This window comes from Scardinius erythrophthalmus (assembly GCF_964197995.2).
Source record: "Scardinius erythrophthalmus genome assembly, chromosome: 7".
NCBI classification, from domain to species: domain Eukaryota; kingdom Metazoa; phylum Chordata; class Actinopteri; order Cypriniformes; family Leuciscidae; genus Scardinius; species Scardinius erythrophthalmus.
In genome coordinates, this window is record NC_138227.1 from 17349428 (window position 1) to 17410375 (window position 60948).

The following is a 60948-nucleotide window of genomic DNA, read 5'->3' on the forward strand; positions in this document are numbered from 1 at the left end:
GGTATTTGCGCTGGCTTAAATAACATCATTTTTATACATATCTTTCACATCTACTGCAGTCAGATTCACTCATGTTCACTCAGAAGGAATTACTCACATGACCTGGGCACTTGTAATGACACATCAAGGATGTTAAGAGCCTAAAAGCAGGTTTAGTACTTGCCCCATTGAAGTCAACAGGGTGCAAATTTTAAAAATAGAATAACTCGGTGTAGGCAACACCGATTTTTGTAGTTGTTCTCTGTATTGACAGCACTCCAAATGTACAATAAAATGAGCTCATTGTTAAAATTGACCGGAGTTCTCCTTTAAAGGTGCAGTCTGTAAGAATGACAACTAGTGGTCGAAATAGGTACTGCAGTCCAATTCAAAATATCGGAGATTGTTGCTCCTCAGACTGGACGGTGCTCACGCGGGTTGCCAGTTTGAGCACATGCAACAGGAACGTGCGCAATGGACAATGAAAATTAGCAAATTGGCAATGTGCGGTATCACAGACCAAAACAAAAACAAACATTCCAGCCTGGAAACGCACATTTCAAAGTAAAATAACTGGCTGTTTTTCAGAGAAACGAGTATGTGAACTTAGCATGTTTCCTCAATATATGCAAACATATTATGGTATTTTTATGCTTTAGTAGAGTGAAAAAGTTGCATGCAGCACCTTTAATAATTTATTGTACATGATAAATGTATTTACTGTCACTTTTGGTCTATTTTGGTCTATTTTTATTCATTATTTATTTATTTCAGAAGAAAAAAATCTATTAGACAGTAAAGTAAAAATGTTATAGCATGCCAACTTTTACATTTACCTGTGGACAGACTGTAGGAGAGTGTGTGGCCAGAGTAGGACAGTAGTGACCAGGAGGACATTCCACACAAGCTTCTCCTCCATGGCCATACGAGTCATTCCTGAAGAAGCCCGACTGACATGGAAAAGAGTTTGGATGTCCAGTACCAAGAGGACAGAAGTATCCATCAGGACAGTTTCCTGTCTGATAGAAATAATATACATGTTAAAGGGATAGTTCACACAAATCCTACTCTTTTTCCATACAATGAAAGAGGATGGGAACCCTACACAGCCATGGTCACATTCAGTTACATTTTATGCACAAAAAATAGCAGCTTGTATGAAGGACTAAAAATGACAGAACGAAAAATAAATAAATAAATAAATAAAAGTAGAAATAAATAAATAAATGCAGAAATAATAGTAAAAATAAATACATTTTGGTAATATAAATGGCTATTTCTGTATTTTTACATGTATTTATTTATTTATTTATGCATTTCTATATGTATTTATTTATGTATTTATACATTTATTTATATATTTATGTATTTATATATTTATTTATTTATTTATTTATATATGTATTTATTTATACATTTATTTATTCCTACATTTATTTATTTCTGTATTTCCACATTTCTACATTTATTTATTTCTGTATTTCCACATTTCTACATTTATTTATTTCTGTATTTCCACATTTCTACATTTATTTCTGTATTTCCACATTTCTACATTTATTTTTCCCTGCGCATGTATGCTAATTGACCAATGGCTAACCACGCCCCCTCCACTCACTCTGTCAACATTCGGTAACAGGCGCTATGGCAGCTGTCACAGTCGGAGACATTTCACAGGAGGCAATTGATGATTTTTTAGAGACAGAAAGATTATATATCATCTCGATGTCACCAAAAGGGCCTTAAATATGCATTGGAGGGTTATATTAATAATTTTATTGTTGAGAAGGTCGATAAGCTTCAGCTCCAGAACAAAGATTTACAGTTCACACTTCACAGTGTAAACGTTATAGTTTGGTGCTATTTCGCTTCAAACGCTCGCTTTATACGCGCGTCCTATTCGCTTTGGATTCAAAATGTTCAAGCGTCGAACTAGACGCGGATACGCGCGAATTTGACGCTCTATTCGCGTTTGGTGGGAGCGCAGAAGAACAGGCTGCGATGTCAAGATTGCATGCTCATGTCACGTGTGGTGTGTGTGTGTGTCAGAGAGCGGGCGCCGGGGCGCGATGAACAGTGGAAACATAAAAAACATACTCCATTTTGTTCATACAGGACATAATTAAAACTGCAAAGTGTTTAGCCTACTTATATTTGTGTAAAACACAACATTGTGCTTTTGTCAAACTGTAAACTCTTGTCAAACTGTAACCTACAACTGTCACCCAACCAAAATCACACACACACGCTGTTTAAAAGCTAAAATGACAAGAAAAAACATAAAAACGAATGAAAACTGATGACCGCAATGCATTGCAATGGACGCGGAAGCAGAGAATGTCCAAGTGTATTGGGTTAGCTATGCGTACTGTGATTGGCTCATCGCGTTTGGGGGCGTGGCTTAGCATTGGTCAATTAGCATACAAGCGCAGGGAAAAATAAATGTAGAAATGTGGAAATACAGAAATAAATAAATGTAGAAATGTGGAAATAGAGAAATAAATAAATGTAGAAATGTGGAAATATAGAAATAAATAAATGTAGGAATAAATAAATGTATAAATAAATACATATATAAATATATAAATAAATAAATATATAAATACATAAATATATAAATAAATGTATAAATACATAAATAAATACATATAGAAATGCATAAATAAATAAATAAATACATGTAAAAATACAGAAATAGCCATTTATATTACCAAAATGTATTTATTTTTACTATTATTTCTGCATTTATTTATTTATTTCTACTTTTATTTATTTATTTATTTATTTTTCGTTCTGTCATTTTTAGTCCTTCATAGCTTGGACATTCTTCTAGATAACTCCTTTTGTATTCAGGGAACAGTGCCAACTTGTGTAAAAGTTAAACATGACGGTTCATGCAAGTCGATGAGATGAATCAATGTAACTCCACAACAACTGCATAAATGTATCCACTAACCATTCAGAAACGTCCAGGTGCGTCTAAAAGTTGCAACCTCTTGAAGTGAGATTATTTGCGTGTTTTGTTATTGTATTTGTTATCAGGGCGCAGCAGCTCATTTGCATTTAAAGGGGACACACACAAAAACGGCACGTTTTTGCTCACACCCAAAAAGGGGCAAATTTGACAAGCTATAATAAATGATTTGGGGGGTATTTTGAGCTGAAATTTCACAGACACATTCTGGGGACACCATAGATTTATATTACATTGTGTGAAAAGGGGCATAATATGTCACCTTTAAATGTAATGCATTACTATATTGTATTACTTGCTAAAAAGTAACTAATTGCGGTCGTAACTTTTCATGAAAATTAATCCGTTATGTTACTTTTGTGTTACTTTTTCTCACCTGGGCTGGGTTTGCTTGTTTGTTTTATAATAACAAAACAAGAAAGTTATATTTTTGGCAAATGTAAAGGACCTTTCACATCAAAAGTGAAATGAATAAACCTCAGGCTGAAGGAAATGGAAATTCACGCCTGTACTGTAGAGGGTACAGCTCAAACAAACCTTTCAGCTGTGCTGCTTCTGGATTGCAGAAGAATAAGACACAGATGGAAGTTCGAAACTTTTACTTCAACAATAAAAACAAAACAAAACAAAAACAAAAACACAAATGTAATGTTTAACTAAAGTCATTTTTTGCTTATTAGTATGGCTGAATTGGATCATCGAAAGTCAACAGCAAAGACATTAATAAAGTGAGATTAATTACATAAATGCCCAGGCTTAAGCCTAGTCCCAGACTAAAATTAATGTTTGTGCTGTCTTAACTGAAAGAAACTTACACAGAATCATAGGTTTGTCTGAAGATGCACACCAGTAATGTTATTCTCTAAAGCAAGTTTATAAAAGCTACTTAAATATCTTAATTTAACTAAGGCCTAATCCTGGTTTAATCTTAGCCCTGTCTGTGAAACCAGACCATCATGCAATTATCCCTTTAATAGACTAAATAATCAACAAACAGGTTTCAATGGTTTATACAAAAACTACAAGGAAGCCATACTGGTTCAATAATGGGATCTTCCTGGGAATTCTCTGTGTAGCAGTATTTTCCCTCCGGACACCTTGTGCAGTCTGAAGGGTCACGTAGACCTGGCTGTTGACTGTAGGTCCCTTTGGGGCACGGAACCGGATAAGGATCCTGATTAGGACGTAAATAATAGAAAAGAAAATAATTGCTATGTTTCGTGCCATTTATCATCTGACATGATGATCGACGATGGTTGTAATGTTTCTGACCCTTGAAATGATACTTACAACACTTCCACCGGGACAGTAAAAGCCGATTGGGCAGAATACCGCTGAGCGCTGGGGTTCTCGATCCATGCCTTGAGAGCAGAGGAAACCCGGAGGGCAGACCATTACTCTGAGCATGGCTTCCTCACTGGTGGTCTCATCGCTGCAGTAGTGACCCGGCAAACATGGAAGACACTCCTCTGATCCCTCATCCTAAGGAAAAAGTGCAAGACAGAGAACCAGAAGAGAGGGAGATGGATAAATGAAATGATGTATTTATTTGTTACAGCAAGACAACATGCATTAGATTACAATGAGCTGTCCGGCTTACAGAATAACTTCCTGTTCCACAAACTTTTGGACTGACTGTGGCCGGATGAGGACAGAAGTAGCCGGCAGGACACACAGAACAATCTTCTGCTCTCCGTCCCCCTTTTATCTGACGAAATGTTGCCCTGGACACACAGGGAAAGTAAAATCCACTGAAGTCTTACCCAGCTTTATTTCAGCCAAATGGGACTGTTACTCACGGTGGACAGGAAGTGGGTTTGGATGTACCCTCCTTACAGTAATAGCCTTCTGGACAGACCAGACAGTCCTCTTTTCCACCATTACCTATCTTTGTGCTGTAGGTGCCTGGAGGGCATGGGTGCTGTGAGCCATATAATGTACCTGTAGAGATACACACACACAGTATGGGTGAATTCCAAACGTCGTTTTTGCACCTTTAAAGGGAACGCCATTTGGCCAGGCTGAAAAGTCCTTGTCCACAATTTATTTAAAATCTAGAGATAGTGGGAGTTATGTATAAACAGAATTATTCAAATTGATTTTTTGTGATACTTTACACACATTTTTGTCATGCATTTCATATTGTTTAAAACATTTTCATAGGTAAGAAATGTTTTTAGAGCTTTATGTATTTAATGCTTAACTTATAAAGTTAACAGTTCGGGAACACACGCACATATAAAGCATATTTTGAAAAACTTCATTATAAATGTACATGTACTTTTATATACATACGTAATAACGTAATAACAATAATAATAATATTATTTTAAATATTTTGGTTAAAGTTCAGCTAAATGTTTTATTGTCCTTCTAGTTCTAACTTTACATGGCGCTCTCACATCAAAAATTCAAATGAACTGCATATCATAAAAAAAAAAAAACCTCATAAAAAAAAATCCGGTCTATTCAGAAATTCCATAAGATATCTCCAAAAGTGACTGATTATTTTAATGGCTGACTATTTGAATAATTTCAAAGGTAATACTTATTTGAATGGCTTTGCAATGAATAAAATACATTTATATGACACTGTTCAGATGTTCCTGTAGGCCAAACTTAAAATGAATGTTTTTCTTCAAAGTGGAAGAACATTCAGATATTCACAAAGCTTTAATACCTTCAGGGCAGTAGTGCCCAGAGTTGCATCTTCCGGATGGACCACCCACTCCTGCTAAACAGTACCAGCCTTTTGGGCATGGCCGGCACTCGCTCTCCGACTCCAGTCCACTTTGATCATTCCAGGTACCAGCGGGACACTTGTGCTGAGTGGGGAACATAGTGCCCGCAGGACAGTAATGCCCAGGAAAGCAAAAGAGTGGAGGCCTCTGGACACCACCCGTGCCTGTAAAGGCGAAAGTTGTTAAATAGTTAAAAATTAAAGGTAAATAAAACTTGTAAATGTATAAAGTACATGACATCCAGCTCTGAATGCACCTCTAAGACAGGCATAACGTGCAGGACACCGCTGGCACTGGGAGAGGTCAGTGAGGTCTGTGCGGTTACTAAGGGTACCGGGAGGGCAAGCACTGGATGGGTCGTTTGGTCGAGTAGAACCTGGTGGACACACAAACCTGAAAAAACACACACAGAGACAGAAAAAAAGATATAAAAATGTTCAAATCCTGCTGAACAGCTTTCAACCAGCTCTTATCAGCCAAAGATCCCAGCCTGACCAGACCTTTAAAGGGGTGGTTGATTATGATTTCACTTTTTTAACTTTAGTTAGTGTCTAATGTTGCTGTTTGAGCATAAACAACATCTGCAATGTTACGACTCTCAAAGTTCAAAGCAAAGGGAGATATTTGCTTTTAAAGAAATCACTTTTAAGGACTATAACAAACGGCTGGTAGGGACTACACGACATTTCTCCAGGGTTAGTGACATCACCAACCCTAGAATTTACATAAACCCCGCCCCCTGAACACGATTCATAGATTATCAAGACAGAATATGCTAATCAATGACTAGAAGATAACTACACATAAACTACATAAATTCATCAACTAAACATTCAGAAATGTCCTGTTGCTTTCTACATGTTGTCACTTCTTCTTGAGTCTCTCCATCATTGTCTGAATCCGATTTGAACATAAAAGGCTAAAAGTTTTTGAAATTTTCAGTGCATGTCTGTGTGAGTGCAAGCTGTTGAAGCTTCGCCCTCTGTGCGGGAGCAGCAGCTCATTTGCATTTAAAGGAACAGACACAAAAAAATAAAAAAAATTTAACTTGCTATTTAAAAATATCTGTGGGGTATTTTGAGCTAAAACTTCACATACACACTCTGGAGACATCAAATACTTATTTTACATCTTGTGAAAAGGACATTATACCACCCCTTTAAATCAAGTACCTGCCCAAAACATAAAAAAAACAACATACCAGACTGGCCTGACAAGTCTGAGAAACAAGCTTAGACTGTTTTTGTTTTTTTATTCTCGAGACTCGAGTACGAAAGACACTAACCCTGGCATACAATCCACATCAGGAAACTTCAGTGCAACTTGTGTGCATGATTTGCCCGGGTAGCAAGGCCTGCAGTCTGCCAGAGCATCCTGCCCCTCCAGAGGGTTAAAGGTACCTGGCTGACAAGGCATAGGGTCACTTGTTCCCTCTGGACAATAGAAGCCCGGTGGACACTTTAAACAGTCCTTTACACCTATGATGAAAATAGAGACAAATATCAATCCAACAGCAGATTTAATTGTATGTGCTTTAATAAGATTGAAGATTTTGAGAAAGAAATCTTACTCAGCGCCCCCTGATGAGGGGTGAAGGTCCCTTGTGGGCATAAGATCTCACTGAGTGTACCTGCTGGGCAGTACCTCCCACGGGCACAAAGCAAACCTGGACCTGCAGAACCTAAAATCAAGGATGGTTTAAAGTTTGTGTTTACATAATATATGTGTGTGTATGGAGTATAATTATTTTCTATATATAAATACACACACATGCATATATATTTAAGAAAAATGTGTTATTTATATATATATAATATTTATATATAATATAAATTATATATAATATAAATATATATACACAGTATATACATGCAAATATTTCTTAAATATATACATGCGTGTGTGTGTGTGTGTATTTATACATAGAAAATAATTATACACCGTACACAAACATATATTATGTAAAAACAAACTTTTATTTTGGATGCGATTAATCGCGATTAATCGTTTGACAGCCCTAATATATATATATTTATATATATATGAAGAGTTCAGATGCAAAAGCCTCTAAGTGCCATCTGAAATTTTCTTCTAGAATGATCATTTTTATCAAGCTTGTATATTTAAGTTCAGTAATTTCACTTAAATGGCAATTAATAGGTAATTTTCATAGCCATTTAAGTGAAATTACTTAACTTAAATATATGAGCTTGATAAAAATGATCATTCTAGAAGAAATTTTCAGATGGCACTTAGAGGCTTTTGCATCTGAACTCTTCATATACACATGTACACACATGCATTGTGTATACACACACACACTATATACAGTATATATATTATAATGACTAGAGATCAGTTACTGTATACAAACAGCACTTAAATGCAATCCCTTTTAGATTAATCTAAGTTTAGTACAACAATAAACTAAACTGAAATGGTGATGTGTTTTAGCATATGAGGAAAAAATTGCAAACAAATTTTCCATATTCTCTGCACTCCTGACCCACATCACACACTCTCTACAGCACTTTTCAGTCAGGAAACAGCTGAGGGCAGGAAACGGTTCAACAGCAGTCGTTCTTGTGGCTTTAGTAAAATAAAAGTTACATTGTTCTATGATTTTTGCTAAACGCACTCAAAGCATTTAAGTAATTAGGCTGTTTCTACAAAAAGAGTATTTCTATGGAAACACAGATCACCGATAATATAATGACAACAAAAAGCAGAAGAAAACATATAGTATGTGTATGTATAAATGTGCGTGTATAATAAATGCGAGTGTATAAACGTGATCATCTATAAGTGTGTTATGGGTTCATGCCCTAACCTGTGGGACAGTAGCGACCCTCTGCACACCTCTTGCAAGCTGCCCTACTTGTCTGACCCAGTTGTCCTCCTGCGGTTCCAGCGGGGCAAGGTGACCCATGCGGCACACCCGTGCCCTCCTCACAGTAATAGCCTTGTGGGCACAGAAACTGAGAGCTCGGCCTCCGAGAGGTGCCCTCCAAACAATAAAATCCTGGGAAGAACAAAACATTTCCAGCTATTATCATGCATATTCCAATCATTCATTATAGTTATTCATTATCTAGTTCTGGTCCTCGAGTTTGTCTCTTTGTATCACTCCACTTTTCTGTTTGCGTGTTCCAGACAGAATGTCAATCTGTGTGTTAGTGGTGGGGATTTTACAACCTGATCTCACGGGAAAACATACAAATTCTACGAGGTGGCTAATTCGTACGAATTCATACAACCTCACTCGTACGAATTAGTACGATTTATGCAAAATCGTACATATTTTACGAGTTGCCCAATTCGTATGAATATATACGAATGACCTACCCCTGACCCCGCCCCTAAACCTACCCATCACGTGGGTTTAGACAAATCATACAAATTCGTACGAGTGAGGTCGTACGAATTCGTACGAATTAGCCACCTTTTTATCATTCGTACGAATTCGTACGAATTGGTCGTGAGATAGTGTTGGATTTTACAGTGTCTCTTTCTGCAAGTTACATCATTACACCAGAAGGTGGCGACAAGTGACTGTCTTTATGAGCGAGTCATTGAATTCAACCAACCAATTCTTAAAAACACTCAGAATCACTTAATTCAGCAACGAAACAGCACAGGGACATGTAACTGACATGTTGACTTTGGAACTACTTTAGCTGGTGGAGCAAAAACAGATTAAATAATGTTCACATTAGTGAAATTTCGCTGGGAAAAAAAGTCCATTGTCTATTGTCAGTCGTGTGGTGAGGTATGAAGCATTGCTCACATAGAAGCCACATCAACGCAGAGATTTCACGTGAAAAACCTGTTGCAAAAAAAACATGCGAAATTCCTTATTGCACAGATTCTGATTAGCATCACTATTGCACTCGTGAGTTTTCGTCGCAGAAGGTTAAATGTGAGCTCACCTTAAAGGTACATTCATGAAATGTTATATTGTTTAATTATCACATTAGCAAATAGATCCTCAGGTAAAATGAAAACTGAGATCACTAAAAATAAGTTAAGCTGTAGGACAATATTAGTACCTGCAGGACAGATTGCACAGTCCCTCTCTCTCTGTAGCCCCTCCTTTGGTCCATAAGTTCCTGCTGGACACTGTATCGCAATATTTGCAACACAGTAATGTCCTGCAAAACAAAACATAAACACTCAAAATTGTGGTATTGAATGTGAAAAGCATGCAGCCCAACCTGAAATACTGCCTCACCTACAGGACACACAACACAGTCTGATCTTTCTCCGTCTCTGTGTGTCCCAGGAGGACAGGAGATAAGCTGTCTTGACCTCTGACCAAGATGAGACTGTCCCCTTGACCAGACCGGAGTCACTGTACTCCTGTAGGCTGAGGAACCATTGCATTTTTTACACTCAGTCTGGCCCGGCATGTATGAATAATGGCCCACGGGACAAGGAAGAGGCGTGGACATCTTTTTGTACGGACAGTGGCTTCCTTAAAGAGAAAATTGAATATACTTTAAAGGGATATACAAGGAATTATGTGTCTGTAAGTGTGTGTGCCTGTTGTGACATTGATGTGCGTGTTTATTTTGGCTTTAGCAGGTGCAAGTAAGACATCAATTGCATGTGAATTAAACATGGGAGTCCATGTTTACCTGTGGGACACAGGTGACATTGAGCACTGCACAGAGTGGAGTAGTAGCCTTCAGCACAGTCAACACACTCCGTCTGGTTAAAGTTTGGCTCTTCTCCAGGGCCACACTAAATGGTAAAACAAACAAATTAAAATGGTTTACGGTACAAAGATGAAATGTAAGATTACAGATATGGTAATTCACAACAGTTTGTACCCACCTTCATTTGAAAGCCCTCTATGCAAACAAAGCCAAAGGGGCATGGCAGGCACTGGGTGAGCCCCTCTGGAGAATACTGTCCTGAGAGACATGCTGTAAGGTTGCCTGATGCACTGTCACAGGAGAAACCAGCCGGACAAAGCTTGCATTCCACACGGTCTTCTGTGCTAACCAAACCTGGGACACAGGGCTTTAAAAGACACCAACAATTATACACACAAACACTGGGTTTTCATGTTTTATGGGGACATTCCATAGTCATAATGATTTTTAGACTGTAAAAACTGTATAATCTATCCCCTACCCATCACAGACAACTTTCGGGATTTTTAGATTTTCAAAAAACATCACTTATTATGAGTTGTTTTCCTCATGGGGACGAAACAATTTCCCCACAAGGACAAGGATTTTAAATATCGCCATCTTTGTGGGGACAATTTGTCCCCATAAGGTAGAGTATATATAGTGCATAAATAAAAAATAGATAAAATTATAGGATACCTGGCAATCCTGGATACTGCTTTTCCCAGTATAAGGGTTAAACATGCCAGTGGGGCATTTTCTGGGTGCAGACACATTGCCAGGACAGCTGAAATGCCAGAAACAAAAGAAAAAAGAAAAAAAACGTTTAAGGTTTGATGCAATTACACAAATTCTTCTATAAAACGAAAATTACACTTACAACTGCCCTGCAGGACACTCAAGGCAGATCCCTGATGAAAAATAGGTTTCCTCCGGACATGATATTTGAGTCTGATTACAGCAGATTAAACAATCTGAACTCTCAGGCCTCATGTCAGCTCCTGCATATTAAAAAAATAATTACTAACTGCATCAGTTATCAATATATCCACACTCTTAACGCTTATCAATGCTTAATCAGTAAGCACGTTTCATTTCTTTTACACACTAGTCTGTACTGTATGTAATGAATTTCATCTCATGCTGATGATGCCTACCTGATACAAATACATTCCATCTTTGTCTGAAGCCACTCCATGTCACGCAGAAGATAAATAAAATAAAATATCGGTTCATGCCGATCATTTTTAAGCTCCCCGTTACATCGCAGCGGACTTCTGTCCTCAGTCGCTCTATAGCCCCTTTAAGTCTATCAGTGAATAGGGACACCTCAATAATTGAAAGTGAAATTCAAGCCATGTAACTCAATTCCAGTCAGAAGCCAGTGATACACTCATTGGGCAGAACTGTGAACTTTACTGTCTAGAATATCAGTCTGTTTTTTAAACCATGGACTGTACAGGATCTTATTTACCTTCCGATTTCTTAATGTTAGGATAATAAATATTTTATGCCTACATGCAGTTACATTTGAATAGACATTCTCCCCAAAATGAATTTAAAAAGAAAGGATGAAAAGAAATGATCATTTGCAACATTTTTACACTATGGTACTGACAATTTAAAGTGAATGTAACAATAAAAAACCCCTCTAAAATAGACTATAATTTTTTAACTCTTGGAATTTTGATTAAGTTTTTCCTTTTGATTTTGAAATTAAATTTGACCTTAACATTTCTTGACCTTAACCCACCCACTGTTACAATGCACATTTTAATTTCTTTTTTTATAACACCTTAAAAAGGAACATATACATGTAAAATAGCATCCAGTGCTGTAAATGTTAAAATAGATTGTAGGTTTTTGTGGTAATGCGAAGGCACAATGTTTCCTGTTCCTTTACGTTGAAATGGAGCTTCAAACCTCTGCAGCTGCAAACTGTATTAACCTCCAGTTTCCACTGCAAAGCTTGAATGTGATCCAGTTTACAGCAGCAATCGGGTGATAAATTAATCAAACTGCTGAGAAAGTCACTTTGATTCATTAACATGGATGTTATCAAGAGTCAGGCTGTGAACTTCTTTAAATATCATTCACGCGATTTCCATTTAAATTGTTTAGATCCATGGAAAATGTTAATTAGGTAAAAACAACATCTGAGAATAACATCATGATTCAAAACCATTTAAAAGCTCCATTTGATTGACATCCAAATTCCTTAATTTCTTATTTATAATGTCTATTACATAAATAATGTACATATCTTTTTGTTAAATGATCAAACAAAACCACAGTGGCATGCAAATCAAGCTGCAAAAGACCAATGACATCTTGCCATGCATCATGATGTAGCAACACCTCAGTTAACCACATTTTCGGAGGCAGTAAATTAAGCCCAACCTATGGGGAGGAACTTCCCTTTGTTTTCACATATGCTATATACGAATGATCATTTACGCATGCAGATGCAAGCACATGCAAGATATGAACAAGTATCTTGAATGAATGCCAAAACATGTTTCTGATTCCTGTGATGCTGCTTTTACAGTTAGGATTCCAAGGTAATGTCACTGGAAATGCTATATATTATTTTTATGATAATGATTAAATTATCTATATCTAATGTGTAAAATCAGATATTTCCTTAAATTCTTATATATTAACTTAAATACTAATATAAGTGTAATTTCTAGTTGCTGTTAACTTTATGGCTCTTCACAGATGCTGTAAGAAGTACGAGTTCTGAAATCCAGCGTGAAATTAAGAATGCAAGACTCCACGAACCGTTTACTTTAAATTGTACCTACAACTGTTCCAGTGGATTCACTCATGGTAAATGGAAATGGGAAGGAACTCCAGTATGTAGCAATTGCCACTGGGATCATAACACATTCAAATTAGGAGACGTGTGCACTGTGAGCATATACACAGCTCAGCTAATTATGGAGCAAACGCAATATAACTATTCTTGCTTTTCTGAAGAGAGTGACAAACCGGGCATTCCTTCGAAAACAGAGCTTCTGGTAACGCTGCAAGTTATCGGTAAGATGCGTTTGAGTTTATCGTTTATGATGAATAACATGAATGAATACATCCCAGGCCTTTTCTCACTTTATGTGCATTTATGCTTCATATAGATGAATCCAAAGAACAAGTAACACCTCCTAAAGGACTAGCTGGTGAGTCTGTAAGGATAGTTCTACTTCCTGTGCTATTTTTAAGACTATTGGTTTATATTATTTTTGTGTCCTTCCATAGACATAATGATTTTTAGACTGTAAAAACTGTATAATCTATCCCCTACCCAACTTTCTGGATTTTTAGATTTTCAAAAAACATCACTTAGTATGAGTTGTTTTCCTCATGGGGACGAAACAATTTCCCCACAAGGACAAGGATTTTAAATATCGTCATCTTTGTCTTTCTGGTCTAGATCTAGGTCCATCTTTGAGAGTAAAGTCGTATAGGGGTCAGGCAGAGTCAGATGAAGTACTTACATCCTTTTCCACTATCGAAGTGATGGCAGGAGCCTCACTCATACTTCACTGTGTTGCCATTGACATCAAACACTGTGAGGTCCAGTGGGTCAGAGAAAACAGTACCCTCCCTCTGACCCCAAAAAATGACAGTGTAATCCAGTGGAGTGAAATCAAAGGAGAGGATAGTGGACGATACAGGTGCCAATCTAAAGGGACTTGCACACACCAGGCTTTCACTGTGGATATAGAGGTTAACACATTAGGTAAGTGTTTTACACTTCCAAAAATATATCAACACATTTTCAGATTCACATACAATACAGTCCATCAAGTCAGCATTTTGCCATACAGATGGATTCACCTGGGCCAAGGTCTTCGCAGCTTTTGCAGTGTCTGCAGTGGTCGTCCTGACGGCCCATCTGGTGTATCTGTGCTACAGAAGAGGGTGTAAGATAATGGATTCCACTAACATAGTCCATGAAAGGTAATGCACAATTGCATATGTAAAAATAATCATTACGAAGTAGCAAAACATATCAAATCTCTTTCACCAGCAGTATCTGGTCTCTTGCAGGGATCCATCTAGAAATGCTGTGGTGATGAGGCCAATTGCTCAAGGTCTCTCTCAATTTATAAACATTAATATAAAAATAAAATATACATATAAAATGTACACACATACATACACAACACTACTGTTTTAAGTTTTATATAAGCTTTATAAATGAATACTTTTATTCAGCAAGGATGCATTAAAATGATCAAAAGTTACAGTAAAGAAAGACAAAAATAAATGCTTTTCTGATTTTCAATTCATCAAAGAATCTTGAAAAATCAGTTTAACAACTGTATTCAACATTGATAAGAATAAAGAATGTTTCTTGGGCACCAAATCATCATATTCGAATAATTTCTGAAGGATCATGTGAGACTGAAGACTGGAGTAATGATGCTGAATCTTTCAATCACATGAATAAATTACATTTTTAAATATATTCAAATAGAAAACAGTTGTTTTAAATTGTAATAATATTTCACAATATCACTTTATTTTTGTTCGAATAAATGCAGCCTTGGTGAGCAGAAGTGACTTCTTTCATAAACATAACAAAATCTTACCAACCCAAAACTTACACTTATCTGGAGAAAGTCTGAATGGCAGTATGATTCAAGAGTTAACTTCTTATTTTATTCCCAGACAGCCAGAGTGATCATGAAGTCCCTTACGCTGATATTGTGATCTCTGTGAGGGGATCCAGCAATCCGGATCTATCTGACACCTTTACCCAGACTTCAAAAAACCAAAGACCGGTGAAAAAAATATATTATAAATAAATACAATTATGTATAATTGCATGGTGCATGGGACCTGATGAGTGACAGTGTGAATGTGTTTTGCAGAGATGGAGAGATGAGGCCAGAGCAGGATTACTGCATGCTTCAGCTGACAGACTGCACATCCACTCTAAAGAGGTCACTAGAAAATTAAGCACAACGTCTGAATATGCTGTAATTACCTACTCCTCTGAGGCTCTTAGTTAGTTACTTCAAAACACTGTATCTCTAATAAATAAAAAAAGACAAAATGTGAAAATCTTGAATAGCTGTCTTCACAATTGTTGTTAACTGCAATTAAAAACCATTAAACTTTGAATGCTTGTGTAAACTTATTTGTGTTTCATGCATTTCAAAGCATGCTTTTATATTCTTGAAGGAAATTATTATTGTATTACATTTGTTTTGTACGGTGACGCATTGCTGCCACATACATATTATTTTTCCACTCAATTATGTCGTAATACGAGATGTTATGTCGTTAAAACGACATATGTCGTAATAACGAGATGTTATGTCGCTAAAACGACATTTTCTCGTAATAATGAGATCTAATGTCGTTTTAACGTCATATTTTCTCGTAATAATGAGATGTTATGTCGTTTTAACGAAAACTTTTCTCGTAATGAGATGTTATGTCGTTAAAACGACATCTTTTACTCGTAATAACGAGATGTTATGTCGTTAAAACGACAAATGTTCTAGGCCTTATAAGGACATAGTCATGTACAAAATATGCCTTTATCCACATAAAATGTATAGCCAATCATGCCTTTATCATACTTATACGTTCAAAAAGCTGAAGCAATAGCAGCCCCCAATGGACAATCATGTTAAAAGATCAAATTCTGTACACACCTTATTAATAAAGCATGTATAGCCTACAGATTGTCAGATGAGCCCAGAATACGAACATTGCGTTTAATTGCACATTAGGCTAAGCGTTTTCCTCCCATAGAAAACCCTTATAATAAAGAAAAAGCTTAATGTGGCTTAATAGGCTACTTCAATGATAAAGATCAAATGCTGTACACACCTTATTAATAAACCATACTATCCTACAGAAAAGCAGATGAGCCCAGAATATGAACGCAACGCATTTAATTACACGTTAAGCGTTTTCCTCCCATAGAAACCCTTTATTATAAAGAAAATAAAGGTGGCCGATTGTCGAGTTCACGCGCGTGATCATAGGTAACTAAACCTATGCATGCAAACTCGACAATCGATTACTATGGACTTCGACCGAAAACAGGATGTAAATACAGGTATGCGCTGGCTGAAATAACATCATTTTTATTCATATCTTTCACATCTACTGCAGTCAGATTCACCCGTGTTAACTCTAAAGGAATCGCTCACATGGCTGGGCACTTGTAATGACACATCAAGGATGTTAAGAGGCTAAAAGCAGGTTTAAAACTTGCCCCATTGAAGTCAACAGGGTGCAAATTTTAAAAAGAGGATAACATGGTGTAGGCAACACCGATTTTTGTCGTTGTTCTCTGTACTGACAGCACTCCAAATTTACAAAAAAATGAGCTCAATGTTAAAATTGACCAGAGTTCTCCTTTAATTCACCCCACCAATTGTGACACAAGTAAAACAGCTTCTTGAACAAGAAACAATGTAGGGCGGGACTTAATTATGGTTGTGGCAGAGAATGTAGACGGGCTCTGGTTGTGGTTTGCTATTGTTGTGATTTGAGTGACAAGTTGTCCCGCCCTCACGCCAGTAAACACATCATCAGAGAAGACAAGACAAGACAAGACAAGACAAGACAAGACAAGACAAGACACATGAATTAAAAAAATACTACTAATGATGTGTACAGATAAGTCATGTTTAATAAATACTAAAATATACCATCATTTTTTTATATAATTTTGATTTCGAAAGGTGACTTCAAAAGAATGGTTAAATAATTTATAGTTTAAATTCCAATTATAAAAACCTTTTTTTCCCCAATAGTAGGCTACAAAAAAAGTTCAAACCCGTCTTAAAAATAAAAATAAAAATTGTGAATTCCAGGGGGAACGTGCCCCAAATCATCCTACACACTACATGGGTAGGCTTGTTGCAGGGAACTGTGCCCTACTACTACCGATGAAGGAAAGGTTAGAAAACTTAGAAATGCCTTTGAATTCTTTCAAGCATTCGTTCACACATTCAGCGGGGTTAGGACAATGAAAGGTGTTTGAGGTATATGGTCAAAAACATTGTCATATTAACTGTACTGTTAGCTATTATTGTTTTGATGCTGTTGGAAAATGTCTTTACCTGCAGTATGCGTTGCTGCAAACGCAGCCAGGTGTTGAATTTCATGAACTTCATCGATGAACGAGAATACATTTGCAGTTTTGGTTTTAATTGATTTTTGGGAAATATCAACTTCAACCTTTATTGTTCTTTGTAAGAAAGAGGTGTTGGGAACTGTTTGAATGATTCAGACTGAATTGTGATTCGCTTTAGAAGTTAAGAACATTTAATTGACTCGCGATTCGCGAATCGAGCATGCAAGAGCAGACAGAAAAGATGAGGCACATACGTTAGCTGAAATATTGTGAGGGGAAATGTTTCTCATGTAATCCTGAGGAATTGACCTGAGTAAAAAAAATCTGTTACCCAGCTACATTAATGCTACCGAATACCCAGCAATTCGATTTTTAAATTCTACTGAAAGCTTTTTAATGTTTTGTTTAATGTTTGGCAATAATTAAATAAATAAATAAATAAATAAATAAATAAATAAATAAATAAATGTTTCTTTGGTTTTGTATAGTTGTTGTTGTATTTTATTCCTACATTTTATATGGCGTGTTTAAATATCTATATTGGTATACTACTAGTACTAATATTATTGACATTTTTAACATGAATACTAGTCTAGGTTTAAATACTAAGTTACATGAATCTGAATCGCTTTGACCCTCTCCGCTTTCGGTTGTTGGAACCACGTGCTGGTTGCACAGCAACGGTTGACAACATTCAGCTCGTTTTATCTGGTAAGATACATCACGCCAGTCCACCTTACAAAATGATTAAATATATAATTATTATGACTACCGATTTAACCAAACAAGAAAATGGGGGTTTGACAGAACAATTGCTAGAATATGTCGTTCATTTTACTGATAAAAAAAAAAACACCTCTTTGTCTTTCATCGTGATGACTTTTAGCACAACATACGTCAATGCCAATATGTGTAACTTATGCTGTTATGCAGTAAAACGAAACACCTGGATGAAATTATACTAAATAATTGTATTACATTATTTTGTGGGAAATTAATAGTAAATTAGCCTGTCAACAACATTAATGGTTAATGAATGTGTATTTTCCCTATTTTTTTACTTATTCATACAATTCAGACTTGAAGTGCTGTACAAGATGTCTGTTCCCTTCTCCAACACAAACCTGCGGATCCCTAAAGGTTTTGGGAATTTATTGGAGGGTCTGGCCAGAGAAGTGTTGAGAGACCAGCCTGGAGACATCCCTACCTTTGCTGCTCTCTACTTCACAGAGCTTCTTAAAGCCAGAGAAGGTGACTGAGATGGTTTCCTTGGATCCTGATGTTTAATAGTGTTTGATAATATATGAGTTACTCATATTGAGTTAGTCATTGCTGGCTTACACAGTATGTCTTTGTCCTAGGCAGAAATAATTTTGTTTGCAATGGCTACTTTTATTAAATCTATATAGTCAATGCATGCTTGAACATAATGAATGTGTTTTGTTCCAGAAAGTGGCCTTGATCCAGCAGAGTGGGGTGCAAAGATGGAAGATAGGTTCTACAATAATCACTCATTTAAGGTATCTAAAAAATAAGACAAAACTCTTAACCTTTAGATTATTTTACAGTTATTCCTTCTAACATGCATGTGTTGTTTGTTCTTTTCAAAACAGGGCACATCAATACAAGGAAACTCCGTTTTACCTCAAATAAATACAAGGTGTGTGGATTAGAAAATGTGATTTCACTCTTTCACTCTCCCTAACAGTTCTCCAGATGAGAGAAGAATCGAAATGAAGACAGACTTAAGTGAAGACAGAGTGAGATTTTAGATGAAAATTTAGACAGTAAAACTTGTTTTGGTTTGATTTCCTTTATTCTGGTTGTACATTCTTGCAGTGCAGCAGGTTTAAAACATTATAGCAGGATGAAGCTCTGCGGGTGGCTTTCCATCTCTGAGGCAGGGCTTCGATCATTTGATCAAGCCGAGGGCGGCTCTCGACGATTGATTGTAGTGTCAGAGCACAGATATGCATCTGGGTTGTACATAAGGATTCATTTATTACTCCTGTTGTACTTGTTTGTGCTTTTATTTACTTGTATTATTAATCACTGTTGCATATAATGTCAATTTTGCTTACATGTCAATTTTCAGAAACAACACTGGCCGTTTTGAAACTTTTGGAAACAATGAAACCCAACGTTCTGCATTAAAAGACCTCAAAACTAAAAATTCAGAGGACACTGAAATAAAGCAAAAATATGAGTTAGAAAAGAAGCTCCATGAGGAATCCAGTGAGAGGGAACACAAACCTGCTGCAGATATTCCCTATGTGGGAACAGCAGATGTTGATATATGTGCTCAAGAGCTGAAGGACCCCAGTGGGATTCCAGAACAAACATCAGAGGTAGGCCTAATGAAAGATGAAGAGGTCGCAAAAGAAGCTGCAGGTACTGATATCTGCAGATCCGAACTTGAGCCTACACCTCTGCCTGCTTTTGGTGGTCTAGCAAATGTGGATGTATGTGCTGAAGAGATAAGCCACCCATCTGAATCTACTGAGGCCAACAGAGTCCTGGGAAGTCCAAATCCATCGTCTCCGAATGGAGAACAGTCGGAATCACAAGAAGAATCTTTTGTTGAAACCCCTTCACATATTGAGCAAGATGTAGGCAAACCATTAAATGAAATGTCTGATGATGATGGCCATATTGAAGATGCTGAACAGGGAGTCTCAGAAATGGTTGATGCTTTATTAGAAGACACTGACTCTGAGAAAAAGAGCACTGAGCAGGCTTATGTAGAGGATTCATCAAAAAGTACAATTGAAAAAGATGTTTCTGAAAGTGCAGTCGAAGCAGGGCAGGAATCAGAGGAACATATTGAAGAAAATGATGACTTACCAGACAATGAAGATCAGGAAGAGTCCAATCATGAGTACAGCAGCACCAATGACTTTGTAGAAGATGTAGCTGATTCCACATCTGATATCAATAGTAAATCACTGATGGAAATGAAAGACTTCGGTGATGAAACAAATGACAGTAAAAGTGAAGTCATAGATGTTCTAGATGAAGCTGACCATCAGGTTCCTGATGAACAGAGTACATCTAAATATATTGATGCAATTGAGGAAGACCTTTTAGAAACCCCAAAGCAAGTTTCCCAACTAAACAACAGTGAATCGGAAGTAACAGAGGATATGATAAGCAATGAAATTTTAAACAATGATGCAATGGAAGCTTCTGAGAAAGATCTAAACACAGAGAATGTAAATGAAGGGAGTGATCTTGACAGTGATGGCTGTGATGCTGAAGAGATAGATCCAGACATTTCAAACAAACCTCAGCAAAATATGGTGAAAACTGAGGATGAGGAGGATGATGGAACCCATGATACTGAACCAAAGAAAGCTGAAGAAGCTGAGCCCAGGCCTTTAGAGAGAGAAACAGAGGTTATCGATGAAGAACAGACTGAGAATGATGCAGATCAGTTGGAGGAGCAAAGAGATAAAAGCCAGGAATCAACACTTGAAAGTGAGAACCTGGAGAATCCTGACAGCAGTGAACCAAAGGTACATTTTTTTTCTTTTCTTTTACTCCCTTCCCATTTGATAAAAAAAAAAATTGATTTGATTTACAGCTGTGTGCTTTCGCTCCTCCCTAAATGTTTAATAGTTTTCAGTAGGCTGTGGAAGTGCACTCCATCAACAATGATCTTATTTATTTTTATCTAATTTATTTTTATTTTATTAAATTTCATTGTTACATTTTTATTTTATTTGTTTTTCTGGTTTTCTAGATTTAAAGTTCGAGGAAAGCCACTCTCAATAAGACTTTAATAATACAATTAAAACTTTTTTTCCAATAAATGCAGGATGTTTCCAAACTCACTGAGTAATAGTGTTAAATCAACATGATCTTAAGCCTCCAAAAAGCGCATCCATCCATCCATACTATTCCAGTGAAGTGAAGCAATGAGTTTTTGTAAGAAAAATATCCATATTTAAAACTTTATAAACTATAATCACTGGCTTTCGGCAAAGGCTTGGATTACTTTTATGATGGATGTGCTATTCAATGCCAGTACAATGCTATAATATAACTCAGATAATGTTTGGCTGAACGAAGAAAGGCATATACACCTAGGAGGGCTTGAGAGTGAATAAAGTATGGGATAAATTTCATTTTTCGGTGAACTATTCCTTTAATATTTACCAAAATAATCATGATTATGATTTTTGCCACAATCAAACAGTCCTACGTCATCCTTAACTTGGATGCAGACTGTTCCTTTTATTGTCCCAAGTTAATAAGTAAAAATAAAATCTTCAAGGACATGTCTGATCAACAGCATGGCTCTGTTCCTCTCTGGAGAACAGTGATTGAAGATGTCCTGAAATAGTCCAGCTGGTGAGTACAAGACCGCAAGAGTAAAAAAAAAAAGCTCAAACTATACATACATCTTACATCATATAAACACTATGCATAAACTTAAAGAAATGTTTGCAACATTTCATAAAGAGATGTTCAAAAAGAAGTTTAGATCTTTTACCAAGAGGTCAGAACAAAATCCATATGCTTATTTAAAGGGGTTCGAAGGAGACAGATTTGGTGGTGTTTCCATGGAAACATTTTACCGACCAGTTATCCGAGGGAGAAACTGATCTAGATTTTGGAGTTGTGTGATGTTTCCAAAGAAACATTATACTGTATGCACCCAATTAACTGCTTCACTTTTCAATCCTCGGTCCGAAGTGCAGTGTTTCAAGTTGTGTAGGGGTTAATTAGAGACACGCACTAAAGCAATGCTCTCTTCCGCTCACTCCAATGTAGGTCATCTAACCTGACCTATATCAACTCTTGTCCAATGACTTTATATGCTGTAGGAGGGGCAAGGGAATCATGTAGTTTCTATTTTCAGGAACAATATTCATGGCTATCATCAATCTCTGGCACGACTGTAAAGTCACCTCATCTTCTTCTAGGAAACTCTTGTTTTAACACTTCCATGCTCTGTGAACCGACTTTATTAGCTCCCAGCCTTACACATCCAACAGATGCCAAGAAAAGAGAAGTGATAGCATTACAGCACAGAGCTGCATGTTCTCTCTTTAATCTTGGTAGGGTAGGAGGCAGGAGATGGAGCACTGTTCTAGAGAAATAAAGGGCAATGGATTTACTGTCTGTTTGTCTTACTCTACAGTAAATTGCCACAGGGTGGAGGAGGCACGGACTGTGTGGGACTGACTGAGATGTGGAGGGGCTGCTTCTAGCATTTTCTCAGTTTATGATGATAGCCCTCAGCAATATTTTGGACTGTGCATATTAGAAGTAATGCAATAAAATTGGTGTAGACCATGGTGTGTCCCTTTTCTATCTCTTTTTTTTTCCACTGCAAGGCTAAACCAAGAATCTCTGATCCTTTTGGTAGCAGGTTACAGGAAAGTGAGAATAATGGCGCTGTAAACGAAAACATTAAACAAAATATTTGCAATGAGTAAAGACCGACCTGTCAGTGGTGTCAAAATGATGATGCTCGTGCGCTCTCGCGCACGCGTTCGTTCGTTCTCTCTCTCTCTCTCTCTCTCTCTCTCTCTCTCTCTCTCTCTCTCTCTCTCTCTCTCTCTCTCTCTCTCTCTCCTCCCACCCTAAAAGACAAATTATAAGGATAGTTGGAGGAGAGGAGTATTCGACCAAGGTATTTTGCCCTGTGAGGAGGTTTACGCTCTGTTGCACTTGCACGAGACGAAAACACGTTTATCAGCGTCTGTAATTGCGCGTCATGGATTGTCATGTCGTAAGTACTGACAACTTTCTTTCTTTTTTTTAAGTATTTAATTAATATTAAACATTCGTTTGATAATGAATGAGTGGTACATTGAGACATCCTTTAACCTTTTCCGTGCTTGTTTAGGAAATAGTAACGTTAAACTTATTTTGCAGATACGTGTTTGTTTTGGAACTTTATTTAATGGCGGTAAATTTCATGTCCAGTAAAAGTCCAGTTCGTTTCCAAAAAAAATGAACGGTTTTGTGGGTTTATGTCTTTATGCATATTTTGTGCTCATTATCATTTCACACTTTTTAACCGTTTACATTTCATGCCTTGAAAAGTAGGCTATAAGCATATGAATTAGCTCTATACAGTTTTATGCTTTAGCTATTAGGGTTCAAAAGATCCCACATTTTCTCTGTTTTGTTATTATTATGGTGGCGCTATAGCTATCCAGATTTATTTATTTATTTCAATTTATTTCCAATGGCTATATTGGATTTGCCATAATAAAAAAAAAGCCAAATAGTTAATTTTTTAAGTAGTCGTATCACCAATATTAATCAAAACTATGTTGAATTCAATTAAACATGGTTGCCTAAACCTAGTAAAGAACGTAGGGTGTGGCTATAATCTCATAATAGAGTAAGTAATTTTAATTAATTTTAGTAGGCTAAATCTATGTATGATTTTTCTTGTTTTGTATGTCATGTTTGGTCGTGAGCACATTTGCATATTTTTAAAATGTGTCTGTCATCTGCTGCCAATCAGCTTTCAGCAGACTTTAATGAGGTTAACTGGCCAGTTGTCACAAAACTTTGCAAAGTTTTATCCTGTTTGGACAGAAATTGGCATTATAAAGTGCCATTATTATAATAGTGAAAAACAAAATGAATTTAGTTATTGTGCATGGATTGGTGTCAACAATTAACAAATATGTGGGCTTAAGAGGTCCTTGTGCTGAGACCTCAACAATTTCTGCTTGCTGTTTATGCATATGACAAATCTTTCATCATATCATTTAAGTGGACTGGTATAGACATGGGAAAGGCTTGTGACTGCACAGTTTCATTAGAGGTGATCCATGGGTAATCATACACAGTCATGAGGAAGCAGTAAAATGAACAGATGCTTATTTATAGGGGATTGCGGAACGCCTCTGCATGTGGCCATGTAAGAGCATTTTGGCAAAATGCTTGGTTAATATGAAAAGAAGCTGATTCTTAGTTCAAAAGTGGGTGGACAGGGTTTTACAATGGACTTCTGCTCATCTTCTTCACACAAGCTGTTTAAAGACTGCCAACCAGCCTCTGCTGAGCCATTTTACATATGCTATGTTGGTTGTTGTGGGAGAAAGCATGTGGTTTCACAGCTTCAGGAAGACATAAAGAGACAAATAACATCACAACCCACCACACACTCTTTAATGATGTGCGATTACATGCTTCACAGAGCGCAGAAAGCTGGTCACAGTTGGTCTTTGCATCAAGGTGGTTGTTTTAGTACATTTCTGTTAATTTTATTTTCATTAGGTACAGGTAATAGGTTTCTCACAGGTTCTTTGTTGCCATCTGTATGGTTCCATGAACAACTTTCTGTTTAACAAAAATGTATGGACCCTTTCCGTTTCACAAAAGGTGCTTTATAGTGGAAAAGGGTTCTTCAGATTATTCAATTTTTCTTCTAATTAAGAAAGAAATGGTTCTTTTAAAAACTGGTCACTGAAAGGTTATTTTGATAATCCAACATGATCATTTAGTTGGTGATTGTAGATGTGCAGGAGAAGCTGGTCCTAAAAGAAGTTTCTGTAGAGCTGATGGATAGTGATTCATTGCAAGGGGGCTAAGATGGGCATGAGATACATCATGCTAAACCCACTAGGGTGGTATATAAGATCTCAGTGGATTCTGATTCATATTATGAAAGAGCAAAATCAATATGCAATACACCCCTGCTGAAATTATTGTTCATCCCTGGTAGGAGGAATGCAGCCAGCCACAAGAGGAAGAGGACATCATGGACATCCCATTGGATGACCCAGAGGCCAATAAGGCGGCCGCCAAAATCCAGGCCGGCTTCCGTGGTCATATGACCCGGAAGAAGATGAAACCTGGGGAAAAGCCCAATGAGGAGGTGAGCAGCAGTGGTGAGGCCCTCAACGGCAGCCAAGGGGACTCAGGTCAGTCACTGTCCCCAACAGTCAAAGAGCCATCCCACATGGTGCAGAGGTCGCCAGCTATCTTGATCCAACTCAGCTTGGCAAGACACTTAAAAACCCACACAGATCCTTGCAGAATTTGGCTTTGAGATCTGAAGTTAACAATTAGAGCTTTGAACTTTAATGAGAGTTCAAGAGTATGTTGGTTAACCCTTTTTCTGTAATGTGTACCAAAGATTTAGAATAAAAAAGATGAAAGTATTGTGACCAGACCACTGTAGCATATACAAAAAAAAATCAAAAATGGAAATGAAATATCCATCAGTTGTGTTTAATGAGTCATATCTTTATACTGAGTAAACATAAGACATGCACAAGTGTGCTTTTTAATTACCCTCTGAGTGCTTTGGATAATAATTTTCTTAATCAAGTAATTATTAATGAGCACATCTATCATTTTCCCTGATTGTTAAAAGATTGCGGCCGTTTCACCGATTTACAGACAGCCAATGGAGTCCACAGAGTCACTCTGTATTCTCTATTATCTCAGTTTGTTGAGACAGATCTTTCAAATCTAATTTCTTTTGTGGGTGGCTTAAGCCTCCACAGTTCCAGGACTCAATATTAAAGCCTTGCGCAGATTTATCCCCCTTTCAATTTTCTTTGGGGTAATGTGTTTTGTTCTGCACAAAAAGTTTCCCTCCGCTCAGTAAATATGCAAATGGTTCTCGATTGGTTGATCCCCAGAGATGTGTTGAGATTCTAATTTGAAGCAACAAATAGGCCAGCGCTGATGGAAAGGCCGTTGATATTCTCACACCAAAGCTTCCATCTGAACTATCTTCATCTGCGTCATCCTTTGAGGAGGAACTAAGCAAATCTGGCCATTTGATGAAAAAAGTGGGGCAAGCAATGAGAATGAAGGTGTCCTTCCAAACTCCAGCCGGGCCCAAATATCTCTCCTTCAGCTGTGCCGCTCCACTCTACCCCACCTCTGTGCCGAATTTAGGCCTTTCCCGAGCAACATCAACCCAGTTCTCGGTTGCTAAGCATTTTATGTATGGAAGTGTTATTTATATCCTCAGGTGCATCTGCATCGCCGAAATGAGGCTGTGCTCTGTTTTACTCCGACAAAAAGATCCACTCATATTCTGGCAAAATACATCAATAAGTAAAGCTTTGTCACATATATTTTGTGATGAATGGCAAGCTATCAAGCACTGCAACAAAATATTTTCTTACTCAGTAATTTTGTCTTGTTTTCCTATACAGATACATTTACTTTTACTATTAAATCTTGCTTTCTTCTCAAAATGAACTGAGTTTATGCTTAAAACAAGAAAAACATCTTTTAAGATCTGTTCACTGAAAGGTTCTTTGAGGAAGCGAAAATGGTTCTTCTACTGTATGCCATCACTGGGTAAACCCCCTTTTTTGGAACCTTTATAGTTATGAGTGTATTCTTTTAGATATATATTTTTTTAGATATTTGTAATGGAAATCTACAAAAAAATATTGTACTGTAAACCTAATAAAAGTGTGTGTTTTGCAAGCAGGGGGAACAGACGGAGTAGAGATAGATGCCACATCTGGTCCAGAGCAATGAAGACCTTTCTCAAGGTGGATGACATATAGGACGCTTTCTCCAGGGATTTTTTTTCTTTCTTTTTTTGTCGACAAAAGTAGTGAAATTAGGCTGGATATGTCTGATGTGTGAACTCTTTCTCTATTTTCTGCTTCTTATCCAGTCTGGGTGAATTTCTGCTCCAGCATGATTTTGCATCCCACAAAAGGCATCTGTATACTGTATATCTGATATTTGTACGAGAATTTAACACAGGCTTCTTCAGTCAGACAGTCAAGTAGACTTAAAATAATGCATCATGATTGAGTTTTATCATTTTTTGTTACTTGATATTCCTTTTCTGTGGTTGTATGTTTATGATTGCCTTGATTTGACCATGTAGCCACTATCACGATAAGATGTTCAATTAGTTTATTGTCATGAAATGGAATGTTATCAGTTGTTTATAATTGTGTTGACTGTTTGTTTGGTTTGCACCCTGTAATATGTTGAAATCAGAGCTTCCAAAGCAGCATATGGCATGGCTAGATCGACTTATTTCAATTTACTTTAATTTGTAAAATGATTTATTCTTCCTTTAAGGTAGTGCATATCATTAGAAGTATAGAAATTGAGTTAACAGCTTAATGAGTGATAGCTAAGATCACCTTGCATGTTGACATCAGCATCGAGCTCTGTATCAGTTGAAAAGCGAATAAAAGCTCAGAAATGTGTGTTGCATGCATTGAAAATGATTTGCAGTCAGGGGCTGATCATTAGTCTTTTGAAGAGTCTGATAACAAACAGACAGTTATATATAAACAGCAGAAATTGAAATATGATCCTACACATCAGTCTCATTAGTCCTGCTGGAGCATCTCGCTGGAGGGCTCACAGCTGGAAGGCTGTGCTAATGAGACCTGGACAGTCATTTATCAAGGTCAAAATGCCACATGCCCAATCAAATCAGCATTTAGGCTTATGGCTATAATAGCATAACTTTACATTAACATTACACTGTTTACTTATTTTCTGATAAATGTGCATGTAGCAAAGCTATAACGAAAGAACTCTCAAAGAAATATTGTTTGATAACATCATTTGATGTATAATAAGTAAACAGTAAGATATGTGAGATGGTGCTACAGTAGCCTATGTTGTGATTATATTCGCGACTAAAGGCCATCTCGATAAAATGTTTATAATACACATGAAGCATTATTTTATTAAGAAAATAATACAAAAAGGTCCAGTAAAAAAAAAAAGGTTAATACTAATAATGAATCAGTGTCAGAATGAATCAGAATCAGTGAATATGCAATTTGGTCAGTTTCTCTCACGAATTGTGCATTTCTATACTTAAGAATCAACCATACAATATTAGGGTGGGGTTTTTTTTTTTCAGTGAATAATCTTATGTTTTTTGGTCTGTTATTTTTATTATTCTTATTTCAGTTTTAGTAATTTTAGCACTTCAATGTAAACCTATTTTATTTCAGTTAGTTTAGAAGGCAACTTTACATGTATTTTATCTAATATTTATAATTTTCAGTTTAGTTTTATTTCAATCAAAAAAAAAATTATATATATATATATATATATATATATATATATATATATATATATAAGCCTTTTTTGTATGGGGGGGGGGGAGAGCCCATTTTTTAAAAATGCATATAAAGATACAGAATGTGAATGTGCTTTTACTTCTCCAGTATTGATTGTAAGTTTATGAAAAAATATCTTATTTTGTGTCACACAGAATTAACTCATACAAGAATAAAACGACATAAGGGTGAGTAAATGAGCGAATTTGAATAAGGTGAACAATCCCTTTAAGATTAAAGGGTTAGTTCACCCAAAAATGAAAATTATGTCATTAATGACTCACCCTCATGTCGTTCCAAGCCCGTAAGACCTCCGTTCATCTTCGGAACACAGTTTAAGATATTTTAGATTTAGTCCGAGAGCTTTCTGTTCCTCCATTGAAAGTCAATGGACGGCATACTGTCCATGTCCAGAAAGGCAGTACAGACATCATCAAAGTAGTCCATGTGACATCAGTGGCTCAATCTTAAGTTTATCAAGCGACGAGAATACTTTTTGTGCGCAAAAAGTAAACAAAAATAACGACTATATGCCACTATTCATTTCCTTCTCTCTGGGCCTCAAGTGAGTTCACGTAGTGTTTTTGCGCAGCGTGTCTGTGTTGTACGTCACACGTAGGCTCACTATTGGCCGACGCTGGTCATGTGTGATGCGTGTGACGTACAACACAGACGCGCTACGCAAAAACACTACGTGAACTCACTCGAGGCCCAGAGAGAAGGAAATGAATAGTGGAATAAAGTCGTTATTTTTGTTTACTTTTTGCGCACAAAAAGTATTCTCGTCGCTTGATAAACTTAAGATTGAGCCACTGATGTCACATGGACTACTTTGATGATGTCTGTACTGCCTTTCTGGACATGGACAGTATGCCGTCCATTGACTTTCAATGGAGGAACAGAAAGCTCTCAGACTAAATCTAAAATATCTTAAACTGTGTTCCGAAGATGAACGGAGGTCTTACGGGCTTGGAACGACATGAGGGTGAGTCATTAATGACATAATTTTCATTTTTGGGTGAACTAACCCTTTAAGCGGTTTGAGAACATAAATAGTGAATCTATTTCTCCATGACAATGTTAATCACTCAGCCATTACATAAAGAGCTGCACTTAATTAGACTGTGTACTGCGCTTCATAATTAAAGACATACGGCACACCGTTAATCTTGTGTCTCAGCTGATGTGGGCATTTATCACACACAACGAATCACATTCTCCATACTAAAGTGACTTCATAAATCCTGCTTTGAATGTTTTAAAGGGGACCTGTTATGCCCCTTTTTACAAGATGTAGGCTAATATAAGTCTCAGGTGTCCCCAGAATGTGTCTGAAGTTTCAGCTCAAAATACCCCATAGATTATTTACTATACCATGTTGTAAATGCCCATTTTTGAGTGGGAAAGAAAAACGCAAGTTGTTTTCGTGCATGTATCTTTAAATGCAAATGAGCTGCTGCTCCCACCCAGCTTTCCAGAATAGTGCTGTGCCTTTAGCTCGTGCCTACTCTGCCAAGAACTAAAAAAACATCTGTTTGGTTTTGATTATTATTTATATTGTAGAATAATTATCTCTATCACGGTCACGCTCATGTGACATTGCAGTTCTTCAATATCATGTAAGTTAATTATCTGCATGCATGCGTTTTAAAGCCATATCAGTCTAACTTCTGATATATGGTTTTCTGAGGCACGCTCACAGAAAGCTAGATGTTAAACTAAGTTCTCTTTCACGTCTTATTGCTCTTAAACTGTGAAATACACACAAGGTTGTGTTAAAAACACACAAAGTTCACATAAACAGTCAGTTATGTCTGTGAACTTTGACGTAAACAGCAAGTAAAGAAATCGCATGTTTAGCCTATATTAGATCTGTGTATTAAAGTGAAAGCAGTGTAATATACAGTGCCTTCTGCTATATATGCTGTTAATGTAAATAAAACAAAAGAAAAACAGAAAATCACTCAGTGCTCTTGATTGAATAACGTTAGTAGCTTTAATGAGAATACATTTCTTACTTAAATGCTGCTGTTTAATGCTCTGGCAAGGAGATAAACATGGCATGTCATGTGTGGGACCTGTGTAATGTGACGTCACATTGCATAGAAACTGCAAACGGCTTATTCGGAGACACTGCTTATGATTTATGTGGATTAAAAAAGGAGTGGGTGGATTTTTCCCATAATATGGTGGTTGTGTACACACACTGGGGACAGACATTTATGTTCAAACACCATGTAAAAGTGAATTTTGCATAATAGGTCCCCTCCCCTTTAATATTTCACAGTGACTGATTACATTTGATGTTGTGTGGCCTACAGTAACTTAATGAAGTTGATTTCCTCAAATCAAGTGGCTTTCGATCAATTTTCGTAGGCTAGCCTACTGACTTTTAACATTTCTAAACTTGCATAGGCAGGAGGAAAAACTGGACAAGATGTCCTCCGCACAGCAACAAAGACCTGCCATAATTGTCATTTCTTTGTGTGGCTCAACTTTTCTTCCTCCCCGGGTGAGAAATGATCGCTTGAACTCAGTCGCCCACATTCCCTCCTCCGCACACAGGCCTCAGCTTTATGGGGCTCCAATGTAACCTCCCCAGAATTAATTCTGTCACTGGCTCCAGGACTTACAGTCTCCTAACAGGATTTTTACAGGTTGCCTATGGCAACACAAAGTGCCATAAGACAGTTCTCTCTCAGACTGCTGCTGTGTGTCCCATGATTCCTGCCCTCAACAGACTGCCGCTGACAACGCCGATCTGACAGCTGCCATACCGCCAAAAACATTCAGCTAACCTGCACAACACACACATATTATGTATTTATAGCCTGTGAAAGATCGAATTACACTTGAAAATGTGTGCGTGTGTTTTAACACAAAAAAAGGAGAGTGGATTTGCATAATTGTTAAAGCCAGTTACTGTTTTGCCTCAGAAACATGTGCAGTTAGCATTAGCACTGGCTGGCTGCTACATCTGTAGAATCTCATAGCATATCAGTCGTGGATTGACGCTGAAATTAGACTACTCTCCACATATAAAAATCTGTTTTAATCTCAAAACTCTTCGAACTGTTCAGTTTTTGTGCTTAATTGGCTCTTTTGTATTTCACAGTAGCATAACATCAAAACCTCCAGTAGAGGGAGCCTGTGTATAACAAGTTTACCATGCAGAAACAAACGCATATCAATGCTTAATCTACTGTATCTATATATATATATATTTTTTTTTTTTTTTTACTAAACTGAAAGTGATCTCCTGGTTTCACAGACAAGACTTAAGCCTATTCCTGGACTAAAATGCATGTTTGAGCTGTTTTAACTGAAAGCAACTTGCACTGATATATCTTAAAATATGTCACTGCCATTGTTTTGTCTCAAGAATTTTTTTTTTCTAAGGCACATTTATAAAAGCTACTGAAATGTCCTAATTGAACTAAAGCCTAATCCTGGCTTTGTCTGTGAAACCAGGCCTATAAATATTAGATAAAATATAATCTTAAATGTAAAGTTGCCTTCCAAACTAACTGAAATACAATAGGTTTAAGTTGAAGCCCTAAAATTATTAAAATGCCAACTGAAATAAGAATAATAAAAATATAAAAGCACATACATTTACTAAAAGGAACTAAACTTGAAAACTGAAAATATTAAAATAAAAGCTAATTATTAATAAATACCATAATAGTATATAATATAATATAAAAAAAACACTTGTGATTATTCTTAACAGGAAATGATAGTTACAGAAATAGTTAAAACTTATAATTAAATGAGTAATAATTAATAGTTAATTAATAGATATATATATATATATATATATATATACAATAATATAACAAAAGCATATGGTCCAGGAGCTGGCAAACATCAAAAAGCACCACAAATATCTTGTATGTTTTACGAGTGAATGCAAAGTTTCTCGGGGGAACTTAAAAGTTCTTTTCTCGTTAAATGTTCTCATGTCTCATGAAGTCCAGTGCATGTGCACTATAGCTTCAAGAGGATATTCTCCAGCAGAGACGTGTGCGAGGATCTTTCATGCTTTCAGTGCACTATTGACCTTGGATGTTCCCACTGATTCTACTTGACAGATTTCCTCACAAAGATGAGAGAGTCCGGGAAAGACTTTTATCCTCTAGAGGACAAAGGCTAATTCCAAGCTTTGTGTGAGTATGTTTGTGTCTCAGAGCCGTACTAAAGCTTTGATCACCAAGAACAGAGGAGGCCCTTGAGGATAACAGATTGTATGTTCCATTAAAAAGCTTTTTCGTTCTGACATTCTTTGCCATTTTGCATACATAATCTGCTACGTGGGAGGCTAACATTTCAAATACCCAGTTTGGATCATCAATTTTAGCTCTCCTATTATCAGAAACGCCATCTGTTGTAATTGAAATGTTTTAATTGTGTGCTAAACAATAGCTGTGTTTGCTACTAGCATCACTATTGCTCATAATCGGCATTAACAAGCTCCTTTTAAAACTTTAAGCATTCATACTAAAGCCTTTCATTTTTTTCTATATTTATGTAGGCTACATAGGGTTTTCTGCTACACTCATTGTGAATATTTCTTTCTGTCTGTGGGGTCTGTGACCACCACAGCTGCTGACCTCTGCAAGACATGACATCAGCTCCCAGACAGACATGTGATGGCTAGGCCACAATTCCTGGCACATTTTTTCTTTTCAGCAGTGGAAACAATTGTTACAACGAAGAGTTAAAACACAAACAAATACAATTATTAAATAATTAAATTTATTAAAAAAATAATTAAGGTTAAATGGTTGGAATTCACCCAAAATGAAAATTCTGCAAATACTCACCCTCATGTCGTTCCAAACCCGATCTTAGAGATTTCTGCCCTTCCACTTACAGTCATTTTCAACTCAAGGCACAGAAAGGTAGACATCAAAGTAATTCATGATGTGACTCCAGTGGTTTAGCCCCAATTGTACGTAGCAATGCAAGTGCTTTGTTTGCGAATATATATATATAATTTTTTTTAACTTTATTTACTAAATATGAATCTCTGTTCACGTGTCAACACAACACGCATGCGTCGTGAACACGTGTGTGCATGCGTTGTGTTGACGCGAGAGCAGATGTTGTTGTGTGAGAGCGCGTTGTAGATTATTTAGTAAATGAAGTGGTAAATTATATTTTTGTGCGCAAACAAAGCACGTTTAGGATTTTACTTTTATGATGTCTTACTACCTGATGTCTGATGATACAGCACTGATGTGGCAGTTGCGTAGCTGTCAATGGAGGGGCAGAAAGCTCTCAGACTTCTTAAAAAATATCTTCATGTGTTCCGAGGATGAACGAATATCTTACGCATATGGAACGACATGAGGGTAATTAATCACAGAATTTTCTTTTTTTGAGTGAACTAACCCTTTAAAATATACTTATTATAAAATTAATTGAATATTGGAACATAATATTATATTGTATTGCTCTAATTATTTAATTATTAAAATAAATACATTTGAAACTGGCAATCTAGATCCATTTTGAAATGTCTCTAGGAATTGTTTTAAACAAAACCATCTAACTCTTGTGCATAAAGGCCTTTTCGCTCAAGACTGATGCCTTAGCAACCTGTAGGTCCTCTTTTCATCCGTAATGGCCTGGTGGGTCAAAGATATATGGGGCTTACAATGTGCTCATGTGGGAGGGCCTGATTAGGGGTTGGTGAAGTAGGGTGTTTTTTTTTTGTTTTTTTTAAGTGCTCAACCTGAGCACTTGTCCTTGAGTAGTTGTATAGCAGCTTCAAAAAAGTTCTCCTTTCATTCATTTTGTAAACTATACATCAAGTGTTTGAATTAGCCCTCCTTGAACCCTCATTAAAATTAAGGACTTGAGACCATATCTTTGTTAAATTTTATATTGACTGATTTGACTTATTGACTTAATGGCTGCCACTGAAACGTCTATACTGAATTATCTACCAATGACTTAGACTTAACAGTCTTTTTATTTTATTTCAGTTTTAAAATCTGATCATAGCTACATACATTTATTTTCTATTAAGTGGACACTGTATCTTCCCATTGATGTATAAACCGGAATAGAAATATAAATTAAAGGCCGTCAATAAAATAAACTTTTACACTCTTCTCCTAGCAGCTCCTTGCAGCTATTTTAAAATGCCTTTGTCTAAGAGCCCCAATTTCATTCGCAACTCAATTTTGACAAAATATGTCATTGCATCTTGCTTTTGAACGCCACTGTGGATGCTCATATCATGTCACACAAATACGCTCTAATACTTGACTGCTCACGTAACAGATATAACTACAAAACACATGTCTCCAACCATCTCACACTCATCCTAGTGTCTTTACAGAGGAGACAAGCACACACATGCACAAATGCACACACACAAAGGGGCCCTGAAAATAATCACTGTGGAGATTGAAGCTTATAAAGCGAGCAAAGCACACACACACACACACACACACACACACACACGCACAAGATCACACATAGAGCTGTTGTTCAGGCTGGGGTCCTGAGAGTGGGGTTCAGAGCAGCCAGTGTCCCGTCTGGCAGGAAGCACTCTGCATTCTCAGCGACGTGCCTTGAGTGGACAAATCATGCTGATTGTGTGGGAGAGAAACCCAAGATGAAGGCAGAGAGGGAGGCATCATGCAAAAAGACAGCCGTTCCTTCACTGTTTCTTCTCATATGGCTTCTCATCTTTTCCGTGGCAGGTAAGACAACATCATGACTTTTCTACGGTTTATGTTGGGGGAAAACTTTCTAAAGAGGAAGAAGAAGAAAAGTGTACGCTGTTGTCAGTTTCACTTTTCAGTGTGTGTTTTGTTTGTGGGTGGCTGGGTGACACATATCGCAAATAGAGCGATCAGTCAAGTTTAATTAGGGCACTCAATGAAACTATATTTGAAATGTGTGTTTTTTTAAGAAACATTGTCTAAAAGGGATTGTAATAGTAAGGAAATTAAAAGACAAATTGAATTATTATAATATTACACAAACGCTCAAAAATGCATATTGCGAAATTGTATTTTTTTAAATGATCACATCACAGACCAGTTTTTTGCATTTTGGCAAAAAAAAAAAAAAAAAACCATGCTATCTTTCATCTCCATCCATGCATTAGATTCATTTTTAATGACGCATTTGTGCAAAAAGTTCAAACAGCGAGTTCAGAACAGTCACAATGGCATGAGTGAGTTGGCTTTAGCTTGATGAAATCACATTTTCTTAAAATCAGGTAAAGATGTGCCAGGAAAGGGAACGAATGCAAGAACATGTCCTAACTAAAGCCTAGTCTTCCTCAGAGAGCTTTGATTAGCAGAATCACTGGGCCTCACTGTCTACATCCCCCCATCCACAAAAGAGCATGTCTCTTGCACAGCTGCCCCTGATTGGAGGAGAGCGAGCCCACAATCCAGACCTTTGTTAGCTCATCCTGGCAAGACCTCAGCACTGAGAATTGTTACCACAGCGATTGAGCCATGCCACGCTGACTCGCGCTGCCCTGGCAAAGCGGGCAAGGACATGTTGGCTCACACAGAAGCAATAAGCACAAAGATGTTTACCAGCAGGTATCTCACTGGAGAGTTCAGGCAATGTGTTTTTGCACTTCATTCTGCAGCAAAAAAAAAATGCAGCCAAAAATAAGATGTTTTATAAATATTATAAATTAATATAGAAATAATTGTATAGAAGTATTTGATAAAATTGTATTTAAATTGAATTATATATATATAATATTATAATTAATTATGTATGATATATTTGATTCAATGTATATCCTATATATATATATATATATATATAGGCCTATATATGTATATATATATATATATATACATACATATACATATACACACATCGAATACTCCTATTATATATATTAAATACTTCTATAAAATATTATAAAAAAATCGATTTATATTTAAACCCTTGAGGTACCATTTCAAATGTATTAAAATATCATAAAATATTCAATATCTTAGTTTTAGACGGCATCCATCTTTCACAACATATCTACAGTACGCAATTCAAGATACGACTTAAACCAATATTTTGACTTTAGTCAGAAAGACTCATTTTATTATCAATAATATTATTAATAAAGTAAGCATACTTAAATCAAATGTAGGCCTATATTTATTAATTTGTCAGAAATGTTCATCCAAAGCTACTTACAGTGCATTCAGGGTAATTTGTCAGTATGTAAGAATATGTAGGGTAAACTGCGGGGCAACTTGTCACATGCTTTACTCTAGTGAATATTGTTTCAGAGTGGGTTTACAATAATGTACAGTTCATTTAACACACACACACACTGACCTTTTCCGACAACAAGTTTTAGCTCCACTCTAATGTGTCTGTTTGTGGATGTATTTACAGGTGGGGTGAACATCAGCAGCCCGTCTCCTATAGTGCGAGGAACACTCGGAGGCTCAGCCCTTCTCTCTGTGACCTACACCAGCACCAGCTCTGACCAGCCCGTTATTAAGTGGCAGCTGAAGAAAGACAAACCCGTCACTGTGGTCCAGTCCATTGGCACGGAAATCATTGGGAACCTTAGGCCCGAGTACCGTGGTCGAATCCTCCTGTACGAGAACGGATCCCTGCTCCTGCATAACCTGCAGCTGTCTGATGAGGGTGTGTATGAGGTGGAGATCTCCATCACTGATGATACCTTCACTGGGGAGCGATGCGTCAACCTAACCGTGGATGGTAAGACAGGCATGGGCATTTCATCTACAGTGTGTGAAAAGCAACTTTCCTTATTCATGTTGTTCTGTCCTATCACAGTTCCAGTGTCCAGGCCTTTCGTTCACATGGTGGCCTCATCCGTCCTGGAGCTGACTGAGTTCTTCATACTCAACTGCACTCACGATAGTGGCACCAAACCCACTTATAGCTGGCTGAAGGGCGGGAAATCTTTGACCAATGACTCGCGTCTGCTCCTGTCACATGACCAGAAGGTCCTGACCATCTCCCGTGTTGTGATGTCAGATGATGACATCTACAGCTGCAGGGTGGAAAACCCCATTAGCAGTATGAAGAGCCTGACGGTCAAACTCACGGTTTACAGTAGGTGTTGAGACTCCAATGTCACATTCACGCATGAACCATGACCTGAAATGTCAAGTTACATTTTGCTATGTTACATAAGGGATGAAAACACAAACAACTTGTAAAGGATTATAGAAAAAAGTCATGGAAAGATGAAGAGCTGCATGGAATGTGTCACAATTACGCTGTGTAGTGTAAGCCACAAAAGAGAGAGATGAAGAATAAACAAGATATCAGAGAATTTAATGAGGACAGAAAAAAATAACAACTACACATTAAACACTGACAACATTGAACACAGAACTGGGAAAATTAAGGGCTTAAATACATAGTGAATGATAATTAACAAAACAAGGAACAGGTGTGAAACTACTTGGCAATAGTTACAAACAAGGATGGGAACTCTGCCAATCAGAAAGAACAGTGAAAATTAAACCAAAACAGAACATCACCTTTACAACATGATTTTTTTTTTTTTTTTGCATTAATTATAAGCATTAGGTACAGTATGTGAATAATCTTTAAAGGAACACTCCGACTTTTTGGGACTTTAGCTTATTCACAGTATCCCCCAGAGTTAGATAAGTCCATACATACCTTTTTCATTTCTGTGCGTTCTGTAAGTGTTATTTGACGCACCCACCGCTAGCCTAGCTTAGCACAAAGACTGGATGTAAATGGATAAGGTAGCATACTAATCCCAATAAGTGACAAAATAATGCAAACATTTTCCTATTTACATGTTGTGATCTGTATAGTCACAGCGTGTACAAATAACAAGGCTATATGAGACAGAGACCATTTTTAATCGTATAAATACTGGGAACTATATTCTCATTAGGCGTAGGAGCACAGCTACTTGGGCGGAGTGGCATAATATATAAATATATTTGAAAAAGACATAAATAAACAAATAGGGGCATTTCATCCTCATCCAAAAATGTTCTATGGAACGCAAAGGAAAAACTGATGAGAATCTTTTGTAGCTCTTTTCCATACAACAATAGTTTACAGAGACCACAAGTGAAACTCCGCATGGAACAAAAATAAATAAATAATTGAATAAATAAAATGGTCCATATGACTTGTGCACTATTCCAAGTCTTGCGTAGCAGTGTTGATATTGTTAACTAAAACTAAAAGTATAGTTTTCAGTCATTGAAATAAAGCTGAAATAAAAATATAAATAGAAAATGTATAGATAGAAATGTTTCATTAACAATTAACTGAAATGAATAAGTTTACATTTAAGTACTAAAATTGCAAAAACTAAAACTGAAATAAATTGAAAAAATCTTTATTGAAATATTACAATGAAAGGCAAAATCACAATAACTAAATTATTATAGTTTAAGTTTTAGTCATTTTGTTAAATTAAATGAAAACTGAATATACATAAAATAACACAAACTACCACATGAATAGTGTTTTTGAAGACTGACAGTCATAGTCACCTTGAAAAAGAGCAGCAAATTTTTCAAAAATGAAAAAATACATGAAAAAAAATAACAGCATACGGCTCTGAAACAACATGAGTGTATATGTAAATCATTCATTTTGGATGAACTGTCTGTTAATTCTGGCTGGTTGTGAGTGTTTTATGAAAAGGGCTGATGAAGGAGAGTGTTTATGAACAAGAGTTTTGCTCCACTGGAGCTCAGCTGATCCTTTCCTCCATCTACATCTCCGCTTGCACACATTTCTGTCAGAACACTGAGCTCAGCGGGGTCCTGCATTCCCTCTGCACAGTCTACCCTTTAAAAAAAGTCCCCAAGTTGCCCCATTCATTCTTGCACTTGTAATTCCTGGCAACCTGTGCAATGAATCTTCCATTTGAGGTCTCCTTAATTTGGACCTTGTCTACAGAGTAGTTTGGTGTTTCAGAGCACTGTTTTTTTGTACTATGGAAAGATGTACTATGTCAACCTGTTTTCTCCTTTTAAATTTTGCAGGACGGAGTTCTCTATATATCATCCTCTCCATGGGAGGCATTTTCTTACTCATCACCTTGGTGACTGTTTGCGCCTGTTGGAAACCTTCCAAAAAGTACCAGCTCTACTATTCCTATATCCATTCTCTTTGATAAATCTAAAGCAAGCCACAATAAATCTCAGCAGCTCGTACTGTTCTTGTAAGAAAAGTCTTTGTGCTTCAAATGTTAGGAGGCCAAAGTTCCACAGATCAGATGAAAACAAAGACCAAAGCAACTGATTAAATTGGAAAGAACTCATCTTATACACATTTAGGTTTCTGTTAATATATTGCATTTGATATTTCTATCACAGTCAGATATGTTGCTAACAAAAATACATTGTTATTCTTTCTACAGAAAAAGGCAACAGCTTGCCAGACAGAGCAGACAAAATTTAGCAGAGCAGAGTAACGACAATCATGATGGTAATTTGGTTAATTGTTGCAGAATAACTCAACATAAATCTCCTATTTTAATATTTTAAAGGTGCACTCAGTAATTTTTCGCTCATTAAAAAAAATATTACTTATAATAGTAAAAATGTTTAAAATTATCTGTTATTTTATTTAGAGTATTTATTTATTATTCATTTATAGTATAATAATTTGAATTTGCTTTTTATTTGTATATTTTCAGTTTTTGTTTTAATTTTACTTTAAGTTTTAGTAATTTTGTTTTGAGCTATTGTTATTTGTATTCGTTATATATATATATAGCTTTAATTTATTTTTGAATTTCATTTTAGTTTTAGACATTTTAGTAGGCTACTTTTTTTAAATTTACGTTTCTTGCCAAGGGAAAATTTCAGATTTTTAAGTTTAAGTTTTTAATTTAATATTCATATTTTATTTTATTTCAGATTTATTTTAATTACCAAAACGATTTTATTCGTTTTAGTTTGAGTTAACATTAGCAACACTGATCACATAGAGTGGCCTAATAAAAAAAAGTTTTATTTTGGAGTGGGTCGCCTCATGGAGGCAGCCATTTTGAGATCACATAACAGCAGAATAATACTACTCTGTTTATCTCTGTAACCTCCGTAACTGGACATAAATTAATCGTGCCTGACTGTAAATATTTAAATCCTACAATGGCATTATTTATTAGTTCCATCAAATATTTGCTTTATGCTGCATCCACACTAGGTCACTCCAAGGCCACTTTCATATCAAAGAGAGCAACATTAAAAATGACTGAGTGCACTTTTACACTTATTTTTTCAAATCAGAGTATAATACAAAGGAATTATTTGCTTTTTTTAAATTATTAAAAAATGTATTGTTATTAAATGTTGAGTGCTCTCTTTACTGTAGTTGATATCGTGCCTGCTAGAAATTACCATAACCGTCGGAACCCAGGTGGACTATATGTCCTCAAAGAAACGGTAAGACATTATTATTATTATTAATATTAATTTTATTATTGCTGTTGTTGTTGTTTTAATTTTATCATTATTTTTACTTTTTTATTATTATCATTATTATTTCCAGGATTTCCCTGAGGGAACAGATGAGTCTTCCTGTAATTATATCAATCCTACTGATCCCCTCAGCCCACCTTGTTATCCCAACATGGCTCCACCTTCTACACACTCTCCAGATGCTTATATGCATTCAGGAAGAAGATACCCCCGTACGCCCGTCCCCTCTCCTCCATCAACCCCTCATCCGACTCTCACTCCACCCATCTCCTGTCCCCAACACCTGGGCAGCCTTACACGCAAGCCCCGCCCTCCAAGACTAAGCCCCTCCCCTCCACACGCAGAAGAACTTCCAGTTGAACCAGAAAACAATATGCACTACCACAGCCTTCCCCAATGAGCAGGACGGATGGATAGTTTTAAATGTAAAATATCAAGGATAATATCAGAATATGAGATTATGTATGTGGGTATGGGAATTTTAATTAGTCATTTTTATTAGTTATCCTATGTACATTTAGTATTTCATGCTTTCCAAAAGCTTAGATGAATGAATTGTGTACAAGACCAAAACTTAAATTAGTAGTTATAAAGTAAAAACTGATTACATGGTTGTACTGGATTTTTTATATATATACTAATAGAACCATTTGCTTTCATTATTCATTTTCAGGAGTTTTTTTTTTTTTTTTTTTTTGGCTGTGGTTTCAATAAATAGCCTAAACTAAACTAAACCAAAAAAATATATATACTATAAATAGAAGAATATAGCATTTAATTTCAGCTATAATTGAGCATTATTAGTGTTCTCTTTTAGGGGTTACTGTAAATATGATTTCTTTATGCCAGTATTAAAATGATTTTATTCTTTTCGCCTCCTCTTTTTTTTTTGGGACTGAAAAAAAAAGTATATCTCTCAAATAATATCACATTCTTTCTGAATGTCTAAAACGACATAAGAACGTAAAGGCCTGGTTTCTTCTTGAGACAAAACAATGGCACTGACATATTTTAAGATATGTCAGTGCAGGTTGCTTTCAGTTAAAACAGCTCAAACATGCATTTTAGTTTGGGATTAGGCTTCAGCCTTGTCTGGGAAACCAGGGTGAAAGACACCAGCCTTTAAGTACACACTTGTCAAATTACACGTTTCAACCACCAGAGGCTCCCACATCACTATCAATAAAACATCTGCGTCAGCGTAGACCACAAATAGCCAGAAAGGCTACTCTTCAACCTTTCTTTCCTTGCTTTTTTTCTGTAGAACAATAGAAATAGTTTTTAATTGAGCCACTTATCTTGATTTACCGAGTAGGCGACACAAATTTTGACATTTTCTCCTTAATGACAAAAAGTTTTACTCAGGTTTTGTTATCTAAATACAATTTAAAAGATAATTTAAATAAAGACGTTGATTTAGTCAGCTACATTATATCTTAATGTTTAATCCACATGTTCAGAAACGCTGGTGACGTCATGAGATAACCAGCGCGCGACACGACACGTTGCGTCCGAAATCACATAACGTTACACTCTTGAGTAAGTAATTACTCATATACTTGTACTGTTTGTACCCTGTCACATAGTAGGCTATATGTCATTTCAGCTAAAATAAATCTCGGGCATGAACATTTGTTTTGCTTAACCAATTTATGTAGCCTACAATTTATTTCTAAAAAGTGTAAACCAGTGTGTTGTTTACCTTTAACGTTACTCTGTTACCCTTTACAGCCCAGTTTTCTAAATTCTCTGTAATATGTGTAATTAAGTGCCATATATTCTTTCTTTTTAGACTTTAATTGTACATAAAAAGGTTATGCGACACAGCCGACACTATGTGGTAGCCTACAGTGCAAATATCTTGAGTGCTCGCTTATTTTTCTATAAAGAACCAAGATCTTACCTTCCTTTGGTGGAAGTTGAAAACCCTATTTACCACTGTCCAGCATTTGATGGACAGGTGAGCTAAGATATAAAGTAGGCCTATTTAGATGTAACAATTGGATTGTATTTGTAACTAAGTTTTTTTGTACTTTTAAAATGTTTTATTATTATTATTACAAGCTTTTTTATGGGGGAAGGGATGATCATAAAAATGAAATTGATGGTTATAAACACAAAATATATATTTATTGTGTCTGAAGTTACATATTTATATGGGATTAATGGTTTTGGTGACATTTTATGAAGTGATGAGTGTGTTATATCTTTTAGTCTGCTGTCTCCACTCTCCAATGGAACATGTGCATTTGATAAAATTTACACTAGGGCATTTTATATTCGCTCTGGCTTCGATTTAAATATAGGATGTTGACAAATTTGAGAAACCATGAATACAATACAGCCAAATATAATAGTGAGCAACATATGAGTTAATAATGCATTGTTCATTTGTTGAGCACATCTAACATGCAGTTAGACAACTAGTCACACTGTCAAACATTAGCTGTGTGATCAGTCAACAAATCAGATGTCAGGCCTTGTAATGCTTAAGACATTCTTTTCACAATAACAAAACAGAAAATAGAATAGCTCCATAAATAGCACATTCACATTGTTTTCAAATGCATAAGGATGAGTATGAATGTGCAACAGTTATCTTTTATGAGATACAATAGCTGGTTAAGAATAATGTTATAATCTATTAACTCTACCAAAGCTCTTAACTGATTTATTTAAATTATTGCCATTAGATTTGCTTTATCTTACACTCGAGGGTTAGCAGTTCTAGCACTCTTCTTTTGCCTATGTACGCTAGCACTTGACTTGGTGAAAAGTGTTGTGTGTAAGTGGTGATTATGCAGAATGGTGCAATCAAAAGGCTCATGGGAACATTTTGGAGTAGATACTCTAATCAAAATGTCTGATTTTAAATGCAGTAGGATTAAAAAAAATATTTCCACTTACTCTTTAACCTTATACTTAGTAAAGAATATTGTGAAATCATGTGCTTAATACCAACAGGACTGACTTCAACATCGTTAGGCAGCCGGCCTTTGGAGGAAAAATGCTTCATTCTGCTCAATTATTAGTCGTTCGTCATGTTTTGTGTGGGTTTTGAGTCAGTACAGTGTGGTTTTGTTTTTCTCAGATAATACGAGTCCTTCAAGAAGACTTTCCAGCAGTTCCAAAGACAGAGAGCGGGTGAAACATTAAGGATGCTGAAAAGCAAAAGGAGAAGATGAAAGGACCCTAATGGAGGAGTTTTCCATATTCCAGCCCAGATCTTCCCCGGACACACATCCATAAACTGAACAACCGTAAAGCCTTTTATTATTAGGATAATGCCTTCCCCTTAGATCCTTTATTATTGAAATATGACTGGACTCCTCTCCTTTGTCCCATGATTAGCAGAGAGCCCATGCATTTCTGATTACCTGAGGTGTGATTTTCTTTCTCACCTAGTTGCGTAAGCTTTTTAATGTATGCCTTTTTGCGCAGGTCCCTTTTAACCTGCCTTTTGTAAAAGTTAGACATGAACTAACCCTAACCATAGGCCAAATGGTTTGGAAAAGCAATTTTGATTTCTTATCAACCACATTAGTCCTATCCAGTCTCCTGTTCTGATCAAAATCGTGCCCCTGTGTCAGCAGTAAAAAAGCCCCTCTGGGCGGCCCAGGCTGCTAATCTGTTTCCGCTGTGGAGTGTAGTCAATGGCACATGAGAATTAAGACGTTGGAAGCTTTTCTGGCCCCTCGGGGATGAGATCAAAGAGCATTGAGGCTGAGAACAGGTTTGCGCTTGTCTCTACTGTTCACACTTCCATCCCTAGTTTGTTAGGGCTGTTAATGATCCAGCCACACATGCCAACAACGTCACTTCTTCATTGCAAACCTGACCGAGCCAGAGATTTTCATTGTGTTATGCGTGTTAAAAATGTCTGTCTTTAAGTGTTTCAAGTGATTACGTACAAGCCGTTTGTCCTTTCCTCATCTGACCAGAACATATGTTCCTCTGAGTGGACACAGGAGGCTGTAAAGCACATTACGATGACAGAAATGTCATTGTATTCACCACCAGTTACGTCTGCACATTCTCGATTTTATAGTAATTGCTACAGCTTGACCTCAAAGATCTTATTTTTCTATAAGCGTTTCCAATTTTTTTTCCACTAAAGACTCATGCATCTCATCATGTTCAAGCGTTAAAGCTGGATTTTACACAATGGGCCATCATCAGACGTAAATATTGAGTCTGGTGTGGGCTGCTAAATTAAGCGAGATGGACAATGAATGGACTAAATTAAATGATTACAACAGACATCAAGGGGGTTGGGCACTTTTTCGCCGTAGTTACTGTTCCCCCTGACAACAGTGAGAGTGACAATTATATTCAGGTCCTTCAATACCCCCAGGTTTCTCTTGCTCACTTGCTGTATTTGGCTCCATTGAGCACCTGGGACGTCTGGGAACGCTGCCTTGTACGCGGGGAGAAGCGGGAGCTGTTGACGGCGCACAGGCAAGACTGCTATTTTCTGACTCAAACATTCTCTCTGCAATGCTATACGAATAGAACATTTCATTACGTACAGATGTTGCATGGTCAGAAATAAACGTGGCCTGCCGTACTTCAAGAAAGTTTCCAAGAAAGTCTCAGGTGACACTATGTCTGTTTGCCATGATAATTGAGGTGTAGAGTAAATTTAAAGTTGCATTTATGAACTTGACAGGATTGTATTGAATTTTTACTTTTAGTCAAAGAAACCGATGTGCATTTATGAGAATATTCAAATGAAAAATATCTTCATTTACTCTTTATTTTTAAAGAATAATATTTTTTTTTTATAAAAAATAAATAGATTGTCCAAACAACATTGGACCCCATTGACTCATTGTCTGAATAAAAAAAAAAAAGTTTTATTCAGAATTTTCTTTTAAGATTAGTTTTGTCCAAACAATATTGGACCCCATTGACTCATTGAATGAAAAAAAAAATATGTTTTTTAATTGTTTGATGCTTGGTTTAGCAAACTGTCACACTGCTTTTTGACCCTGTAGCTCCTCACTAGAGGAGGGTTAACACAATATGAAGGGTTAACTGATGCTTCAATCACTGTTTATTTGTTTGGTTGAAAGTAAAGGGTTTAATACTTAAAAGACTCTACTGTAGATGTGAAAGTCATTCTTTATATGTTTATTTGCAGAGGACATTTCGCTGTGGAACTTTTGAGAGCTGGTCTTGGTGGTTCTGCTCCTGGTTAGGGTACCCGGACAGGTGGATCTCACAGTTCATTCGGTCAGCATGGGGTCTGGCTCCTCCTACTACACTTCCAAAACCATCTATTTGGATGTAGATGGCAAAGTGCAGAAGGTGAGTGTCTTCTGTGTTTTAAGGAACTCGTGTTTATCTGAATTTAAACTCAAGGATGCAAGTTTGGGGTTGTCATGAGATTATGGATTACATGGTGGCCGACCAATATGGGGTTTTCACTGACAATAGTAATACCAATATAGTGTTGAATATTCAGTGTTATTGAAATTTAATTCAGTGAAATGTTCACACAATTACTTAAATTAAATGAACACTTATTTTATAAAATATTTACTAAATATTTAGTGAAAAAATACAGAAAAGAAAAATTGCTTGAAAAGGCCAAATGGGCCTGGCAGGTGTATCGGTCCATCTCTAATATCTTAGTCCTGAAATGCTGACTCTAAACCTTTAAACAAGATGTTTAGCAGTTTATCGTGGTACTAGTTCATCTGTCAAGAGGAGTGCTGGGAGATCAGTGTGCACAGGTTAAAAATAAAGCTGAAGAGCTGTTCCGCAGGTGTGACTGACATTGCATGCTGTTGTGACAATTTGTTTTCTCCTGTTGTTTCCAAGAGAGTGGCTGAAGTGCTGTTAATGGTTGTGTTTAAGTCCAATTTACAGAGTGGTGTTCCTCACAGATGCTTAATCATACTCTGAAGTACTCACATTATTATCCATGATTGATGACATTTTTTTTTTCATATTCTAGAAACTCATTAAGATTATTTTTGTCACAAAATGCATGAGGTTTGTACAGTATGAAAAAGTAATATGGCAGAAGATGCATGTTTCAGATTCAGCACTTCATTTTGAAGCTCATACAACCTCCTAAGAGCTCAGCGAGACCAAGTGGACATTGAGAACATTTAGAATGGCATGGTTTACTGTAGTACAGGATTTATTGGGGATCTGAGCCTGCCTCTTTCACAATGTGTTATTCTCTTAGTCAAATTTCTGTTCAATAATAGATTCATTTAAATGAACCTATCAGTACCAAAAAAAACAAAAAGCAAAATTTTTCAGTTATTTTTAGATGAATGTTTACACTATACAGTTCAAACCTTTTGGGTCTGTAAGATATTTTAAAAATGTTTTTGAAATGAGTCTCTTATGCTCACGGAGGCTGCATTTATTTGTTCAAAAAGCGATTACTCAAGTCTTCAGTGTCACATGATCCTTCAGAAAATCATATATATTTGGTGCTCAAGAATGTTGAAAAAAGTTGTGCTGCTTAATGCTTTCATAGAAACCGAGATACATTTTTTCAGGATTCTTTTATTAAATATAACACTACTTATTTCAAATGAACATTTTTTACTGCCACTTTTGATCAATTTAATGTGTCCTTTCTGAATAAAAATATTAATTTCTTTATATAAAAGTCTTAATGACCCCAAACTGTTGAACGGCAGTGGGTAAATTCGAACATATATTTAAAATCTCTCATAATTTGTTTAACCCCAGAGGAACATTTCATTGCTCAGAAGTGGCTATACCATAGTTCGGGAGATTTGGAGTTCTGAATGAAGTTTTGTTTTAGTATTGACAAAAAAAAGACAGATGAGATGGCATTATGATTATGTGGATAGCAAAGTTGAAGCATAATATGATGTTTGATTATATATTATAGGGTCTGACTTTTTATTGCAAACTGGTGTCTTTGCAATTCTGAGTAAAGTGTTAAGAGTAAAACTCTAGAGGAGATGCATGTCAGATTACTAGGATGTTTTTGGCAATGAAAGAACCAGAGAAAGAGGAGACTTACGCCGAAGTCTCAATTTATCTCATGCTGCCTATTAAGATTAAGATTTTTGTCTTTCCAATGGGATGACACCACACTTTTGTTTTAAAGTTCTTTGCTTTAAAATCCCACAACATTTTCAATGACATTTAACAATTTTTATTTCAGGATACATATTAGGGTTGGGTTGCAGTGTTTCTCATTGTAGTACAGGTATGACGACAAATACAGACATAATATTGCTAACACACCCTTATTTGTCCCTCATAGGTGCTTTTCAGTCGTCACTGCAGCCCATGTGATATCAAAGAACTGCTGTGTTCCTCCTCCAACATCCCTAGGTCTGTATATCACTGATATCAGCACTAATCAACACCACAATCCATTTTGTAAACCTGCAGTGGTTGAGAATGAAGTTATCTTTAGTGGACAACATGTTCAGCGGTTAACATCATAAATCCATCTAATTTCACTTTTTATTTCTTCTATCTGTAGGAACACTGCTATAATGATGGTGAACCCTGAAGGTGCTTTCGTGTCTATCGATCCCACAATGCCCACCAACACCCCCAAGTAAAATGCAGCCTGGCCCTTGTTGTTTGTATAAGCAGTTATGATAATTTTCAGTTTGATCTGTCAGTTAATGAGCCCATTTTGTCCTTTTAGCTCCCTGTACAAAGTCATTCCTTTGTCTACCGGCCAGCTGGGAGGTAACGTGCATCATTTTTCACTGTTTGTCACAGTGTTTGACTCTTACTCGTATCCTAGATCTACATTCACTCATTATATTGTTTCGAGTCAAGATTTGTTCTGCCCTGATTTATAGCCTGTGTATTTAACTCCACAGAAAAGGAAGATATGTTTCAGAATGTGATCTCCCAGATAGCAGAGCAGTTCAGCAGGTAACGGACATGTTTGTTTTCCCATGGACTGGAGATGAATTTCTATTACCGTAATGTTTCTGTTCTAAAACCAGCCCAAATTTTTTGTTCTTCTCTCTACAGAGCGTTCAGGATTAACGAACTGAAAACGGAAGTGACCAACAGACTGGCCATGCTGGAGAAGAGAGTAGAACGTATGTAATGACAATGTTACGGTTTGCTGTTTGTCTTATTTTTTTTTCTGGTTTTATTGTTGCTCAGATTTAGAGTTAAGTCTGGAATACACTACATGACTTTTAACATCTAAACAGATTTTAAAACACTAAGGGCCAGATTTACTAAGAGCTTGCGCCAGCGCAAACCCTCTTTTGGTGTTAAAAAACTAGAACTTAAAAAACTTTTTAAAAAAATTAGCACTGAAAATGCATGGACATGGTTATTTTTGCGGCTGACCTTATTGCATATGGATTTGTTGGAGTTTCCCTTTCAGATGCAAAATTTATGGGAGGAGAGTATTTAAATGAATCATGCAAGGTGATTTACTAAGGTTTGCACTAGTCAATTTACTGGCAATTGCACCATTATTTACCGCCCCCCAAAAAACATGTCTTAAACCAGATGCTAAGTTGCGCTGCTCTTGGTAAATTGCATTGGTCATTATGGAAATGATCTGGCTGTATCTGTGTTCTTTAATTTGCGTGTCGCCAGTAGATCATGCACAGAACGTTCCACTCCCATCAGCGCTGTTTTGGAACTGCGTTCTCATGCTAATTTGCTCATGCTAATTTCAGGGAGAGCAGCAATAACCCCCCTTAGGGTAAACAGAACAGAACCAACATGAATGTATTGCAGATATCATGAATTAATTTTAATGTACAACATAATTAGAGAACTTTAGTCTGATTCAGGGGGAATCAGAATGCCAAATCCTGACTGACGAGAGGAGGAGCTGGGTAATTGGCTCCTGAGAAACGCAATAGCTGTTGATAATACTGAAGGAGCTTATATATGTATACAGTGATAGATGTTGCATTCCTATAGGTAGACGTGGATCAGCTGAGAGTCAGCTGATGCGAGTTGACTAACGTGACCTGCCAGAACTGACGCTACGCTTAATATGGATGCCTCATTAGCGGCTGTTTCTTTGGGCAGCTATATGTAAGCCGTCCGCCATATTGGAACGGTCAAAGCCATTCCGTGAATATTTGAGGGCAAGTTGGCTGAGCGTCTGCAACCGTAGTTAGATGCATGTATGAATATCTATATCTGCAATAGAGTTCAGCAGATGATTTTGCTAAAGTAACACAATACAACAAGACGAAGGTGAATTTAAATCTCTGCGGTTTCACAACCACAAGCTGTACAATGTTGTGGCATCATTGATTCTTACTGTGAGTGACGACATGCTGGCCGTTCCAAGAAATGGTCAAATGTGGCATACGTATACATATCTACAGTATGATAAAAACACCCAGAACACCCTAGCAACTGCATAGCAATGCAAAAAAAATCAGCTTCGCTACAAACACTCAGAATACCATAGCAACACAATTAAAAAACACTATTTTGATTAATTTGATTTTCTATACAGTGGAGGGTTTGAAGGTCGTGGAGATTGAAAGGTGCAAAAACGACCTGAAGAAACTGAGAGATGAGATGACATCCAGAGCAGGAGGAAGGTAAATGAAAGAAAACATTTTCCAAAGAAAATTAAAGCAAGCGTGACAATCTATCTGCTTATCCATCTAGAGCCGCCATCATGCGGCTGTTTTCAAAACTAGAAACATAAATGTATCTAAATGACTAATCCTCCACTCTCCTTTTAGAGTGAATTGTCCATGCAAATACAATTTCTTAGACGATGGAATGAAATTAACTCCTAGACGTGACGTCCCCAGCTACCCAAAGGTGCTTTAAAGTTTTATGACAAGCTTTGAATAATGGGCCCTGCGGGAGAACATTTTGTCTCTCTTTATGTGAATTAATCTCTATTAGTCTTGATTTCCTCAGTACACACTTTCTCAGGAGACCATTGAAGCGCTGAAGAAGCCAACCTTTGATGTTTGGCACTGGGAGCACAATGAAGTAAGTCTAACTTGGTGAGATATACAGTGCATTCAGAGATGAAATGAAGCATACATGCTCTTTTTTCATGGTTTACCGTTTATTCATCAGATGTTGAGCTGCCTGGAGTACATGTACCATGACTTGGGTCTTGTGAAGGAGTTTAATATGAACCCGATTACACTCAAACGCTGGCTGGTAAGAAAATTAGTATAATTGTAGAAATTAAAATTATTTCCGCTGAATTTTCCAGTTTAACAGCTCTGATGTTCCCCAATCTTTTTATATGTTCTCAGCTGGGCATTCAGGAAAATTACCGTAGCAACCCGTTCCATAATTTCCGCCATTGTTTCTGCGTGAGTCAGATGATGTATGGCATGATCCACCTCTGCAACCTCCAGGTGAGAGCGTTACGCAAGTAGCAATTAGTACAGCAATTACTGTGGAAGAGTAAAAGTGGAAACCTGTGTGTGTGTGTGTGGCCCACAGGAAAAGCTGACACTGACAGATCTGGGCATTTTAATGACTGCTGCCGTGTGTCACGACTTAGACCACCCTGGATACAACAACACGTAAGATCTTTGCTTCTGTATAATTAAGCTCTTGAGTCAGTTCTCATAAAAAACACACAGGTGTACCCTGGTATTTGCCTGCACGTTCGTGATGACAATTTTACAGTCCTATATCTGTGCTGTTTATCTTAGTAACCATTTCACATGACATATGAAGAGATAATCTAGCGCATTAATTTATTATGCAGGTATCAAATCAATGCTCGCACTGAGTTGGCAGTGCGCTACAATGACATCTCGCCTCTAGAGAATCACCATTGCGCTGTGGCCTTCCAGATACTCTCATTGCCGGAGTGTAACATATTTGCCAACGTGGACCCAGAGGCCTTTAAACAGATCCGACAGGTATAGCATTAAAATATCAGCTCACATTTAAGGAATCTAAGGGTCAGTTCACACAGAACGCATTTTTGCATGTGAGACAGGGCAGTGAAATGAAGAGAGAAAAAAGTCTCAAGATTATTTTTTATTTAAAAAGAGGAACCTCTTTTAACTTGAGCTTTGTGTTTTTAGAACACCGGAAGATTAGTGCTGTCACAATATCAGATTTTTACTATTGATTTTCGTAGTAAAAACTATTTGCAATAATGACATTATCGCAAAATTATAAGAACATTAAAAAAAAAATAATAATAATAATAATTCTCTTTTTTGGCCAATGATTCGCACTCAAAATAGTGTAGGGAGGTGGAAATAATTGTAACCAAAACTGCACATAAGCGTACAAAACTAACTTCCTGTTGATCTGCACTTCCTGCAGAAGACTGGGGTGTCTAGCATCCCGTCTTTTTTACAGAATCCAAAAAACTCCCATACTGGCAAGCTAACTTTTTCTGGGCGGCTAGAGTGTCTCGCTTTCCTCTCATATCCTCCAACATGATTTTGTGTGTCTATACTGTGCTGTTGTCTTCTTTTTTAAATGTTATGATGGTATCATATTGTTAAGGTGCCACCTACGATAGATTGTCAACCAGATAGTTACTGCCGTGGATTATCGTATGTGTAGTATTAACACAATATCAAAATATATATTTTTAAGTATCATTGTTATCGTCAATATCGATATATTGCGACACCTCTACGCTAATTGTGCAAAAGACGTAAGCACAACCATCAAAGACGACTGTCTAGCACCTGTTAAAAGCACATAGAAAAAACAATGGAAAAGCATTGGAACACAAAAACACATTATGCGTGAATGGCCCTAATGGCATTGTTTTGCAGTAAACATTCTTATATTATAAAGGAATTTCTATATATGTATTTGTGTTTATTTTATGACAATGTATTGGCAGGCTATCATCACACTGATTTTGGCCACGGATATGGCCAGGCATGGCGAGATTCTGGACTCGTTCAAGCTCAAAGTGGACAGTTTTGACTTCACCAATGAGGAGCATGTGACTTGTGTATGTACCGTACACCCTCCCTGCCAAAAACACATCTTAAACCAGTCCATGATGGTTTGCTGGTCTTTATATGGTCGGTTTAAGAGGGGTTTGGGGCACATTTTTGCAGTTTAGACTTTAGAGACCTGCTTGTCAAAAAGTTACACCAGCATAATGGCAGTTTGGCAAGACTGGTAGACCCGTTTTAAAAAAGCTAAGACCAGCCTAGACCTGCTAAGACCAGCAGAAAAATGTGTTTTTCAGCAGGGATTTGGCATGAATTTGACAAGTTAAGTTTGACAAGTAAAGCAAAGATGTGTTGTTTGTCACGTGTTCAGCTGAAGATGGTCCTTATCAAATGTTGTGACATTTCCAATGAAGTCCGGCCTACAGAGGTGGCAGAGCCGTGGGTGGATTGTCTGCTGGAGGAATACTTCATGCAGGTTTGCTGACCCTCCAACTTGTGTTGTAACTGCTCTACAGTGACAGGTGAGTTTGTTTATGCTGTCTTGTCTTTGTTCAGAGTGATAGAGAGAAATCTGAGGGGCTTCCTGTGGCAGCCTTCATGGACAGAGAAAAAGTCACCAAGCCCACAGCCCAGATTGGCTTCATTAAGTTTGTCCTCATCCCCATGTTTGAAACTGTCATGAAGGTGAGTGAAATAAGTCATCTTTGTTGTTCATTCAAATGTTACTTTTACTTCTTACACCATTTACTCACCCTCATATGTTCCTCTCAGCTGTTCCCTCAGATTGAAGAGATTATGGTGCAGCCTCTCAGAGACTCGCGGGACCACTATGAGGAGCTGAAGCAAATTGATGACGCCATGACCGAGGTAAATGCTCCTCAGCTCATGGTCATAGTTTGTCATGTATTGTACTGTATGTAATTCAAATGTCATTTATTCCTTATACTCCAGTCTTCATAGTCACTTGACCCTTCAGAAATCATTCTAATATGCTGATTTGGTGCACAAGAAAAAATTATTAGTACAATTATAGTACATTTATATAATATATCTGTATATTATAAATATACATGCAAATGTAACTATCTGAGATCATAGAGTCCCATCTTGCTAACATAAAGGTGTGTTTTTTGTTCAATGAGGCACAGAAGAAAAAAACAGAAAATATGTCATTAGGAGGGAAGAAGAAATAAGCACTTCTGCAATTGTAATGATACTGTGTAAGTATTTAATATAGTTTTGATTTGACTTGAGTGCGGTGTTTTGTCTTTTCCAAAAGCCATTCATTTTACTATTATGCGCTTGAAGTTTTTTCCTTTACTTGCATCTGGTATTTTCTTAATCTGTACTTTTTATAGTGGCACTTGATGCTATGTTTGATGTGTTTTCTTGTGTAATTTCAGGAGGCCTGTGTCCGTCTGCACTGTGAGGACAGAGTTCCGGTGTGAGGATCTGTGAGACACTGGGCTGGTGTTGACGACGGCTGGTTTGAATCCACTCAATCTAAAAGGTCACCTGATCGACTCATGAAATCACGAGTCGCTTCCTTTTACCAACAGACTACTAGGCCAGTCTGATTCTTTCTTTTTGGCATCAATCGGCTGATATGGTCATAGATTCATCACTTCAGGTTTGATCTTGTTTGTTTGGTTTTTTGTTCTATTTACAGTGTTCAACAACAAAAACATGCATTTCAATTGCATGTAGTCATCTGAACGTTTTGTGGTCCCAAAGCAATTAAGATAACAGATTACAGCATGACGTATAACCATAACTAGAGCCTTTTAAAAATGTTTTGATGATTATAAAAGGTCAGCATAATATGATGCTGTTCCTTTATCAACTATTTCTCTCCTGAGTTCATTTTAGAACATATCAGTTCACATTTTAGGCGGTTTTGTGGTGAGCACAATACCACTGTAAACCATAATATCATTGTAAGGATACCCGAGAACTCCTTTTGCAGTGTTTTGGTTGAGTTTCCAAACTAGATGTGTTTTGCATTGTTTATTTGGTTATTGAGGTTTGAAATCAATGCATTTCCACTAGAACATCCGGATAAATGATAGGATTAAACAGAAAATGTTATCATAAATTGCTTAATGTCATAACTTTCTTTTTTCTACAGAACACAAAATAAGATGTTTTGAAAAATGCCTCAGAAAATGGGGTCTAATGTTTTTTTGGACCCTATTGACTTTTATTGTATGGTCAAAAATAGTTGAAACCTTTTTCAAAATGTCTTCTTTTGTGTTCTGCAGAAGAAAAATGTCATACAGATTTGGAACGACATGAGGGGGGGTAAATTGCAGAGGTCATACCTTCTAACCACACTCAGTATTTCTACCCTGTGGCCCCATGTTCTCACCGTTCTCTGTATCCTATTTACTCTGGTTTGCTTCTAATACTTCCTCAAAATAAGACAATAAAGTCTGTGGGAGTTCTGCCTCCTGGCTGTTCTTTTCTCCTTTTATCAACGTGGTAATAAAAACTCTCACCAGGGGGTCACATGTGTTTGCTATTATGACAAGGTTAGGCCTGTACGCATCATATCATTCATATGTTTCGCTGTCAGTGTTTGGCGTCTTCCTCTATAGATCAGCAAATTTTGATTGATGAAGATCACGGTACATTTCCTTCGCTAAGGGCTGCGTAACTTGTTGAAACAGGACTGGGGTACAAAAGTTTGTCATTGCAAGCTATCAATTAAAGCGGATTTTAAGAGGTGAATGGAAAGTGGTTTGTAAATAGGCTTGGTTTTGAGTCACGTGACCCAAAACTTAGGGCTAAAGCACATGCACAAATTACATAGTGCTGTTCGTCTGTCATTGTTCCTGGTGCACAGACTGGAACATGTACGTCTGAACCTGTTCTTAAAGTCACGCTTTTTCCATCCTGGCTGGAGACGCTGGATATGTTTGTGCCTTCGGCTTGTTTTCATGATAAATGGCATCATTTGATTTGAGTTTCTTCCTCTTGTTGCCTCTATTAGATAATGAGCCTCAATTTAAGCTTTCAGTTATCCATCTGCTGGCATGTCTTGCTTTGTCTTCACTCGACTGTGACATATTGAGTTCACAGATTATCAGAGCCTGTTTCATCACCCACTTCAGAGAAATGAAAAAAATGATATGAATCAAAACAACGCTCATTCTGATTCCAATGCATCCAGGCACACCTTTGCTTTTAGCTAGATGCGAGATATGTTTTTGCTTTGATTGCATTTTTTAACTGCTCTTGAGGTGTTCTTTATGTCTCTGAAGTGTTTCAAAAAGTCCCAACATTACTTTTATCCTTCCCATACTAATTAAGAATCAACAAAACGGGGTTTAAAATGATCTCAAGTTGTTTTGTACCCAGAAGGCACAGACTGACCTATTAAGATGTGTTTTTTTGTGTGTGTGTGTGTGTGTGTGTGTGTGTGTGTGTGTGTTCTGACACTTTCAGGTTCTGTGTCGCCTGTGCTTTACTGACTGGTCACAGGGTGGCAATATTTCTGTAAAGAGCTCTTTTGTGCTTTCCACTCAGACGACTAAAAGAAGAGCAATTAGTTGACAAAAGAAAAATTCTCAAGAGTGGAAACTGAAAACGATAAAGAAAGTCACACCCAGACATATAAAAGCCTGGTTTTTGGTCATATAACAAACCTACCTGTACTTTGTTGGTATTGTAGAATTTGACACCATTTTCTACATTTACTGTCTTTTTTGACAGATCACTTTGAACTTTTTACTATCTTTGTATATTTTCAACATTTTAATTTACACCTGAAATGTACGCTTCCTCAAAAGTATGAAGCAGTACAGCTGTTTTCAACGTTGATGATAATAAAAAATGTTTCTTGAGCACCAAATCAGCATATTAGAATGATTTCTGAAGGATCATGTGACACTGAAAACTGGGGTAATGATGCTGAAAATTCAGTTTTGCCATCACAGATATAAATTACATTTTAACAGTTATTTTAAATTGTACTGTTTTATCTGTAGCCTTGGTAAGCAAAATAAATGTCTTTTAAAAACATTAAACCATTTCCAAACTCTTGAATGATAGTGTACATTATTTAAACAATTCTTGGAACATGTTTTTAAATGTTGAAGAGAAATATATTTTGGTGACTGGTGCACATCAATTCTTGTTTTCTAGAGAACACACAAGCACAATTGAAACCAGCACACATTATCTGTGTGAAGAACGGCCCCCTGGGTAATTTGACTCGAGTAAAATTCTCTCTGTACTCCTTATCAGCATAATTTATCAGTTCAGCGTCAAACTTGAAGCCATGTTTGTCAGTGAAAGTGTTTTGGAGATAAGCTCCCTGGAACGGTTTTCCAAAACAGATTAAATCTGCTTTGTGTCACTGCGGTCGATGTGGTGTAAACTGTAAAGTCAAATTAAAAGTGATTTGGATTCTCTTTCACAACGCTGTTGTGCTTTCCTTTATTGCCATTACTTTCCAAAACCCTCTTGCTAATTAGGGGTATTTCCACCAATGAATCCTATTTGTTGTTTTATGTTTTATGTTTTTCAGGATAGTGTGACAACAACTATGTGTCATATTTCAAAAAGTTATTTTAAATGGAATCATTTTATGTCAAAAAAGTTCATTTGTCACATGTGCAACAATGTGCAACACATTATATATATAATATATATATAACACAATATATATATAAACTAGCAATAAATCTAAATAAAATATAATTGCATACATTAGCAAAAATAAAAGATTTAAAAACTAAACGTGGTATGTCTGTAATTTAGAAGAATAACTCAGTAATGGAGTAATAGTCAGCAGTGGAGCTTTAATGACATTCCTCATCCAGACTCTATTAAACTTCAAAGCTGCAGAACTCTTCCCTCTTACTGTATTTCCTCTCCAGATACTATCTTTCTCTAAACACATATGTCTCCACCGGTCTGCGTCTCCTCTCTGTGTTTTCTTAGAGGGGCCCAGAGCTAAGGGTCAGTGTTTGGGCTGTCAGAGGCCTCTCCTTTGGAGGGGTGTCTAGATTTAATTTCATCACAGATGCATGAATCATTTTCCTTTAGTGGAAGAAACAGTGCAGAGCAGAATGTTTCATTTCCTTTGTTCACAAACCTTTTCACCATCTTGAGACCCACCAAAAGCTTTGTACTAAAATAGAATGGGGAAAATGCATTTATTCTCTTTTAGTTAACTTTTATTTTTTATTTTTAATGCAGTAAAGATTCATTAAAGGGGGGGTGAATTACTGTTTCATGCATACTGAGTTTTTTACACTGTTAAAGAGTTGGATTCCCATGCTAAACATGGTCAAAGTTTCAAAAGTTAAGTTGTACGTTTGAAGGAGTATTTTTGTTCCAAAAATTGTCCTTCCGGTTTGTCACAAGTTTCGGAAAGTTTTTTTCGAGTATGGCTCTGTCTGACGTAAGAGAGGGCGGAATTTCCTTATATGGGTCCTAAGGGCACTTCTCCGGTAAGATCGCGGGCGCGCGCGCACTCGTAAAACAGAGCAAGAGAGTGAAAGCAGTTCGCCATCAAAGCGCCCTGCCCGGCTTTTGGGAACTCAGTGTCACCAAAGAAGTGTGTTTTTGGTTGCCAGGGCAAGACAACCCTGCACAGATTCCCAAAGAACCCAGCGTTAAGGCACCCGTGGATGGAGTTTGTTTTCCTGAGCATAAACGGAGTTGTGTAAGACTGTTGTTCCCTGCATTTCGACGATGATTGTTTTATAAACAAAGCCCAGATCGTCTAATGCTTAAGGATCGAGCAGTCACAATGATAAAGGTTCGCGGTCGTGCGTTGGAACGGTGAGTAAAACTGTTGAACAAATGTCTCTGTGTGTTGTTAGCTCGGCGCGTTAGCACAGCTTTAGCTTCGCCCACACGGCCCGCCCCCAGCCGCTCGTTTTTTTCCGGAAAGACTCGGTACAGCCAATCTTTCAATTAAAAATATAATAAAACAAAAGACTTTTTGGAGATATGAAGGATGCAATATTATTCTATAGGTACTCAAGATTAACAGGAGATTGAGTGAAAATGAGCATTTCACCCCCCCTTTAACAAGTGAGTCATATGATGATTCAATGAGTGCCATTCAGTGAAGTGTTTGTCAGACTGATTCAAACCATTAACTCGGAAAGAGTTCAGTAAGTTGATTCACCAACACTGTTTCGACGGATTCTGTCAGTTAATTCAGAGAAGGCTTTGTCGGAAGGAGTCGTCAGACTTATTCAAACCGGTAAGTTTGTGAGGATAATTCGTTAAAAGAACCGGCTCATAAGAGTCATTTGTTTGTGAGTCACTTATTCCGTAAAACCCGCTAAAAATGCATTTAGGCTGTTCGCATTAACACCTTTTTATTCGTCTTGAACTAATTATGCAATGACATGGAACTATAGCAGCCTGAATCACATGATAAGCTCTCCCGGCAGATTCAGTGAGTTCGTCCAGTGAAGGATTCATGAAAAGGATTCAACAGGCTGGTTCCTGAGTTTGTGAGTCGTTTCAAGGATTAATTTAAAAACCTGCTAATTTGGGTGGGACTACTTGTTCCCACATGACCCACATCTTAAAAGCCGCTGTTCTAAACTGTTAATAACTATGTTCATATAAGTATGTTATCTAATAGAAATGTATTAAAGATAAGAATATCAGAAGGCAAAATGAGAATTCTCTTCCTGTGAGGTCTGCACGGCTTCATGGGCATTCCTTAGATAAAGTCAAAGCGCAATCTCCTCGACAGACAGCTTTTACAAGACACCTCACACTTTCCAGACAGGGAACACCTGTAGTGCTCATCGGGTCATTTGCAGTCTAAACGGTGAAGCGTTCAGGATAGGCTAGCCTACTACAAAAACCAACTGTCCGTTTGTGAACCAGACGGAAATCATGGGACAAGATCTGTGGATATCTCAAGATTCATCAACAACCCGACGGTTAAGTCCGGATAATATGTGGCGATAAATATTTTGTTTGAGAAAAAAGAGAAGAAAAAAAAAAACATGCCTCAGGGCCAGGGAGATGGAACAGACAAGCTAGTTTCCTTGAAAAGTCTGGAGGACTCCTCACAGGATCGACCCATAAAGCCTCCCTTTGCATGAGATCATACTGCTCATAACATCACAAATTACACTGTGTCCATAATTTATGCCTGAGGAATCCTGCATAGCAGCCACACATGCCTCGGCCATGATTTAGGAGAGCAAAGTTTATATTTTGGCAACAATGTCCTTGGAGAATTGCCTTATCTCAGCATTTGACTGCTACATTTTTTCACCCCTATCAACCTCGGCTGTTCTGTATTTTGAAGATGTTACTGTTTGAAGTGACTTCAATAGACTATTCATCAGCATATTCAAAACAACTGGGTCAAGCTGATTTGGGATGAATTTGAAATCTTAGTATCATCTTAAAAACAACTGCACAATGATTGGTGTGTTTCTCAAGACAGCAAAGTCTCTGGCTAGTCTTGATGAAACATTTATTTTGCTTGCACGTGTCCCACAAGAGTTCATAACTTTTTATGTACAAGGTTCCAAAGGTTTTATGTGTCTGCTACCATGGACACTTTAATTGGTGGTTCTTTAAATAAACCAAAAAATAAAGGCTTCAATGGTTATTTTGCACCAGAAAAAAACAACCACCATATGTACTTCTGTTGAAATGGACTTTCTTGTTTTTATATGAATCTAAAAATAGTATTTACTTTTAAAATATTTCACTGACATAATAATCAAAACCTGAAAATTGCTTAACTTATTTTGATGAGTTGTGTAAAAGCACAGCCTATGTTGTCATAAATTATTGATAGTATTATTTTTTTTTCAACAGTGTACTTTGCTCTTGTTTGGGTCAGTTTGAACCCAAAAGCACATTAAAAAAAACAAAAAAAAAACTAATACTATATATTCTATTAACAGGAAAGCCAATTTGATTCTTAAATCTTAAGTGTGATTTTGCTAATATTTGTATTTAGCATGCCTTGGGACCCCAAACAAAACGTGAGGGTTAAAAAAGTAAAAGAAAAACTCAAGTTGTCTGGGAGAGATTGGGCCAGATGTGTTTACCTCTTCCTATTCTGCATTTATCTCCAGAAGGCATCTTGATTGCAGTTTGGCAGCAGATCAACAGCTGTATCTTGGCTTCGCTTTAAGA

The 60948-nt window shown here is 36.9% G+C and overlaps 6 protein-coding genes across 7 annotated transcripts; all 6 read left to right on the forward strand.

Moving 5' to 3' along the window:
• The first annotated feature begins 12761 nt into the window (after positions 1–12761).
• Positions 12762–15462, forward strand: LOC308693468 (uncharacterized protein). Its single transcript, XM_081370374.1, has 8 exons — positions 12762–12892; positions 13053–13373; positions 13469–13510; positions 13765–14073; positions 14162–14294; positions 14385–14428; positions 15009–15121; positions 15212–15462. The coding sequence occupies exons 1-8, from the start codon at positions 12847–12849 to the stop codon at positions 15350–15352; spliced, it is 1149 nt and encodes a 382-aa protein (XP_081226500.1). The 5' UTR covers positions 12762–12846; the 3' UTR covers positions 15353–15462.
• A 3074-nt stretch (positions 15463–18536) lies between these two features.
• On the forward strand, positions 18537–19159 carry LOC308693722 (sperm surface protein Sp17-like; the record flags this gene model as incomplete). Its single annotated transcript, XM_081370819.1, has 3 exons — positions 18537–18690; positions 18889–18959; positions 19148–19159. 3 exons carry the CDS (start codon positions 18537–18539, stop codon positions 19157–19159), a joined length of 237 nt encoding a protein of 78 aa, XP_081226945.1.
• A 361-nt stretch (positions 19160–19520) lies between these two features.
• On the forward strand, positions 19521–22739 carry LOC308693723 (uncharacterized protein; the record flags this gene model as incomplete). Its single annotated transcript, XM_081370820.1, has 2 exons — positions 19521–20954; positions 22586–22739. The coding sequence occupies 2 exons, from the start codon at positions 19521–19523 to the stop codon at positions 22586–22588; spliced, it is 1437 nt and encodes a 478-aa protein (XP_081226946.1). The 3' UTR covers positions 22589–22739.
• A 317-nt stretch (positions 22740–23056) lies between these two features.
• Positions 23057–32685, forward strand: LOC308693724 (neurogranin-like; the record flags this gene model as incomplete). The annotated part of the gene is made up of 3 exons (XM_081370821.1): positions 23057–23179; positions 25136–25334; positions 32675–32685. The coding sequence occupies exons 1-3, from the start codon at positions 23165–23167 to the stop codon at positions 32683–32685; spliced, it is 225 nt and encodes a 74-aa protein (XP_081226947.1). The 5' UTR covers positions 23057–23164.
• Positions 32686–35009: 2324 nt separating this feature from the next.
• Positions 35010–41815, forward strand: hepacama (hepatic and glial cell adhesion molecule a). The gene is made up of 7 exons (XM_081370430.1): positions 35010–35203; positions 36873–37205; positions 37284–37565; positions 39500–39593; positions 39877–39944; positions 40836–40906; positions 41013–41815. The coding sequence occupies exons 1-7, from the start codon at positions 35116–35118 to the stop codon at positions 41340–41342; spliced, it is 1266 nt and encodes a 421-aa protein (XP_081226556.1). The 5' UTR covers positions 35010–35115; the 3' UTR covers positions 41343–41815.
• A 4368-nt stretch (positions 41816–46183) lies between these two features.
• pde9ac (phosphodiesterase 9ac) lies at positions 46184–54002 on the forward strand (the record flags this gene model as incomplete). 2 transcript variants are annotated; one of them, XM_081369750.1, is made up of 18 exons in its annotated part: positions 46184–46252; positions 48207–48277; positions 48432–48509; positions 48603–48646; positions 48784–48838; positions 48941–49011; positions 50409–50496; positions 50644–50725; positions 50828–50902; positions 50993–51079; positions 51178–51282; positions 51371–51453; positions 51642–51798; positions 52749–52862; positions 53180–53284; positions 53365–53493; positions 53581–53676; positions 53949–54002. In XM_081369750.1, the coding sequence occupies 18 exons, from the start codon at positions 46184–46186 to the stop codon at positions 54000–54002; spliced, it is 1563 nt and encodes a 520-aa protein (XP_081225876.1). The 2 variants fall into 2 exon arrangements, with proteins under 2 accessions (XP_081225876.1, XP_081225877.1); XM_081369751.1 differs by having other exon boundaries at positions 53952–54002.
• Between the last annotated feature and the right edge of the window lie 6946 nt (positions 54003–60948).

Bases quoted from the DNA above. Each gene is read 5' to 3' on its own strand.
- LOC308693468 (XM_081370374.1), top strand. From the start codon at position 12,847: ATGTTTCTGATTCCTGTGATGCTGCTTTTACAGTTAGGATTCCAAG. The intron at 13,374-13,468 runs GTAAGATGCGTT...TGCTTCATATAG, and splicing joins GGTAACGCTGCAAGTTATCG to ATGAATCCAAAGAACAAGTA. The intron at 14,074-14,161 runs GTAAGTGTTTTA...TTTGCCATACAG, and splicing joins TATAGAGGTTAACACATTAG to ATGGATTCACCTGGGCCAAG.
- hepacama (XM_081370430.1), top strand. From the start codon at position 35,116: ATGAAGGCAGAGAGGGAGGCATCATGCAAAAAGACAGCCGTTCCTTCA. The intron at 35,204-36,872 runs GTAAGACAACAT...ATGTATTTACAG, and splicing joins TCTCATCTTTTCCGTGGCAG to GTGGGGTGAACATCAGCAGC. The intron at 39,945-40,835 runs GTAATTTGGTTA...TCTTTACTGTAG, and splicing joins GAGTAACGACAATCATGATG to TTGATATCGTGCCTGCTAGA.